Source organism: Pyrgilauda ruficollis, unplaced genomic scaffold (assembly GCF_017590135.1).
Source record: "Pyrgilauda ruficollis isolate IOZ18807 unplaced genomic scaffold, ASM1759013v1 scaffold33, whole genome shotgun sequence".
Lineage (NCBI taxonomy): Eukaryota > Metazoa > Chordata > Aves > Passeriformes > Passeridae > Pyrgilauda > Pyrgilauda ruficollis.
The window spans coordinates 6,395,911-6,467,999 of NW_024524711.1; the positions used below are offsets into that span (position 1 = coordinate 6,395,911).

At 38.5% G+C, this 72,089-nt stretch overlaps 1 protein-coding gene and 1 long non-coding RNA gene across 2 annotated transcripts; one reads left to right on the forward strand and one right to left on the reverse strand.

Annotated features, from left to right (window-relative positions):
• Positions 1-11,612: 11,612 nt before the first annotated feature.
• LOC121357394 (guanine nucleotide-binding protein G(t) subunit alpha-3-like) lies at positions 11,613-37,711 on the reverse strand. The gene is made up of 8 exons (XM_041474624.1): positions 37,594-37,711; positions 30,012-30,054; positions 25,884-26,025; positions 21,595-21,752; positions 17,614-17,742; positions 12,895-13,024; positions 12,546-12,699; positions 11,613-11,869 (listed from the first exon to the last, which is right to left on the reverse strand). Exons 1-8 carry the CDS (start codon positions 37,709-37,711, stop codon positions 11,679-11,681), a joined length of 1,065 nt encoding a protein of 354 aa, XP_041330558.1. The 3' UTR covers positions 11,613-11,678.
• A 5,150-nt stretch (positions 37,712-42,861) lies between these two features.
• On the forward strand, positions 42,862-48,620 carry LOC121357410. The gene is made up of 3 exons (XR_005955723.1): positions 42,862-42,997; positions 44,321-44,444; positions 46,388-48,620. It is a non-coding gene; the product is annotated as an uncharacterized LOC121357410 (long non-coding RNA).
• Positions 48,621-72,089: the final 23,469 nt, after the last annotated feature.

Consider the following 72,089-nt stretch of genomic DNA (forward strand, 5'->3'; position numbering starts at 1 on the left):
TTTTCTTTTTCTTTTAACTACCCAAGTAACATATCTTGGAAAGTCAGTATGAAAGTATTTCAGTTTTTCTAAAAGTAAACATTGAGAATGGTTCCAACTTTTTGTTTCTGTGCTTTTGAGACTTATCTTCAAGAAAAAATCTGTAACACTGATTCCTATCAGAAAAAAGTCAAACACTGAAATCCTGAAATTCTTTTGAAAAACAACTTCCATTCTCAGACTTAATCTGTAGAGGGAGAAGCATTAATTGCTTAAAATGTTTCCAGCTGCAATAGTCTAAATCAGGAATTTAAAAATATTTTTGATAGATGCTGCCTTTTCTAATGGCAGCACTGGGTATAATCACTGACAGGAATAGCAGTGATTACTGGTATCAGGCAAAAGCACTTCCAGCTCTGTCTGTCTATCCTTCAGAGCCAGCTTCCATACCATCAGGAATTATGATGTGATCCCAGAGGTGCTGAGATTTGTACCAGGGTTTTTGGGCACTAGAGTGTGTACTTACCTGGACTTTCATTGTCTCCCTGCATCTGAGGCTGATGTCAAGAGAATTCTAAGCAGATTCAGGGAAACTATTTTTGGGAGAAGCTGTGGATCAACATGAGCCAGCAGGATTGGTGTTCACTTTTAAAATCTCTTCCTCTGCATCCTAAATACCCCAGGCTACAGTAAAAGTGCATAATTACTTCATCTTGCCTTTAGACAAATGATATGCCAGTCTTTTGCAGTAAAAATACTTTTTTCTCAGATCTGTGCAGCTACAGATTGGTGCTATTGATGTACTGCTGTTATTCCTATTCATCTGGACTCACCAAAAAACTCCAGCATTTTTTTCTGAAGCAACTATCAGAGAAGATGAAAGGAGCTGTACTGCCTCTAAAACCTCTTGAATTGTTGATTCTGCTTGGATTGAAAAGATCAGCTTCAGCAGTGGTGGGCATTGCAACATAAGGATAGGTAGTGACCAGTGCTCTGTGAAAAGGGATCACACCAATGGAACAAAGGTTATCCAAGACATCACTCTTACGTAGTTCCTCAAGTCTAAAATAAAATCCTGTGTAAGAGAGAGGCATTAATGCCAGCAATCACTAAAGGAAAGACACCTTAGTGAACATAGAGTCTCCTGTTCTTAAAAGTAACAATGGTAAAATTGCTGTGCTTCACTGAAACAGGGAGAATGAGCAAGAGATGCCTCTCTCCCTTCAGGAGTCTCCTCTATGTCAAAGTTATTTTTCTAAGGAATTTTCAACATGACTAACCTTATCCCAGTGCTAGACCTGAAGGAAGCCCTGATGAAGATATTTGGTGACTGCTTCTGTTTCATGTGTCAGAATAAACACAACTGAGTCAGTCCTTTAAAATTAGCAGCCAGAAACCAAGGTGCAGGAGTCATTCTGTGGAAGCCTCCTCCTGTGTCAGGCTGCAAAGATCAGCTGAAGGACTGCTCTGCCAGCTGGAGCCTCCTGAGAGTGGCCAGGACAGGAGGAAGGAGAAATATCTTTCCTAGGTTTTTGCTTTTCCTTTTGAAGGGAGATATTTCTTCAGTCACCACCTTTACTATTCCTCTGTGCTCCAGTGCTGTGAGCTGTCTCTTTGTAGCCAAAAGGAGGCTGAATTTATCAGATGCTCTGATACTGTGATTCAGCCACTAAGCCTGTACTGTGATGAATGTTGCTGTGGGCAGACAATGCAATGGCAGGGAGCTTTTGAAGAGCCTGCAAGGGAGGGAGGAGGGAGAACAGTGTCATCTTGACATCTCAAAAGCCCATCAGTTTCCAGGAAAAAAGATCACCCATATCCGTTCCCCACCCTTCCAGACAAAGCCCTGGCCTGTGCTGCTTTCAGGAGGAGAACCCCTCATCCCCCACAGTGGTTACATAAAGACCTGATGCACACAAAGGCAGGCCTGTGTTTATGGTGGCAGCTAGACAAATTCATAAACAATACCTCTCCCAACAGCACAAGTTCATACAAAATCCCAGTCTTCAGCAAGCTGGAAGATAAACATGAATCTGTGTTTTCATTTAAATAGAAAATTCTACAGCAAATGATGGCTTTATCGCTTTAAATGCCTGCTTCACAATTTTGGGGGATAAAGTTTGAATCCTTATTATAGGTTACTAGAAGCACAAGAAACACTTTGCTACAGCTAAGAAAAGCTTTCAGATGATTATGAGTTTAAAGCTTCAAGATGTATATGCTGCTGGGTTAGCAGCCTCCAAACTGTGCTGTATTTTTTGTAGCTGCAGAAAATGGCATGTTGCACTTGAATTGTTTGGGAGAAAATATATATTGCATACAGATGGAGAGACTGGGAATTCTTACCCCCAGAAGAGCTCTATGAAATTGAATATATCAAAAGCAACCCTTAAACTTTTCATATGCTCATATAAAGATGCTTGCATACATACACACATGTACATTTTGGCACATCACTGTTCTGACTTATGGCCAGTGACAGAGCTTCATCTTGTGGGCCAAGATTGTTTCTACCATTTCTTTTCCAGAGAGACCTGGCTGAACATCTTCACCTCCCTTGTAGTCAGCTAGCCTGCAGAGGTCAAAGTCAGGGTTACATAATTTCCAGAGACCATATAATCAGTGCTAGGTATAGCCAACTACAATAAGATGATTATAGTCAGCAAAGTTATCCAGGTCATCTTGCCCCTACGAAAAATGGGGAAAAAAAATCCTTTCCAGAAGATCCAAAAGCCTTTAGATTGCTTGTCACAAGGTGTGAGGGGAAACATTATCTTATCCTGTACTTGAGCTTCTTTTTGTTGGTGGTCAGCTGGTGTTGGTGACCTGGCTCTCTCCTCAGACAACAAAAAGGGTTACTGGGAAATGTTCATACAGATCTTTGGAAAAAAATGAACTGGAGAGGTGAATCAGTCTCACTGAAGGCTGCAAGCTTCTCTGGGAAATTCTGTAAGAAAGTTTGCCCCCCAGTACATGGCATTTTTTTCCTCTCATCAAACAAAATTGCCAAAGTGTAAAAGATTCCCCTGCAAATCACTTTCCTCGGAGGAAGAAAGTGAAGCTGGTGAAGCTGATCAACCTGGGAAAGGAAAACTCAGTGTTAGCAATGCAGAATCTGTCCTATTTATGAGGAACCTTCTGTTGCAGCCTGCCAGATTGAACAGTCATTATTAATCCCATTTCACAGTACTGATCATGTTAAAATTTTCTTTTGTATTGTACAGTACTATATAACACTGAAACCTTGAGAAGGTAGAAGATAAACAGGGAGACTAACAAGAAGAATCCATTACTCTATAAACTACAAAAATCTGGCTTGTGGCAGCTTCAACCTGAGCAGGAAAAAATCCTGCTAATAAACTGTCCAGAGAGGGAGAAGGAGAGAGAGAACAGGCTGAACCTTCCACAAGATGCCAAGTGGAAGTTTTTTCTTGGCTAACATCTTTTCACTCATGATTACTCTCACCCAATTCCAGTTGAAAGCAGCTGCTTCCCTAGAACGGACTTCAGCTTTCCCAACTTTCCTCTCTCAGCCTCATGTCTGTCAGAATTTGACATAAAAACTTGCAATAAAAACGTGTACACAAGTCTTGTTTGTTTTTTGTTGGCTATGAAAATATTCTTGCAATAATCTTTAAAGATACCACACATTCTTTTGCCTCAGAAATCTGTTCTCTGTAATACCTTTTTTCAATATTGTCTTTATGGCCACTCAGGGTTCAACTTTTACACTTTTTTTGATTGTATATATAAAATACAAGATATGTTGCTATTCTCTGCCGTTGGGCAGGGGTTATTTGATTTCGGCATTCAGTTAATGGAAATGGAAACACTGAGGTACATTCAGACTTTTGGCAATTTTGCTTATTTTCACAAATTCTATTATACACTATTCTTGTTGCAGAATTAATTTATGAAGTAAGTAGCATTTCAGATTTCAGTTCTATTAAGTGCTAAATACTCCCAGCAAAGTGCTCAAGTCCTTCCACAGAGGACTTACATAGCAAGGTCCTTTTTGGTATCAGATTCTCCTTCAAAGAGGTGTCTGGATTCCCACTTATGTTTAGAAAAGTCAATCTCTGCAGCAAAACCTTCTCTGCAGGATTTCCTGTTGACTGCCCTGAGCTCCTTCTGCTGCATGCTGACTCTTGGTAGCTCATGCTCCCTTGCTGAACTCTTTCCTCTCACTTTGTAGGGAACTTTACCACTATACTCAGGGGAGTGAATTTTGCTTTGAAAGCCGCTTGCCTGTGTCTAAATCCCTTTGCTGTGTAAACTGCAGCATTCCCCAGCACCCAGGCTGGGTGTCTGTCTGAACTGCTGGATATGAGAGCCCCCACCTTATTTTATTCATGGAAAAGCAAAGGCTACCCCTGAATATGTCACACTTTAAAATCAATGAGTCTCTTTGCATTTTGCTTTCTACTTCTTACTCCTTCTCAATCTATCTGTTGGATCTGTACCAGCAGACAGAACCACATGACTTGCACTACAGAATGAAATGACTTTAAATGGCAATGTGGCACTAGTACAGCAATAACATCTCAGCAGCAGACAGTGTGAGATTAATGTCACCATTAGCCAGTGGATGTTTGATATCTTAACCTCAAGGATTCATTGGGCTTGTAAATCTGTAGGAGCTCAGCTGGGTTCTCAGTTGTTACAGATCACAGAAATAATGTCAACAGGCATTTACTGGGGCCTCATGGAACTGGAAAGTCTGTGTTTGCTTGAACAGTCTTCATAAAAAGTAGAAATCTTGTTATAATATAAACATGAATGTATATGTATATAAACATTGTTTTATGGAAGAAAATTCAATAAACCTAAATTCAGTAAGCAGAAGTTAAAAGCAACTGCATATTAAATATTGAAAGGGGAAAGCAGCAGCTCCTTCACACTTGAGAGCTCAGGGATGCCAAGCAAATATTTGGGGCATAATTATTCACTGTTCTTGTCAACCTAAACAAAAAAATAAAGGATAATAGCAAAATACCTCTACCTGTGCAGCTCCTGAGCTGGGAGAACTGAGCCATGGCAAGCAGATCACATTCTGAGAGTTTTCCGGGTGCCTTTTGTCAATTGGTGCCCAGAGACCCCACTGTGTCCCTAAATCAAACAAAACCCACACATCTGGCAGGGCCGAGCCCTTAATGGTGGGGCCACTGCTGCTCTCTGCTGGTGCAGTCAGACTTAGGAAAACACTGCTGAACCAGACCAACTCTGAGAAAGAAAATGCTGCTGCCCAGAGCTGTGTGAAGAGTGGGCATCCCCCATCAGGTAGCTTTTGACATTTGCAGCCCTTTTCTTTTCTTTCTGGTTTTAATAGATGCTGGTATATCTTCACACCCAACAAGGGAAATATTTGGGATCTCCCACAATATTCTATATCAAAAAACCAAGCTTTTTTTTTTTCTTAACTTTGAAACTTTTCTGTTACAATATGCAAAACAAAGCAAAACAAAATAAAATGAACAAACAAACAAACAAAAACACAACCAAAAAAACAAACAAAAAAAAACCCCAAAACCAAAACAAAACTGAAAAGAAAACCAAAAGCAAAACCCCACAACTGTTTTGAAAGGGAGAAAATTATTTAGTCTGAAAACATACCTGTCCTTCATCTAATCCTCTTTCCTCTAAGTCTGGCCACTTTCACCTTCTTCCCATAGTTACTGTTCTCTGAAGCCTCAAAACTGCTGTACAAGTATTTTCTCTACCTCATATGCCTTTTCAGAGGGGTATTAATTTAGAAATTCAAATTCCTTGTAGTTTGAAAAACACCGGCTAAGAATGAGCACTGATAAAAAAATGATTGTTTATTGCAAAGAAGATATCTAAAATATGTTATAAACATCTAGATATTGTTTTACTTTCATGAAAGTTCTGCTTGCTGTCTCTATTTACCTAATGGCTTCCTTTTTTTCTGATGGAAGTACATTAAAGTAATGATGCCTTAAGTTTTAGCTTTCATATTTTCCAGATTCTGTAGTGCACTAGTATATAACTCTGAACTTCATATATAGTGTCAGCAAGTTCTCTTCACAGTTTAATTAGACAAAACCATCTATTTCCAGCCTGAGAACCAAGGACACCATTGCAGCTTTAGGCTCAAGGAGTATAAACAGCAAATTGAGGAGAGCAATCTGGGAGGATGGGTCTTTATAACCTGAAGCTGTAATTGGACAATTAACCTCAATATGTAAATGGACCAAAACTTACAAAAGTGTGAAAATTCATGAGTCGGGGTCCATCTTCACTCCATCTTGGGCAGAGCCACGGCTGGGCTTTTGCACTGCCCGAGGTGTATCCTTTGAAGGCCTTTCAATAAATACCTACTTTATTCCTTTAATGCTGTCTAGCTTCTGTTCCAGGTCAGCCTCTTTAGGCATCAGTCTCTTCCCTTGTTTAATTTACATGGGATCAATAATGACCCTATTGAATTATGTGTCTTGTTGTTTACTGATGCCTTGAGAGGCTACCTGGAACAGAGGCTAGACAGTGTTAAAGGAATAAAGTAGGTATTTATGGAAAAGCTTTCAAAGGCTACACCTTGGGCAGTGCAAGAGCCTGACTGTGGTTCTGCCCAAGATGGACCCCAGATGGAGATTGGTCATAAGTTTTCACACTTTTATAAGTTTTGGTCTATTTAAATATTGAGGTTAATTGTCCAATTACAGCTTCAGGTATGAAGCCCCATCCTCCCAGATTGCTCTCCTCAATTTCCTGCTGTTTATACTTTTTGGGCCTGAAGCTGCAATGGTATTCTTGGTTCTCGGGCTGGAAAAGGATTGTTTTGTCTAATTAAACTGTGAGGAGAAATTGCTAACACTTTATATGAAGTTCAGAGGCACACATTAAGGCAGTACAGAATCTAAAAAATATAAAAGCTAAAACTTAAGGCATCAAGACAAGAAAATAAACGTGGTCATTTCCACACATATACATAAAAATACAGTGGGAATTCTCCAAGACCCAACATAAAAACTAACTAGTAATTGCTGTTTTATTACAAATACAACATACAATGAGCATCAATTTTAAGCAGAACTCCTAACAAGGTTATATTCGCTTTTCAGAAATAGCACAATAAGGTTAAAAAAAATAATCAGAGTAATCATGAGGAACTGTATCCCCATAGTACATCATGTTGTTGATGTTATGCAGAACAACCCACTAACATTTAATTCATGGTGAGCTCTGACCAAAATTCAGTTTCATGACATCTATATGGTGGATGTAACTCGCAAGCCAAATAACTGCCTATTTTACAGGAGAAAAAGTACGCTTAGGGAGACATTAAAGCTTCCTTTTTGCAAATCTCTATTTCTAACTAGAATGAACATGATGTCCTCTTAAGCTGCAGCACTTTACTGCAGCTCCAATCAACACACACAACATGTAAAAATATCCTCAGATCTGCTGTGTTCTTTCCCTTCATAAACTGAATAGAGTATCAGTCTATCTCACTCCTCTCTACACATCTTGCTACCACAAAACCACCCACTGAACAGTCCTGTGAGGTAGCAAATTGTAGTTTAGTATCTTTTGAGTAAGATCTCATGTGAATGCCTCTTGTAGATGCATAATTTCATTTTACAGCTCCCTGCTCCTGTGTGGACAGGATTTGCACTCAAGGGTAAACAGAGCTAACAGGTTTGATCAATGCCTGTTCAGCACGTAAGTGCCCTTTGATCTTAGGTCTCAGAGGATTTTCATACGTGCTACTTCAGAATTTGTGATTTGCTTTTAATGGGTTGGAATAAGAAGCTTTCAGAATGCTCATCCTCAGAGTCTCACTGTCCTGTGATTTATATGCCATTCCTATGCTTTTAAAATGTTACAGAAAAGGACTGTATTTATGACAGGTTTTTTATGATGTCACAGAAAGTGGTTTCAGGACATGTAATGCATCATATAGGTACACATTGTAAGAAGGATATGTTAACTTTTCTGAGAGTCTTGCTACTTTCATTCACATTAATCAGATTTATATGTCCCAGTGGATGAAAGTATGAACTGTAGAGACTTTAATTCAATCTGTTAGGACAAGTGGCTGACTCAGAGTTGAAAAGGAGCATGACCTTTCCTCATCAGTTTTCTCTTAGCATCAATGTAGAAAATCTTCTTGCAATCCTCAGTGAGGAAAAATACACCTTTGGTGTTTTTTACTGGCCTTTCTGGCCATTTTGTCCCCAGTACAGCTGGTGTGCATAGACCAGGTTTCAGACTGTTGGAGACACCTTTTCTTCATCATTCTCAGTTTATGGGATCAACCTAGTCTCTAGCTAAGGCAAAAATTGCAGTTAGGGTTAAGGATTGGAATGGTTTCTATTATTAAGTACATTTTCTAGTGCAGACACATTCCTGGGAAGATTTTTGGAAACCTCTGGCTATCTTTTCTCTGGAAGTCATGTGTCATGTTTCCATCTCATCTCAAAAATTTCTTTTCCTCGTGAAAAATTCCTGTTTTCAACAACAAGGTGTGTGCATAGAGAGAAAAGGATGAAAAGTCACCATGTACTAAACCCACATGGCAGATATCAGTCTTCACTCTTCTTCCTGTCCTCCACTAGAGCCTGTTCACCATAATTCTCCTCACCCCTCACATTTTAACCCTTCCAGGGAATTCAGGCCAAGTTCAGGTTGCTGCAGGGCTATGCAGGATCAAGCTTCAGTGCTGGATGTCAGTGCAGGTTTGGCACTGCTGACCATGGGTGGGTGTCTGGAGCCAGAAATTCAACTCCACAAGGTACATTCAGAAATACTTAATGACCTTAAAGGATTAGGCAGGACTGAGAAGAAAGTGATCCTGGGGTAACTCAGCCCAAGCAGGGGCAGGTGACCTGGATTTCACCCCATGCAGTAAGAGCTGTCACCCTTGGGGCCTTTCCCTGCCTCCCTCTGTGTGTGTCTGTAGGAAGAAATTAGAGGCATCATGAGTCTGCACTCCTGGGCAGGGCTTGGCTGCTGTTCCTGCCTGGCTTGGGGCTGTGGCTGGCAGCAGCAGCCCTTGGAATGGGATTATTTGGGATGTAGGCACAGAGTTAGATGCCTGCAGCACTGCTGCACACAGCACTGGGTACAGGCACCCGTCCCAGCCGAAATCCCTGGGGTGTCACCGGGATGTGGAGCTGCTGCTGGGCTGCAGGAGACCCCGAGCAGCCTGACCTGTGCCGTGTCCCCAGCTTGTCCCTCAGTGCCCTGGCTCCTGGTGACACTGCCTGCAGCCTCTTCTCCTGGAGGATCAAGAGCTGAAAGCTCACTCCTGTCACTGGGCATGCTTAGGCCTTCCAAACTTCTTCCACATCAGCTGGAAATCCAACCCAAGCAGTCTTACCTGTATGAGCTCTGAGGCTGTGTTGTCAAGCCTGTTTGACTTCTCAGGCATTTGCTTGAAGAATATGTTTGAGATATGTTTATTAATGGATTTTTTTCTTAAAGACCTTGGCTTTTATTATGCCATCAAGGCATAGGAATTAATGTTGATGTCACCATAGTTCAAATTATTCATTTTAAATTAGATTTATTGCTGGAAATGAATCCAGAATCCTTACCACTGGAAATCCATTACTTTCAACACAAACAAGAAATTAATCAAGTGAAGCACTACAAATGAGGCAGCAGCAGAAATCCAGGCAATGCAAAATGTATTTTGGCTCTTCACTTCCCACTTCTTTTGGAAATCCAGGCAATGCAAAATGTATTTTGGCTCTTCACTTCCCACGTCTTTTGGAAGACTGTCATGGATTGACACTGGTACAGTGCCAGTGCTTTCATGAGAGGTGTATTCTTAAAAATGAAAGACCTACACACCCTGGTGGCACTGCTCATGTGGACAGCTGGCTGGGTGCTGCTATTCAGTGCCCAAGTTCCCTGTTCTAATTAGATTAACCAGGTCACAGGGACTCTGTGGTGAACATTAAGTTGAAATGTATTTAAAAAAAAGAAAGACAAAGGCAGAAAGAAACCCTTCATCAAGGAGTCTATTTTAAAAGTAAGTGTTATTTCAAAGCCAAATTTCAAATTTCTGTTGAATATTTTTAGAACTCTGTCATGCTCTAACTTCATCTGGAAAATAATTACCACACAGCCACTCACTCACACACACTGCAAGACCTGCAGTGGGATGGGGAAGTGAATGAGGAAAAGGTAAAGTCCATGTGTTGATATTAGAACAGTTTAATAACTGAAAAAAGCAAAATATAATAATAATAATAGCAACAATAGTAACAATAATAATAGTAAGGAGAATGAAAAAGAGGGAGAGGAATAAAACCTAGGAAAACCAAGGGATGCTCAATGCAGCTGCTCACTGCCTGCCAGGGGTCCCTGAGCAGTGATCAAACCTTCCTGGCCAATCTCCCCCAGTTTCTTCACTGGACATGATGTTCTGTGTTATGGAATATCCCTTTGGCCAGTTCAGGCCAGCTGTCCTTGCCATGCATGCATCTTGTGGCATCTCTTACTGGCAGAGCATGAGATGCTGAAAAGTCCTTGGTGTAGGGTCAGCACTACGGAGCAACAACTAAACCATCAATGTGCTGTCATTATTCTTACACTAAATGCAAGACTCAGCACTGTGACAGCTACTAGAAAGAAAATTAACTCTAACCCAGCTAAAGCTAGGGAAAAGTCCCATTCTATTTAAAATAGTCAGATATCTCCTATAGTTAGTCACAATAGATCAACAGGAGTTAAGGGAGAGCAGTTCTGCATTAGCAAGATCTTTGTGTAGAGAAAGGCTCTCTGTGCCAAAGGATGTGCTTTTGCCATGAGAACTCGTGGGCTCACATCTGCTCTGCAGTGGTAGAAGTTACTGCTGCCATTCCTGTTGTGTAGCAGGATTATTAATTGCTTTTTAAGGAAATCTCGTCTTTAATTGTAAACCAAAAATGTTTCAACTTGCGTTTGTGGCTTATGCAGAAACTGACAGTCATAATTTCTTTTTATTTTCTCCTTAGGGATTTACAAAACTCGCCTCCATCTTACTGTGTTTAATTTTTCTCAAACTGGGAAATTTGGCCATTTTGTATGTGTGCAGTTTTATGCATATGTCCCTCAGCCCTTCTAATGAAACAATATAATTAAACATTCAGATTTGCACTGCTCTTCATCACACACCATCTAAGTCTGGGGGGTTTGCTTTTGCTGAATAAATGGCATGTGACTTTCAGTTGTTTATGTAACATGAATACAAAACACCATAAATTATGTATTGGTACTTTTTAAAGCTATAATTTTCTTTAGACCTCACTATAAATTTTTTTCATCCTATCATTAGAAGACACGGGACACTGAGGTGTTCCCAGTTTCCTGAGAAGTGCTGATTGCTGGTCTAGGGGAAGACGTTGCTGCCTATGGCATGGGGGTTGGAACTAGATGATCTTTAAGGTCTCTTTCAAAGCAAAGAATTCTATGATCCTGTGATACTGATTTAAATAGGAATGTGACTGATTCCAGCAGGGTTTGTCAGCAGATGTCATCTTTGTAGAACAGGAAGATTTTTTTAAATCTCCCTATGATATCTGGAAGGTCTGTGCTGGTCTGCAATGCTTAGGCAGAAAACAGCACTCCACTGATACTAACAGGTGCCTAACTGATATTGCTTCTAACCTAGAGGATTTTTTTTAATTTCAGTCAGCACATCAGATGAAGAGAAAAAAGTGGGTTGAAGCTCTGAGCAAGAGAATGAATGGTTAGAAAAGCCCACAGTCTTTCAGATTTTCTTTGATTATTATGTCTGTGACTGCATCAAAAACAAATTTGACATTCTGAGTGTCTGTGGCACAGGTCAAGTGACAATATATCTCTTTATCTTGTTTCCTTATGTTCAAGTCTAGAAATTGTTTCTTGATGTAGTTTGCAGCATCTTCAAATGTATTTTGTCCTAGTGGAAAGAAAAGTAAAAGAAAAAGAAGACACATTTTAACTGGTACTTCCTCACAACTGCAAAAAGAGAAGAAATAATGTTTTCTGTCTTTTTCCCCCTTTTCTTTCTACTTGAATTAACTTCATACTTTAGGTATGAAAATTTTGTATCTAAACGCTTTCTTCTCTGTAAATTTCTGACACAGCCTTATATATATTCTCTTGCATCAGCTGGGAACATCTGGGTTTTTTTTTATTTCCAGTAGACACTACTGTGACATACAAGAAAAGACAGACTACACTTATGGAATGAGTTCTTAAAATAGGAGCAAAAATTTTGGATTCAGTTGAGATGTGTGTGTGAGTGATAAGATACTGACTTGTACTGAAATATTGGCTGAGTCCATCACAGCCATCTGAAACTTAAATTCTCATCTCCTTCTACCCGCAATGGACAAAAATAAGCAATTCCAGGGAGAGAAATGAACCCACCCTAGGATAAACATGGTGAGTAGGTGAGATGAGTTGAATTCTGGCTGTGTCTGTCTCATACCACTCTTTGATGAGGACACTCTTAGGTAAGAGGTTTACTATTTAAAGACATATATAGGTGACATGATTCAAAGTCTCAGTGTTAGATTCATGGCCTACACAAAACATCCGAATGTGCTTTCTCCTGAACACTCCAAACTTACCATTGTACTCAGGAAAGCAGATATTCAGGTGAACTTTTGTTATTTTCTCTTGAAAGAGGTCTTTTTTGTTTAGGAACAGCACAATGGAAGTGGCTGCAAAGCACTTATGGTTGCAGATGCTGTTGAACAGATGAAGGCTTTCATGCATTCTGTTCTGTTGAGGTGCAAAAGGTAAACATGAGACTGAAAAATCTCTTCACCATTCATCATTTTTACTGAGATGTTCTTTACTGGAAAGAACCAGTACAGTGTAATAGCCTTTAAATGGTTCTCAGAGAATGGGAATGTACCATCAGAGAGTACATTAAAACTTAAAAGCAAAAAGGGTTGTTTGTCTGTTCTGACTCACCACTTCTTTATCTTCCACCAGAACCATGTCATAGGCACTGAGTGCAGCACAGAATATGATGCAAGTAACTCCTTCAAAGCAGTGAATCCACTTTTTTCTCTCTGATCGTTGTCCACCCACATCAAACATCCTTTGCAGAAAAAAAACATATATACAATGTAAAGCACGCATAAGGATGTAACCATGCTTTTAATGCACGGAGTTCAAATGGAGATGAATGACAAATACCCAGCTTTTCCAAATATTGGTCTGTTTCTACCCCAAAGGGTCAAGGAGTGCTGTGTGTTGTTACTCATGGCTTTGTAGTGGGTATAATATGAAATAAAAAGGCTTAAATGCCTGCGTGTAGGATTAATACTCAGTACTTATGTGTGGTACTTGGTGTTCACAGAATCACAAGATTGGAAGAGACCTTAAAGATCATCAAGTCCAACCCATGCCCTAACACTTCAACTAAACCATGGCATGGGATGCCATATCCAGTCTTTTTTTAAACCCATCCAGGGATGGTGACTCTACCACCTCCCCAGGCAAGCCATTCCAGAACTTTATCAACCTTCCTGTAAAAAACTTTTTCCTAATATCCAGCCTATATTTCCCTAACTTTTTCCTAATATCCAACCTATATTTCCCTTGATGCAGCCTAAGACTGTGTCCTCTCATTCTGTCAGTCGCTGCCTGGAGAAAGAGACCAACCCCACCTGACCACAGCCACCTTTGAGGGAGTTGTAGAGAGTGATAAGGTCACCTCTGGGTCTCCTTTTCTCCAGGCTGAACACCCCCAGCTCCCTCAGTCATTCCTCACAGGGTTTGTGTTCCAAGCCCCTCACCAGCCTCGTAGCCTCCTCTGGATGCGCTCCAGCGTCTCAATGTCCTTCCCAACCTGAGAGGCTCGGCAAAGGAAGTGTTGAGGAAGTGGGGCTCAGTGCAGCACTGAGACTTGCAGGCCAGGTTTTATTTAGGGCAGAGTTCTGAGACATCGATAGAAGACCCTCAAATTCAGTATCATTTATCACTTCGTGGCTTTTCCTGCAGTGAACTGACATATTGACCGATAAGACATAGGACTGAAGGCCAGTCACACATTGCCCCTGGCTGTGTATAAATAGGTGTTGCCATCGGCTCACTGCCCTGGAGTGATCACTGAGCTCATTGCATAATCTGCACCCCACATGTGGAGGGTCTCTTCACCTTCATCAGCTGCTCTTAAGCAGCAAATTCCTAGAGAGCAGAAATCCCTTCCTTTGTACAGTGGAAATGGTAGGAATTGTCCTTCCCTGCAACAATTTCCTTCCACCTTTGCCAGGAATTGCTACTACCTTTGGGTAGTGTCATATGAGCTTCATATGGACTCTCTGTGGGACCCAGAGGCATCTGGGCACACCTAGCTGGGGCTTACTTAGGGTCCTTAGCCCTAGCTTCCAAAACTCCCACTCACATTTGCAGTTCTTCAGATGAGGGCTAGGGCTTTCTTTTCACTGTTTTTCTGAAACAAAAGATGCCAAACTTGAAGATTTTTCAAGTGCATTAGAAAACAGGGAAAGCATAAATAATCAAATTTAGCCTGCCCTTAGGTTTTCTGTTTCCTAGTGTGCAAGATGAGTTTTCCCTGTGCCCCCTGTTGTTGAATTTAATGCTGTAAAACCTAATCCCCTGTTGGATTACCCCTTCCTTCAAGAATATGCTTTAGATCTCTGGGTCCTGCAGTATCTGAAAATTAAACAATTCTTATAGCAACAAATATAATGGGATTCAGTAAGAAACAATCATGTCAGTAGTAAACAGAGCAAGAATAATTTGTTACTGAAACATTTTTTTTTGCAGTATCTTAATCCTTTGTTTCCTTCACCATCAGCAGTGTAGTTGATGTTAAAAAAAAGTTATTTTTTATAATTTTTCATTCTTCTTAGGAAAAATTAAAACCCTTTCCAGTGCTCATAATTGTTTCTGCAGCTGAGGAGTAATAATTTTTTTTTTTTTTCTGGAACATTTAATATTTTTTTCTTTTATTGGTTGTCAATAAAAGTGAATTATTTTGGAAATCAGGAAGTTGTTGTGGAGCAAGATTTTGATAATAGTAATTACATTCTTCCAAGCATATCTTCACTGAGTTCAGAAGGTCTACTGAAGAGTGCAGTCAGCACTATCTTGACTTTTGTCTCTGATTAGTACTCAAAAGTCACCTATAATTACATGCCTTTCTTGATTTGTGGTGTATGACTCTGAAATCAGGGTTATGGCAGGAAAACAAATAATAAAATCTACAAAATTTAATCTTCAGGAAAGTTTTGTTTCAGTATACATAATCATGTGAATCAGTATTCACTTCCTGGGAACTTTTAGCATACAGCTATTTGAATATTCGTGAGAAGTCAGTTGAAAAGGACAAGACCAAGACCAGAGGCAATGCTTAGGGACAGTTTTTGTTGTACTAACCTTAGTTTGCTTCTCTTTTCTCAGCCCAGAAGTTAACACACTCACATGTTAAACCAAAGTCCCTCCATAAATGGTAGAAAATGAGGTGATCTTGTTTTACCAAGATAGTCAAAGTTAGTCTAGATATCTCTATATTTTCCCAGAATTGCTCTTGAAAAACTGAGCTGCAGATACAGAATTAGCTATATATTCCTTCACTGATGCACAAAGAGAGGTCTGAAGATTAAAATAAATCTTGCCTGATTTCAGCCAAACTCTTCTTAGCACACCAATAGAGAGGACACTAGAATAGGACCCATGCAGACCAGATCTCCTTTGAAAAACATTTAAATATGTTCTGAGCTTTAAGTCAACATTAGTGAAATAAATTGAAGAGCACATGGAAGCTAAATTGCACTAAACCAGCAAAGTAACCACTAAGCAAGGAGCAAATAAAAATCAATGTTTTCTGTGCAACTGTAATTTAGTTCCTGGGAGAAGTACTGGGATTTAGACTTTTACTGCATAGATACAAAACATTTTCTGTCTCATTCAGTTCAGTAAAGGGACAAGTGTTTAGTAAATTAGGCATCTGTTCATGGGTTTTTTGTTTCCATTCATGGCTTGTGACCTGAAGCCCCATCAGTACATCAGCCAAAACTCACTCTGAACGTGCAAGTGTTCCTCTCTATAGATGTTTCTGTGGTATTTATCAAACTTGGTGCAGAGACATCAGGATCCTCCTGCTGTTTTGCATTGCTATTGCATGGCAATACAAAGTAGCAGTACCTGGCTGGTTAGGGATTTATAGTTATTGTTCTGCACCCCTTTAGCAGCTCAAACCCCTCAGACTCCTTTGTAGTGATTTTACCTAATATTACTCAACTGCCTGAAGCCACCAATGAATTTACTCTCAAAACTCTACTGTGATGTACAGCAGAGGGTAAAAACTGTGGGGTTTGTGTTTGTGGTGGCTTTAAGAGCCTTCCTGTTTTTTGCAGACTAAATTTTGTAAACTAAAATTTTCAGACTAAATTCTGTAATCTGAATTCCCAGTTGAGCTGCATTTCAGCTAGACCCAAACACTAATGCTGATATTCTCATATCAGGGCTGATAGCATCCGTGTCAATGAGGATTTCCCTCTGGTGGTTTCTTCCTCCACCCTGAACTGATTTCTTACACGAACTGTGATTGCAACTAAAGGCATTCAAATTTCCAATGTACAAAGCTGGATATCCATTAATCAGAGAAAAAGAAGATGATGTCCATGACATTGCACTGTAGCATTTGTGGGCAAATCATTAATTTTCATGAGTGACCAGATTATTGATAGATGATAATTATTTATTTGTAAGACATCTACTTCAGGATCTCATTTTGTATGTGCAATCTCTGTTGTGTTAAAGGATCTGTGCGGTAGCATAGATGGTTTGGGGAATGCTTAATTGGCACATGAGGAGAAAGAAAGAAGCCAAATGAAAAATGTAAAAGTTGTAATCCTCATGCTTTATAAATCTGTCTGTCTCTACAGGCAGTTTCTTGTCTAGACTGCATTCCTCAATATGCACCCCAGCATTTAAATTGAGAATTAAATGCATTTCAGTCCACAGAGAAAAGCACTACAGAACTCTGAAATGATAATAATTCATTCAAATCCATTTTCATGTGCAATTAGATGTTTTTAATTGGTTCACCAAGCATAACTAGAACTCAAATATCTGAAAATGCAAAATATTTCAGTCAAATTTCTCAGAGGCATTATTTTCAAAAAAATTTTTTCTGAACATTTTGGTTTTTGTCTTAAATGAGCATGAAGATATGCTTGATAATGCTGAAATTCCCAATGGGACAAATTTTTTTGCCAACTGTAGTGCATTCCTGTGCTAAAAGCAGTTATAGTTATTTCCATTCTCAAAAGAAGTGTGAAAGGTTGAGAGTGTGTGCAAATTGGTAGGCATCAAATGTTTTTTTGCATGCTCTTAAGGACATTTAAGTAGGCAAATTTCATAAATGGCACAATTATTCAAATGGCAGGATATAACTAAAGCTTTTTAAACATTTACATATGTAAAAATGCCCTTTTAGAACCTACTATTCTGCGACCCGTTTGTAATGGTCCATTATATGCTCAAAGTTGGAGTACTGATAATAAAATATCTTGCTTTTTCAAGGGTGTAAAAATGTTGAATAGGACTAGATTCAATGATAACACAACAATATCACCTGTTAAAAGTCAATACCTGTGAAAGAAAATACTTAAGAAAAATAAAACCCAAGAAAACTGTAAAATATTGCTTTCATACCTGAAATTTAAATCCTTGAAAGAAAACTGAGTCTCTATAATCCCAGTTGTCTGCACTCGGGAGTGCAGGACATCTTGCTCAGTAGGGACATAGTCTGGCATTGCCAACCTGTCCAAATCATTGAGGTAACTAGGGAGAGTAAGAAAGAAAAGGTGGTTGGTAAATTCAAAAAGTGAAATGGCCATTACATAATCACTCCACACTGAGCCTCTTTTAAATATGTTATGCATATTTTAATACAGTACTGTTGGTTTTATACAACTGTGTTGCACAATTCAGAGCCTTTTTTTTTTTCCTTGTACATAGAAGTGTAATTCAATTGCACATGATAAACATCTTTCTGAGATTTGCAGCTAAGGAAAATCCTTATTTTCCTTAGAGATGCTTGAAAACCATCGTGTCAGCAAAGTGGTTTTGGCCATTTTCTCTCAGCAGGTGGGAATTGCTACCTCAGGGCAAGAACCACAAGCATCCTGCGGAGGCAGATGCACAAGGAATCACCTCAGCCTGTCAGATGGGTTGCAGTATTTTCCTTCCTAAGTTAAAGGGAGGGCATAATATTTTGGAGGAATTCACTTTTAAGGGCTGTTTTCCATGTAGACCTCTCAATTTACAAGAAGGTACATGGTGATTTTAAAAATATATATTTTCTAGTGGAAACCAAAAGCTTCAATGAAGCTGAGGATCCCCTGGGTTAGCATTCCTAAGAGCCCTTGAAAAACTGTGGATTATCTGCTTTTACTTCTGGTCTACAGAGATAAAATCGACATTATATGACAACCCAAACCACAACTTTGAAGGATGTTTTTGTCCAACACTTCTCCAGCCTCTTATAGGGGCAGACAACTTTCTTTAAATGGCTGGGCAGAGCCTCTGAATCCTACTGGCTGATCTGGGAGTCTGTGCAGAGGGATTATGAGTTGACAAAAGGAAAAGAAAAAGGTGATGCCTGAGTAACTTCCTGCATTTTAGCTACTAATATTCAAATAAAGACCAAAGCCAAAAGCAAGAAGCCACACAATAGCTGAAGCGTTTTTAGTGTTCAGTTGGCACTTTCCTATTTGCAACCTCATGTCTCTGGCAAACAAACACGGTGTCTCTAATGGCTGTTATGCTCCATGACTTCTTTTTTTCCTTTCTACACTAAGTCTGCCCAGCAAGAAGTTCTGCTGCTCAGTTTAACCAGAATCTTCTAAAAAGAAACCTCACTGATCATCATCCTTGTGTGCAATATTGAATAGATCTGTAATTAAAAAAATAAAGAGAAGGATAAAATGCAATAAAATAAAATAAAAATTTTAAAAAGTTAGACTCTTTTGTTTGGATATTTCCAAGTAATGTTTGGAAATGGGATTTTCTTATTTTAAGTTGAATAAACTGTATCCATTCTGCAAGGGGTGTTGAATCTAATCTGAGTAATTCAATATTTTCCCATTATTTGAGGCCAGGAAACAATCTGTTGGGGAAAGGAAAAAAAGGCAATATAGCTCTGTTTCTTTCTGACTAGGGCCTGAGGCAAACTCATCTGAGCTCGCCTTTGTGGAAGGCAGAAACAAAAGGCGTTTTGATATTTATAAAACATGTAAGCACTAAAATAAACATTGAATATAAAATAAAGTTCTGATAGTTCTTAGCCACAAATGCTTAAATTCAATTTAACACAGCCAATTGTAATTGCATAAAAAATTTAGACCAAGTCAATTGTCTAGTTAAAGGAGCAGGAGGCAATTTCAGGCTCCTCCTAGAGCCGTAGGCAGCTCCAAGGGGAAACTGCAGACTATCTCCTCACTGGGAAAGGAGGGAATGGAGCTGGTGGGTCAGTAAATGCTGATCTTTCCTTGGCTTGGATGAGGTGACAGGAATCCTACCCCGAGAGGAAAATGACTGAGCTAGTAAGATGCACCATGTATTGCTGGCAGCTGTACAATGACATGTAAAGCCAGAATTTATAACCTCAATCTTTCCACTTCCATACCCATCATTCCATTTTAAGACAGAAATAGTTCCAGGTGAGTCTAAGGTAGAAATTCCAGCCAAATTTGACAAAGAGGGAATTTTTCTATTATTCAGAAGAAGTCTTTTTTTTTTTTTTTTTCAATTAAAACACACCAAGGAAAAGCAGTGATCAAACTTCATTAGCATGAATTAATAATGAAAAATCTCAGCGAACATAACATCCAAAAGTCAGAGTTTACACAGCATTAATCAAGATTCTGTGTAGGAGCTGGTTCCAAGGCACTGAGAAACAGGGTTTGGGGTTTAAAATAAATTGAACTGCAGTATTAGATGGTTGATTGTGGCTGACTTTGAACTGATCATTAGAAGTCCAGCAGTAAGGACAAACATTAAATTGATTTTAATGATTCAGAGCCAAAGGCTAGAAATTTAGAAGCATCAGGTACCAAAAGATGAAGGCAGAGAAGCAGCATTTTCAAGAAATTAGCAGAAATGTTCAAGCAGATGAAAAACATCTCACTGTAGCTGTTTTTAATGTAAGTCTAGAAATAAATAATGACTACACAATCTATATTAACCTCCTTAAATCTGTATTAACCTCCTTAAATACTGAAACCTATTTCAAGTTAAAACAGGACACAAACATTAACACTGAAATGGAATTAATTTAGGTTCTTCTATCTTCTTTGTAGACAACAAAGCTTATTTGCCTGGCAGAGGGTACACAGAAGAGTGTTAGCTGGTAAACAGGGTTTAAATTTTGTTTTAAATTTAAGAGGTAATTTTCCTTTTACTTATTAGGACTAGTTTGTTTGAGCTTTTAGTGGAAATGGCAGTGGAACCTATCAGAAAGGGTTTTGTAGAAAAAAATTGCTCTGTACCATCCTTATAAAAATACAATACTGCTGTAAAATACTGTCAAATCAGGCACAAATCAACATAAGCAGTGTTTTCTTTGTTTAGGACTCTTGCAAAAGATCCTTATTCTTGTTTGGAAGATATAAAAAGATGAAGAATTGTTAATATTTTCTCTGCATGTTCCCTGCACTATATCTACAATTATTGAACTACAGATGACTTCCCCTGAAGTCCAACATGCAGCCATGCCTTTCTTTTCCTGCCTTGACGAAGGGACACCCAGCATCTTGGAAGGCTTCACCCTGCAGGTGCCCTCAGCCGGCAGGAGGAGCTCCAGGAGTGGGGAAGCCTCCACCTCCAGGTCTCCGGAGATGGATCTCAGCTGGAGCAAACCTCTGCCCTGGGTCTGGCATCAGACTTGAGCACTCTGGAAAGACTCTGACCCAGTGACACCTCCCTCCATGGCGTGTACAGGCTGCGTGAGAAGGCAGCCAAGCAGGACTGGAGCCAAGCAGGACTGGAGCCAAGCAGGACTGGAGCCAAGCCAGAGGCTCCTGAAAAGTCTGAAGTCACTGATACAGCTGAGGTAAGAGATGTGCCCCAGCTGGATGGCGATCCTTTGTGGGGGTCGGGTTGAGCAGCCCTGGTCAGCCCCCTGCTTTTCTCTCTGGCACCTCCAGGGCTCAGAAAGGGACCTGGGCTGTCAGGCTGGAGAGCAGCTGCAGCACCACTGGTTCAGCAGGGGTGGTAATGGCCCAGGGAGCACCTGCTTATGCAGCAGGGTTAGTTTAGAGGAAAGTTTTTATCGTTTCCTCCAGACTTATTTAACATCTTGCAACATATTCAAAGTATCACTCTAGGTAAAACCTAAGCTGTTTCAAGTCATCTTTCCCTCATTTTGTCAATCTTTAAAATACTCAGAGGGAGACTACACTTTTTTTTTTTTTTTTTTTGTAACCATTCAAATAAACCCACAGAAAAAAAAAATTGTTTCTGAAACCTTGTTTTCACTTCTTTCCTCCGGTTAAATATTTCTGATATATCATAAACTTTAGCAACCCCCTCATTTTTCCAGGACAACGAGCAATGGTTTCCACAGGCTGTTCTGCAAGGGGGACAGAAACTGTAGCAGCAGAAGCCAGCTGTTGAGCAGCTGGTGTCACCTACTATGCCGCCGAGTCGCTGAGCTGGTACTCGGCCGCCCTCGCGAAGCAGGCCTGGGTGCCGCCGTCGCGCCACAGCTGCTTGATGAGCTCAACCAGCTCAGAAGACATGCTGCCATCCTCCAGAGCTGTTGCCATGGCACACAGCTTCTTTTCATCTTCCTAAAGAGAAATTTCAGTAAATATTTTGCAAGCGTGCTGTGCCCCTTCACCTTGTTGAAGACGAGCTGGGTTTATAATGAGTCAAAAGGGCAAAATTTCTCATTTTCACTGGTTTTTCCAGGTTGCTATACTTGCCTATGCATGTAAACATCTTTTTACAGGCTCACTTCCCTTTAGGTAGTGCCAAGGTTAGGCTGAAATTGTGATACACAGAGTTTTCATCTTTTATTGTTTTGTTTTGATATGAGGGTTCAGTTTCATCTTGCCATAGGCATTCACAAATAGTCCAACTTGGATGGAAGGCTTTATATTAAGAGAGTAATAGGGTATCAAAATTAAATTTAAAAGGACATTTAAATTTGAAACATATTATAACTATATCAATGCAGAAATCTATATCTAAAGGTGGTTTTGAATGTATTTTTACAGCTTTTGACCCCAGTAAGAAATATGACAAAGGGATTATAACTTGTGAATGCATTTCCCATATGTGGAGAAGAAGAAACCTGTACAGAATAAAATCCCAAATATTTTAAATATATTATTCTGTAATTTCTTCCTTTTGTAGTAAAATAAAAAAAATATTTTAATCTATTTAATTAAAAATATTTCTTTTCAGTAGTTAACAGCTTAAGAATTTACTGTAAATAAAGAGCATGATTAAAATAGTCATTTGATACACTGCCACAGCAAGGGATAATTATAAAATATAACTCCTTCTTAGTCATAGAAGTAGACAACTCAAGTGACTTGCAGTCAATGGTTGCAAAAGCATAAATGGATTCTGACAGACACTGTTTTGGCAGGGAGTATGTTTTATTCAAAACCAGGAAGCATCTTCACAAAATTTTTTAACAAATTTATTTTAGGAATGTGCTATATCTTTATGTCTCATGAGGACTGCAGTTTGTGGAAAATTTATAAAAGTCAGAGACATATCAAAAATTAAACACTGCATTTTTTTTTATGAAAGAGAAATTGAGTAGGCATAGGAAAAAAAAAACAACAAAAAAAAGAAAAACTGAGTAGGCATGGAAGAAAAAAAACAAAACCAAGAAATAACCACTAGAAAATTGCCTGCACTGGAAAGAGGGAGGAGGACAGCAGGATAATAGCCCTTCTACATCAAACAGCACCAGCTCCATTTACACCCCCATCCCCTCCTGCAGTGCTGGGATCAGCAGAAGCGAGTCACTCTCTCGTGTGTGCCCCGCATTTGTCTCCAGGGCGCACACTTGTTCAGCAGAAAGATAAGAGCTGGAACGTTTTCTGCTTCAAGATATGGCATATCACAGAATGATTACAGCTATCCACCTACTAGGCTGGATTTGTAGGTTGAGTGACCTACAGTAAGAAGCCTTGAACTCTGAGTGTCTAGATGTAAAGGGTAAATGTTCATTGCTTATTATGCAAAAGTGGACAAGTGTGGATTTTTGTGCTTATATAATTGTCCTGGTAATAAGAAAAATTAGAAGTACAGGTAAAATATCCTGGGGTGACTTTATGATGTTTGTGTCCCCATTCATCTATTTAGCCCAGAAATAAGTTTTGCACCTTTAAGGCTGGTTCTGAGAGAGAAGGGGAGAGAGAAGTGCAGCGTTTGTTATCAGAAACTGCACCTGCTCCTCCACATTCCCGCTCCTGGACTGTGTTGCCTGTGGATGGACAGACAGCGGGACAGAGCTCTCCTCTGCTTTTAGTTAGTTTTTAGCTAGCTGAGGCAGAGAAGTTCCCTGACCTGGGGTTTTTCTTTTTCTTTACACCTGTTTAAACCTGCTCTGGACTGAAAACCCAGAAGAGCACCAGCAGCTCACACCTGTGGCCCACTGGGCTGGGTCTGGGCCACAGCATTTCCCATTGCTGGGTAGACTGGTAACAGAGTGGGTGAGCTGAGCTACAGCCCACCAAGGGGACTTTCCGAGTTTGCCATCTCTGCAGAGCAGCAAGAGCTTTTATCATTTGATATTGTTAATTTTTTTTTTGTGCTGGTGAATGCTTTGCCTGTTAAATAAACAGGTTTTTTCCACTTTTCTCCAAGGAAATATTTTCCTGAACCATTTGGGGGAGAGGCTGCTTGAATCTACTTTCTAGAGGAACCCCTTCAGAGGTTCTCTCCCAAATTTGCCCTAAACCAGGACAATAATAAAGGAAGATAGCAGCAGATTGAACTTATCACATTAGAACACTGATTTGTACAATTTTTTGTTTCTCTCTGGCATTTACAAAGACTTCAGAAGATTTTCACACTAAAATAGATTGGAATCATGTTTTAGAGAGAAAAATTATCTCACTCCCCTGAAAAGATGTTGTTTAAATTAAGTGTTAAGGCCTTTTCCATACCGGTAAGATGTATTTGCAGGCAGACCTGGAACATGGATAAGCACGTTGCTTTTGGGACCAAGATAATCCCAGTCCTTGAACTAGATGACTTTGAACAGCTAAATCTGGACCAGAACGCACAGCAAAAACAAAGTCCAGCTGAAATCACAGCTTATATCAAAACAACTAAAGCTTATCAATTGCTCATGATTTTGTGGGAAATGTAAGCTGTTTTTGGAGGTTTTTGGAAGAAAAGGCAATGTTTAGTGGCAATTCAAATAAATGTAACAGAAATTTCTATTTTCTCTAGAAATCACATCCACGTTGCTCTTCTGTCATTCTGGGGGAAAAGAAGACAGACACTGCAAGCATTCTATACAATTGTATTAAACTGTGATTTTAGAAGCCTTTTCTGCAGTGACAGCAAGAGTGAGCTGACTGTGCTGTAAATGATAAGCTTACAAAAGTTGTGTTTTCTGCGTTTGGCTATGTATGATGCTAAGAAATGGACTGGGCTATTTTACAAGTTCTCCCTGCTGTGAAGTCCTTTGAAAAGGGTATCTGTGAAACTGGCAGGGAGTAAGCCTGTACAGATACCTCAGGAAATTTGTCAGGGTTGAGAAAAGAGACTGAAATACTGGGGCACAGGGAGAAAGTATCTCAGTAACAGGTGGTGAAGTCTGCACCACATGGTGGGGATCATGGGCTGAGCCAGGCAGGACTTGTGGCCAGTGCTGCAAGGTCCAGCTGTAGCCATGGCTCGGGCCATGCAGCGTGGTTGGTGGCTCCTTATGCAGTACAGCACATTGACATTGCCCTGTTTTCTGGGTGCTGCTTTTGGGCCTTGTTACATTTGTTTGAATGACCTGCATTTGTAGAAAATATTTAATTTCTATTTTGTCAAATGCCAGTATGAGCTCTAGTAACCTCTGAAGATTTTGTTTATCATTTTCTAGGTCAAAGTACCACATGTCATTATAATGCAATGTAGACTTCTGGAACAAGTAAAGCTCTTTCAGATAAGCAGATGTTACTCCCTCCAAGATAAACCTCTAGGGATTAAGCAGAATTTGTCAAAACTTGAATCAACTGATATTCTGACAGGCATTTGAGAAATTCTCAGCAAGATCTGTATTACAGGCTAAAAGACTAAATAATTGCACAGAGAAGAAAAGTTTTCCCTTTATTTCTTTCCTTGGAAATTCAGCGTGATTGACTGAAGATTGCAGGTCTTCTTCCTGTGGCTTTGCCTCCATCTGCCTGTGCAGAGGATTTTTGACTGTGTCAGGAGTGTTGGACCCCACTTCGCTGTGGTGCCAGTGTGTCAGTAGTGCATCCACACAGCAGGGAGGTCTCTGTTCCAGCAGCAATGACAGACTGAAATGCTCCCAACATGTCTACATAACCTCTCCTTACATGGCTGAACCCCAAGGTTTGGTCATAAAAGGAAAATATTTTTTACATTTCTCAATAGCAATAAATAAATGACTAAGCAGCTAATAAAAGGTTCTGTTTGATGGGGGTTTTTTTCCTTTTCCTTTTTCTGTTTTTTTTTTTTTTTTATGTCTTTGCAACTTGAATGTTTCTTTTGTATCAATCAAAATGGGAGTTTGTGCAAAAGTTAGGCATCAGTTTTGAGAAAATAAAAATAAGTGAGGACATTTTGTCACCTGTAACTCAAATGGAACTCAGTTTCCACTGTCATAAAGGAAATACTGGATCCTTCTTGTTCTACTAGTCTCTACTATTGTATTACAAAAAAAAAAAAAAGTGTTTCGATAGCTATTTCAAGAGAAAGTGTGTCATACTCACAATTCTCTCAGGGTTTTCATAACTGATTCCTAACTTAGTCATTGCTTTCACAATGGCCAGGATAGACTGCACTGCGTTACTGTAAATGATAGGTCTGAACTCCATGCGTTCCTCGTAGGTGAAGCCGTCTTTATGGATGATTCTGGTGAAAAAAAACAAAAAAAAAATTAAAAAAAAAACCAACAAAACAACAAAAGGCTTATGGGATACATTAAAAAAAAAAAATTAGACAAATTAGACCAGGCTAGATTAGATCTATTATTGTAGTCAATGTGAGAAAGAATTGAATCCATCTGGCCCTTGGAAAAGCATTTTTCAATGGCTGACCTGCCTATTCTGCTAGAACAGGAAAACAGCAGTTTTTGTCTTTGTGAGGTTAGTTGTCTGCACCCAGTTTGAGTGAATAGATGCTGTTTTTTCTGCTTGGGGGTTAATCTAAAACAAAGTAGGAGTCTAGAACAAGAGCCAGACCCATCCCTGGAGATATAGGTCAAGACACATTTCTGTACTTAGATCCCAAATATTTTACTATTGGAAACTACAGTATTAGTCATGGTCTGTCACTGCTTGTTCAGTCATTCTGATTTTTTTCCAGAATCTTACCTAGATAGAAAAATTAATGTTTCAGCACTGGGAGGCACTTATCAAGAAAACAAGAAAAAAAAGATAATATTTCTTTATGCATCAGCTACAGTTTCTAGTTATAACAAGGTCTTATTATCTTCAGGCTTTGGAGAATTAAATTTTACTCCATAGGGTAAAGAGCCTTAGTAATCAATTTCAGTAATCTTTCTGACAGAGGAATTAGAATTTCATAATCCTCCTTGACTGGAGAATGGCATGTGGTTAAAGTTCTCCAAATCAGTGTCACAGCTCAGAGACTTCTTTTTCCATGAGTTGTGAAAAAGAATGAAGTCTTCACCCACTATGGCCTGGCGTGCTCTCAATGAACAGACATGGAACTGCTTTGACTGCTGGAACCAAGGCTCTATTCTTCCTCACCTCAGCTGGTCAGAGACGAAGGCTATTAAATACAGAATTTCTGGGCTGTGGGGTTTTGTGTTTTACCCCATCTTGCCTGAGATACACTCTGGAGAGAGCTACCTAAGTAGCCAAGTCGGCCATGACTGAACAAGTTATAAAACAATTCACTCGTATACACACATACACACACACAAAACCCAGATGACAACTGATGTGTCTTAACAGCTCTCTGATTTATGGGTGTCAGAAAACTCAAAAGTTACATTCCTGTGCTGGTAGGAATAGCATCTGTAGGAAAAAAAAAAATCTCTTAAAATGTTTTTCCAATCACTTGATCAGACAACTTCATGAACTCTCTTTTGAAGCCATGCCATTTTGTTTGGTTTTCTTTTGATTGCTATTTTCATAATGAATTTGAATGAATTTTGCAAGATTCAAAAGAGTCCTATTGAACTTGTGAGAAAGAAAAAACAAAGTCTCATGGAGCAGAGACCCTCCCCATTTTATGGATGCAATCTTCTGAGGTTTTTATTCACAAAAGCAGGACTTCTCATCAGATGGGTGGCTTTGATTCAGTCTCAACAGGTGTGATGAGTTACCAAATATTTTGCTTCCTGCTTTTCAGTCACTGAATTATTTGTAGAAACTTTATACTGCTAAATAAGAGCACAGGACAGAGATATGCAACTTGGTTTTAAAAAAACTAGATTGCACACTGGTAATTATGCAGTTAGAAGCACAGAACTCCAGAGATGGTTTGGTTTTTTTTTAGTAGCTCTCATAACCATCCTCATCTTTTTATGCTGCAAGGGCCTTGCAGCATATCTGTATTTTGAGTATCAGAAGATATTTTTTAAAGCTTAGTGGATGGTTATAACTTTGATTAAGACTAAAAAAAAATGTGATTTAGTAAGTAGAAAATTAATTATAAAATTACTATGATTTTGCTGCCAACTATTTTCAGCAAAATTATTTCTTTTGTAAACATCTATCAGTGTTCTTTAGAAAATGTTATGCTTTATTTTAAAAAATTAACTAATATTGGGAGCTTTAACTGAAAAAAATCCTTTAAAATCCTTGGTTGTAACAGAAAGATGACACTTTATATGAAAAAATACAATTTTTGTGAACATTCGTCCTGTAAAATAATTAATATTTGTGATCAATTTGACAGGTCATAAATGTACAAGTCTTTATATATAACTCTCAGTTTTGCAGTGTTCTCCCCTTTCTCCATGCTATTAAAGCTTATCAGCGTTCCCAAAGTGTTCCGTTCAGAGGAACATCTTCAATCTCCTCCTGCTTGGGGAAACTTTGAGCACAACACACCTCAATGGCTTGCTGTGCAGGGAGGGTCTCCTGCATGGAACTCAAACCAGAAATAAATTTATCTACTATTTAACTGGGGGAAAAAAGTTAGCAAAGTATTTAGTGGATGGTTCTGAATCTGCTTTATTACAAAATGAGTTGCTTAAATAGTAGAAATTTGTTCTTATGACCTAATATTTTTTACTTAACTCTTTAAAATGCATTGTTGAAGATAATAAATAGGTATTGGTGAAGATAATAAATAGGTAGGGGAACTTTAGTTCAGAATAGTATCACTCATTTCCTGAAAAGTTTGCTTGACTTTTGCACAGGAAGAGATTGGTGCTTACAAAGTGCAATCAAATCTAAACAGCTGCAATTCCTGTGTAATTTTTTCTGTATTTGGACAGGTTTAGAAATCAGACCTGGACCTCTCTATGAAAATAAGAATAGACACAACAGCAATATTTTATCAGGTTGTGCAGTAAAGGAGCATTTGCAATCAGTGCAAGTATGGTCCCTTGAACTTTGGTGGATTATTAATTTAAACCAGATACATAATTAGCATTTTGGTTGCCCTTAAAAGAAAAAAGTGTATGAATTTAGTTATAACCTGTTTTACTATATATAAAAATATTGTCAAACTAAATTGTAAATCAGCACACACATGTAGAGAGATTCAACCTTCCTCTGAAGCTAAGGAAAGTGAAGTTCCTGACTTCCATCTGTGAGGGACCCTGTGCACTTTGAACAAACAGCTATCTATTGCTATTCTTGCAATAGATTTATTATGCACTTACAATATCTCTGTAACCAGATTAGAACAGGGATTTCTGCACAACAGCTTGTACAGCCTGGTTTGTTTTTTTTTTTTCCAGATTGATTAGTGTATGAAAAATTTTTGTGTTGATAATTTTCTTACTAAAAGCAGTTCTTACATCAGTCCCTACCGATGGTATTGTGGGTAACAGCTGCTCACTGTGCAGGCTGGTGGCTAAATGTGTTATCTCCTGGCCTGTGGGAGACATTTTTAACCTCAGCAGGAGCTCTGAAGACTGAGAATGATCTTCAGAGGCCATTTTGGGGGGAAAAAACAAATGAAACAAAAAAAAAAACCAAAGAAAAAATAACCTTACTCCCTCCAAAAAAACCCAGGAAGAAACCCTTCTCAGTTCCATGGTACAATGAGAATATTTTGATATTTACTCTTGAAATACAGTGAAATAAAATGAAATTAATAGGAGAGATGATTTACACCAAGTGTAATTAAACTGTGGAACTACTTGCTGTAGAATGCTGTGGATGCTGTTAGTTTACATTGGCTCAACAAAAGATTTAGGAGTAGACATGAGGGCTGCTATAGGGACAGAGTGATGCTGTCTCCAGCTCAGGATGGTTTCCAAGCCACAGATCATCAGATACTGCCAGGGTATCCAGCACAAGTGTGTTGGCTTGGCTGCTCTGATGATTTGCAAACATCCTTCACTGGCATCTGCTGGAGACAGGGCCTGCCAGGTGGTTCAGCTATCACTGCTTGTCTCTTACAGTCATATTTCCACTGCAGCAACTCCCACCGAAGCCAAGGAAGCAGATTCCCTGGTCTCCATCCATGGGCCCAGTGCATGATTTGGACATTCAGATTTGACTACCAATCCACCTGTGTGTCTCAGGCACTTGGTGATTTTCTTTACAGGGTGTTTGAATGCAAACCTGATTTGAATGATATTTCTTTGCATTTTATTCAAATAAGCATAAATATTGTAATAAGACTTTAGTGAGACAGCTTATACTACAAATACCAAATTCAACAGCTGATATGCATATTCAGATACTTACTTCATTTGCTTTACAATAGTGCTCTTTCCTGACTCTCCAGCACCTGCAGAAGGGGAATGTTGAGAAGATATGATTGATAGATGAATAAGAAGTAAGTATTAAAAATAACTCTCTGGAACACAGAATTTTCTATCTATGAAGTAAAGTGCAGATGTCTTAGTTTCTCATTGTATTAAGTATGAACCCTTCCTAATGTCCATTTAGATTTAAAAAGAACAAAGTGTGGGTTAAAGTATTGATACTGAAGGAAAGAGACACTTGAAAAGAAGTGAATATTCAGTCAATTAAAGAAAATTACACAATTTTTAGTTAGCAAGTAAATAAAATATGGATAATATTTTGATTTCATCTCTGGCAGATGGGCAGGGAAACATGAACAAAGTACAGCCTGTGGTAGTGTCCCATTATTACCTGATTTGTAGCTGCTCTTTTAATTTGTATTATGATCTTTTGTAAGCCAAGTGAGCCAGGTCCATGCCCTTTAGCCATCTTCTGTGAGCAACTGGAAAACCAGAGTGTAAAGATTTATATACGGTCTAGCTCATGATGCAGAGGCAGCATATGAGCAAAAGTCTTGACACTGTTTTTTTGTTCCTCTGCCATGTAGTCTTCTGCCATGGAGTACTGTGACTGGAAGTGGGAAACCTGCAGAGCAGTCCACCGGTTCCAGCTTGGGAATGATTCTGCAGGAAAACCCCACAGATGCTGAGGAGGTGCAGGGATTTGCCTACACAGCCAGTACAAGAACTGGGGCATAGGTTTGGCCAGATTATGTACTGCTAATTTGCCCTCTTATCTCATGGAAAGTGAGTAATCACAATGCAAAGTGTTTCCATTGCAAATCAACAGAAGTGACTATCATCTTCGGACAGTGAGAGTGATAAGGGTTGGCAAGAGCTGGCAAAAAAGAGATGGCTTTTGAAAGCACCTGAAGAGAAGATTTAACTTAGTGAATCCCTGGGACAGGGTTCATAAATTAGAGAATATGCTGGTCCTCATGAGACCCCTCAAGAATTACACCCTGTGCCTGAGAGCATTGTCCAAACATTTCTTGAACTCTGCAGGCTGGTGCTGTGACCACTGCCCTGGGGAGCTGTTCCAGTGCCCAGCCACGGTCAGGGTGAAGATATCCAACCTAAACCTCCCCTGACACAACCTCATGCTCTTTGTTTAAGTCCTGCCACTGATCTTGAAGTGATCAGTACCTGACTGTCTGTTTCCCCTCAGGAGGATGTTGATGACTGCAGTGAGATCTCCCCTCAGTCTCCACTTCTCCAGGCTGAACAGATCTCAACTGCTCCTCACAATGATTTCTCTCCTGACCCTTCACCATCCATCCTCATGGCCCTCCTTTGGATGCTCTTTAACAACTTAATGACTTTTTATATTGTGCTGCCCAAAACTGCACACAGGGCTCAAGGTGACAAATATTCTTCATATTTTGAAGAAACTGAAATATTCATCGCCAGAATTTGTGCTCTGTTTCCTAGCTGCTGATGCTGTGCCTGAATCCCCCAGGACAGAGCTGGCCCTCCTGGCTGCCAGGGCACTGCTGGCTCATGTTCAGGTTTCCACTGACCAGGACCCCCAGATCCCTTTCCCCAGCAATGCTTTCCAGCCTCTCATTCTCCAGTCTAAGCACAGAACCAGGGCTGCCCCATCCCAGGTGCTGAACCCAGCACTTTCCCTGGCTGAATTTCATGTGGTTGGTGAGTGCCCATCTCTCTAATTTGCTGAGATTTCTCTGCAGGGCCTCTCTGCCCGAGAGGGAATTGACAGCTCATCCAAATTTAGTTTTGTTGAGACACTTCCTTAGTATTCCTTCAAGCCCTGCACCCAAGTCATTGAAGGTGATGCTGAAGAGAACCAGGCTGAGGATGGAGCCCGGTGGGACCCCAGCAGTGACAGGTCCCCAGCCTGATGTCCCCCACTCTCTGTAACCTTTATGCCTGGCCCAGGAGCCAGCTGCTCCCCCATCGTGTAACTCAGTTATCCAGCTGTGAGCTGGATGTTTTATCTCTTGTTAGAGAAAATATCAAAAGCTCTGCTGAAGTACAAAAATATTCATCACATCTCTTGGTAGATTACCTTGTCCCTCATGGTATGGTGTCAAATACATCTGACAAAACCAAAATCCGAGGCCTTGGTTAAAAAACCAAGGACTTCTCAGTAAATAGAACAAACTGATTACTGACTTTTCAAACACATTCTGTAAAGGTAACAGTACTCAAATGACAGGGATTAATATACTCAAATGAATCACAAGAGACAGCAAACCATACTCAAAGCATTTTCTGAAATCCATGATGTAAATCGTAGAAAGTGCAAGAGAAAAACAAGCCCATGCAAAGTGGGCTGATGCTGCCATCTGCCACAGTTTGGAAAAAATGCAAATTTGTTGTAGGTCATTTATTATCCTTTCAGTGACCTTATGAAGAACTTGGTAAAGCCCTGTCTGCAAGGTAGTGTTTATTACACTTTTTGTAGGGAAAAGAGGAGTCTGTACAGAGAATTCATACATTCACCTCATGGAAAGATGTCAGGAAACATAACATAGGAATTAACTTCTCTTCCAGATCCGAGAGACACTGTTAAAATACAGTGAGAGATGTAATTTCTATATTTTGGATACAATTTTCTACCTCTGCTCATCTTTAATTTATGACCCAAATAATGTTTTTATCTAAACAGCAGGTGACTTTCAGACTTTGGTTTCACCATGGAGTATCATCTTAGTTGTAGCAGCATTTTCACCCCCAGAATTGGGTCAGGAATAATTTTATTTACACCTGCTTTTTTAATTCCTTCCCTTCACCATGTAGCCTCCTTCTTTGGCCAGTCTCTGGTATGGAAAACCAGGGTTAGGGCTGCATTTCCACCTGCTGCAGTGGATTTCTTCTTGCAGAAATAGGGGGAAAAGTGCATCACAAAAGACCTAGAGTGATTACACAGGGAGCTGAAGGCATCTGCTTCAAGCCTAGATTTTCTGAATCATAGACAAGAATTTAGGACAGTCTTATCCTGAAGCTCAGAAAGAACTTAATTAGAGTTTTGAGAAACTCAGTCAGCTCTGAAGATTTGTAACTCCACCTGACAGGCATCACCATGTTTTAGTCATCACCTTATTTTTGTCATCACCATATTTTGTATTTTGACTTTTTAAAGATCTAGCTTAAATTTACTCCTCATTTCAGTCTCCATTCATTTGACATGGATAACTGCACAGAGAATACTGGCACTGTTCCTGGGAGCTGAAAGATGTCCCCACTGCTGGTAACACTGACACTTCTTCCCAGAGATCACCTCTACCACGCCTCAGGGCATGCCACATTCAGTGAGGTACTGAACTCTGGCAGGCTGTAACCTGCTTCTCTTCTTACTTTGGGTACTCCAGAACCGCATCCCACCATGTCCCAAGCCTGCCATGGTTCTGGGCATCCTGGGACTGAAGAGCAGTCATGCAGCAAGGCTGCAAAGGAGCTGTCCCCCAGCAGCCTGACACAAATCTCCCTCCTGCTCTGGGAGTGCTCAGCCTCTTCCCTGCAGGACACTATGGCATGTAGACAGAGCAGAAATAGAGAAAAAAAAAAAAAAAGGAAGGTGTTTTGAAACCCAGTGAGACTCTCACAAATTCAAGGGGAAACAGAACCCAGGCCTTCAGCTGTGATTTGACATTTTTGTTTTTCTATGCAGAATTTGTTTGAATAGTTGTGGAGAGTTCAAGCTTTCAAGATTAGCATCTGCTGACACACTGACGAAGGTTTCTCCATATTAAGGGGCTTTTGTGTCTTAGATAAAGAATTATTATCTCTTTACAGTTGTTATTCCTGTGGAAGGAAAGGTTTAGTTTAGAAAACTTTCCAGAATTAAACACAGGGAAATAAAAAGTCTTGCTGAATAGTTTGTTTAAAACCTGTCAGAAAACCCACTGACAATGACATAAAACAGCAAATATTCAAAGAAAATATTCAAATAAGAAAAATATTCAATTAAAAAAAGAAAATATTCAAATAAAATCAGAAAATGTTTCACACCCCTGCATGATCTTTACGTGTGCCATTCAGAAGTCTGGATATTATGAACTAGAATGGAAATCATATCTTGGTCCTCTTATGAGACTCAACAAACTTATATGAGAGAAAGAAACTCAAGAAAAAGAAATCCAAGATCTAACACTCTTGAGAGAAAATAACATCATTAAATACTGCCCTACTCTCCAAAAAAGCAAATCAGTATATTTCCATCACTGGGATTGCTGGGCTGTCTTTGTGCCCAAGCCCTATATTTTCAGACTAGGTAGTAATAACAGGAAATTAAGCTTCAGTACTACAGTGACTGTTTCATTTAACTGGTGTTAAGAATCTATACTAAAAATTTCTACATTCAGATGACTTACCAGAGGCCTCTTATAGTCAGTGGAGAGAAATATTTGCTACAAAAACTAAACTAAACAGCTTCAATTTCTGCTCCCCTAAAGCAGATGTTTAAATTAAATTGTGTGAGTCGTGCCCCAAAAGGTGAGGTGAGGATGACCAGTTCTTTTGAGGGTGGCTTTTGTCCTGACACTGAAAACTGTAGACAATGAGACATGGAGTACTGCTTTGAAAATAACTAAGTAAAAAATTTAATGATTGTTTAAACTGAAGCTAAGTTCTTATTTCTGTGGAACATCACTGTGAGCATCAACTATTTTGGCCATGTTTGGAATGTGTGCTGCACTTTGCACACCTATAAATTGAAAGCTGGCATCCCACAAAGAGAATGCAAACTACAGGTGATGTGGCAGGCCAGATACAGCCCTAATACAAAGGAAATAAAACTTCACCTTGGAGTTTGTTCCAGACTCATAAAACAACCTGATCTTTTTGAAGTATAAATACGTAGAGACCAGATTCATGGACATGTTGGGGGAAGGGATGGCTTTGGCAGCATGGGAGCGTCTAGAAAAGAGGATTTAATGCTCTTTGCTCCTGGCCAGCTTGTGAGGAACGTCAGAACATGACATAATTTCCCTCCTCCCCCAGTTTATAAGTGCATACCATATAAACTGTAAATCACCTCAACCCAGTTTGTGTGTTTGTCTAGGTCATAGAACTTGACATAAACAAACATAGTGCCTTTTTTCTGAATATAATTTCTGTTTTTTGTAAAGGGATCTACTGGCTGTAGAGACACCGCACCAGATTTTAAATAATCCTTTCAGAAAGGAGTCAGAATATACTGCTTTTTTTACATTTTAGGTGTAAGGAAAAAAGTGATTACACTGAAAAGTTTATGACATACATCTTTGTTTTTTCTGAGTATTTTCTACCAATGCATTTTCTATTGCAAAAAGAAACTAGGACATCTGGTCTGGAGTATAAAGGCAACATAAAGTCTGGCTGAACAGAAAGCTAGGACTAGGTAGGACTAGGTGGGCTTGAGCAAAGCTGTCCTTGATTTATGAACTCTAAATTTGGTATCATTTCTGATATCACTTCAGAGGTGTGGAAAGATAACAGGTACAAATCTGAACATGGTAGATCTAATCCTTTTCTATCTGGCCATTTCACACAGCCCCTGTGGAAGGATATGGTGCCTATTCTGCACATTGCTTCAGCATCTCTGGCTCCGGATGTTCAAGACACTCTCCCTGGTGGTGCAATAGGCTCCAGATACACAATTTATTCACCTCTCATTTTTTTAAGAAGAAGAAAATTTAGGTTATTAAGCATATTTTTTTTTCTCTCTTCAATATGTTTTTTATGAAGACTTTCTGATCTGTTGTTCAGGAGAAAAAAAGCCTTCCAAAACATTACCGCTGAAAAATTTGAATTTTTATCATGTGTGATCTGAGTAAAGGAAGATATTGTAAAAATCCATAAAGAAGTATTTCAGATCCAAATGATCATCTTGTCTCATGAAAAGAGTGCTTGTGTAGCTACTGAAACTGAACTATGTTCAGGTTTGAATATAGCTGGAAATGAACATAACAGAAGTTTTTTTCCGTGTAGCTTGCATTGAATTTTGAAGTATTTTACTAAAAGTATCTCAAGGCTGCTGTCAATAGTGTCAGAAGAAGACTGATTATATACATTAGGAAACATTTAAAACTTAAGTCCTTAATACTAAATACATACATATGTTCAGTTGGGGGGGTAAATTTACTTGGTGTCCTGCTCTAAATCAGCCTTCAGTAATACTGTAAGGGCATAAAAGCTTGAAGATAAAACTGCTTAAGTTATAAATTCCTCTTCATCTGGAAAATTCCTCTTTATCCTATACATTTCTCTTAAAGGATTTCTTACTTTTTCCTCATGGCTAAAGTTGGATACGATCAAAGACAGGATGCTGAATTAGATGGATCCTGGCTCTAACTCAGTGTCCCAATTTCTTTTTGCAACAATAGATATAAATTACTTTAAATTTATGGAATTTTAAATGAAAATATTTTTTTGACTGACTGAAGCTTTCCTCATTAGGAGCAATATTTTATATTACTGTGGTACAGAAACTCATATTATTCTTAACTGGACTGAAAAGCTTTGTAAGCCACAATCCAAATACTGATGTTACATCTAGAGTATCAAACTTCTGCTTTCCTATTATTATTTGAGAAACCTGCATGTTCTTCTCTTATTTACTTTTGAATAATAATTGTTGGATTTTTAGCAGGTATAAATAGGCCTTTTTCATAAGATACAAAACAACAGAGTTGATTTACTTTATCTAATCTAGGCTTGTCTGAATAAATGTCAGTTTAAAACCATTTTCAAGAACTGCAATTACAAGAAAGGCAAAAAGAGAAACACTCCAATGATCAAAGATTGTTTTTCTATTCATTGGGAGAAACCACTGTTAACTTTTACAGGAGGCTGTTAGAAGAAAAATATTAGGACAGTGGTGGTGTTCATGTGCTCTCAGATATTTCTTGTAAACTGCGCAGCACCATGGGAAAAAAATAATAAAGCTGTATCAAGAAAAAGAATGTATTTTCTTTTGCCATCACAGCCTCTTTCTGCTATTAAATTGATCATAGTGGGGATTAAAAGTAGTAGTTTTTGAGAATATTTGTCTGTATTCATATGAGTACTTTTCATTCCACACTCCATTATACATCAAAAAAAAAAAAAAGCCATTGTAAATCTCTTTCTGCTTCTTTAAAAAATGGAATGAAACGCTTTGGAAGATAAACAATATCAATATATTGCGACACATGTGGATTTTTATTTAACCCTTTATCTAGCTTAATCTTCCTGCAAATGAATGCATATAGATCTGTGAAAAAAAGAGATGAGTGTGCTGTGTTCTCTGTAAGTTTGTAACATGACATTTATTCTAACAGCAAGTTCTCATTTCTCAAACATGTTCGAAGTAAAGGATTTATAACATTTAAAATTGAATACATGCAGTGACACAGCCATTTCCAGCCTATTCCTTGTGACTTCATGAGTCAGAACCAGAAAATATTTTAAACATATATTACAGAATTGTCTTCAAATAAAATAGTGAGAGGTGAGAAATTCACAGTACTAAAATGTAAATACAGAGAAAAACAACCCCTCAATGGAAAAGCATTATGAGCAATTTTTATTCTATTTACCTAACAGTAGTAGTTTGACTGTCCTGGCTTCCCTCTCTGCATCTTCCTGGAGTTTCTTTTCCAGTTCTCTGGATCTCCTGGCCGAGTCCTTGCTCTCTGAACTGGCTCCACTGCCCATCTTGAGATGTTAAAAATTCTCTTTATGCAGCTGATTTACTTCTTATCAGACCAGTTGCTTTCATTCAGAAGGACAACCATCAGGGCTCAAAGAAAATTTTAAAATCCCATTGGACCTCTCTGGTCAGCCTTCAAATCAAATGGTCCTTTTTCACCTGTCACATGACCTGGAGTTGCTGTAGTCAAGCATTTACATAGGAACACAAAAACGAAGTGTTATGATGTCATAGAATTAAAGTAATCCATTCAATATCAAACCAAGGTATGCATAGATCTCCCTTCTTGTTCAGGGAGGTTTTGTCACATACTCAAAAAAAATGTGCAAAATTTCTTGAAACAAGATTGGAAATAACTATAGAGTAACATTTTCATCTTGTGAAGCAGTATGCATGCCCTGAAGCAAAAACCCCCGCATTTACAATTTTTGGTTTTCATCTTTCTCAGTGGTCATAGCTCTAAATATATGTATCCTATATTTTCAAATGACAGAATTTGAATTTACATAGTAAAGACATTTTTGATCTATTATTTTGAGTTATTATTTTTGATTTATTAACTAGCATGTGGAATGTTTGCTGCATTTTCATATTATGGCAAGTACATTTGTTTTCTTGGAGTGGCAAAGAACACCTTACAGTAATTTGTAATATCTTTGTAATAATTTTGTGCAGACATTCCTTGAGTAATGTCAGAGTCTTTGCAATTGTTAATGCTAAAAAAAAAATGTTAATAATTGCTAATAAAAATAATTTTATTAGCAGTTATCAGTTTTGGCTGAAAGCACTACACCTTTTCTTATGTAAGAAAGGACACGGGTCAGATTCTCCTCACAGATATAATACTTTCATCTTAGTTTCTTCATAGTGCAGTAGTATTATAGAAATGTTTTATGTGATATGATGGAAATATTACTTGGCCTGTGGTGTCAGCAGTATATTGAGAAAATATATCTACTGTAATAGTGTGGCAGTGAAAAAGTGTAGAATTACTGTCAGAACTAAAATACAAAAAATACATTTTCTTTGCCCTTTCTCTTCAGATTAAGGATTTAAGTTAAATAAATCCCACCAGAGGGAAAGACTATAATTCATTCTAGAATTATACTTATTCACTTTATAAAGTATTTTGGTTATATAAAAAGCATAAATGTGAAATGATATTACAATTCTCCAATTATTCACTAACACTAGTAACAATGTTCTAACTTCAGAGTATGTAAATATATGAGATTCAGCATGAAAATAATGTTTAAGGGCAAAATAAGCATGCAGGTTGTTTTCATTTATGTTAGAAGTATTTTTAGGTCAGAAGATAGGTGAGGAAGAAAGAGACAGAGGCAAACTCATCCCTTCCTAGAGAAAAGAAACTTCCCCACAGCAGAGGTGTGTGGACCCCAGAGGCAACAGGAAGGCAACTGCTGCTGGGTGGGGAAGATGAGAGTGAGCAGAATAAACATCACCAGTGCACTCTGAATTCTGAGCTATTGGTGCTGGAGAGAGCTGTCTTCTGAAAAAAGACAGGTGCTCTGCAGTGCTCATCCCCTCCAGCACTGACTGACTTCTCAGGCTTAATGCGCAGACCACAAGCTGCAGTAAAGGCACAAAGTTGTGGTTTGTCAGTATATTGTTATTCTTGTATATTTTGTCAGTATATTCTTCTTCTTTTGTATTTTTGTCAGTATATTCTTCAGTCAGCAGCACACAAAGTCATGCAGTTTTCAGTCTCCTTGCACTGAGTTGCCCGAAATGAACAATCAGTTCTTGTTGATGGCTGAATTTTTGCATGTATGCAATGCAAGAAAATTCCCTGTTTTGTTAAGCTTATATTACTACTTTGTTTATTGTTAAAAACAGGCCACCATTAGGTTTTTACACCACCATAGTAGTAACTGATTTGTTTAAAAAATGAAAATAAGTAACTTTGGAAGTGTGATATCAGTGCCAGGTGTCTGTTTATCAGAACTGTAGGCAAGTACAGTGTTCCTGTGGATTTCAGGGGGGTTGAAAAGTAAACATTTGTGAAAGCTAACAGAACTAAACATTAACTGATATCACAAGTCATGGAGATAAAAATAATCTCCAAATTACAGGCCTAATTCACTACTGAGTAGTTCTACACATTTACTAGTATAACTCTATTCATTTTGCATTTAATTTTTGTGGTATCAAACTGGAAGAGGATAAGAGTAAACCATTCAGTTTACTGGATGGGTGTAAATGAATCTTTATTTACATAATTTTTTTCCTAGATGGAAAATAATGGAAAATCAATATTCATCCCATAATAGAAGATTCCTAACATTCCCTGGTATTATGACTCTGTACAGGAATTGCCTTTTAAAAAGCAGGTGTCTAAATCAAGCAGATTGTAAAGAGAATGTGCATAAATAAAGACAAAACCAACTATTTCATAAACATGCAGTGTCTATATTATCCATTTTATTTACTCAGTTCTACCTTCAAACTCTTAATAGTTTATTGATAAAAGACCCCACAACAATCTGTTTCTATTTCTTTAGTGAGTAAACAGGATTCTGTTTTGCTTTAAACATCCTCCTCCTCTTCCTCCTCATCATCATGAACAATGCTCTGATTGATGAAATTTCTGCTGATGATTAAGCCAGAACTAATAGACAGAGTTCAGTTGATTCTAAAATGCTTTTTGATGTCTTTTCTTGACATCTTCTAGGTGCAATAATAAAATTATGGTCTCACATTGCTTCTCTTCTATTGTTTCAACCATCTTTATTTGAATGGAAGGCTTTGAAGGTAAGTCTGGAAAATGCTCCTTTGAAATGAAGTTATGCTTTGTAAAGAATATTAGTTTTGGGGCTGGAGCTGTTTCTGGTGATTCACTCTAGGTGGTGCTGATAATATAGAGTGTTCACTAAAGCATTCTGCAGCTGTACAAGCTCTCAGACTGTCTGAGAGGCTGCTTCAAGTGATCTCTTCAGAATTCATGGATGAAGCATTTAGGATTCCAGTTGCAAATTTTTATTTCATATTAAAGTTGTACTGGTGTGGGATTTTTTTTCAAACAAATATAGATTGTCCTGGTAACAGGATTCTCAAGTTCTTAGGCTTTCATTTTAATTTTCTGTTTCTTCTGAAAGTACTAAACATGTCCCAGTCAAAGAAAGAGGAATATCTTAGAAAGTCCATACCTTTCAAGTTTTGTCTACTTTCTCTCTAAGTCTTTGCATTTACAATTTGTTCAGACCGGAATTTGGTAATCTTTTCCACTTTTTCACTAAAACGAAGGTTTTGCCTATTCCCTGATAAAATTTATTGGAATGAGATGGATAAAAAAGGAGGAAGTTTTAGAAAGAATAGATTTATCTAAATTTAGAAACTTTTTATACAAATCCTTTAGTATACTTCTAAATAAAGGAAGCTTGAAAAATCTTCAGTACAATACCTTTTACAATCAGAGGAAACCATTAATCTCTTTTGTCTGGCTAATGAATTCCTTGCAGTGTGCCTCCGAGTTACCCACTGGCAACATTTCAGTGGGAAAAAGACCCACTGAAATATTGACAAACCCATCCAGACTTCGGCCATCGCTGATGTGCAAAGATACCTGCTCAATGACATATTTTAGCTTTTGAGACCTGTTGAGAGTTTATCTCTGGCACTGGGCCACAGTCACGGGGTTGAAGTGTTTGTGGAGCTGAGGCAGTGTCCCCACACAGGGCTGTGACAATTCCCACACGGGGCTGTGACAATGTCCCACACGGGGCTGTGACAATGTCCCACACGGGACTGTGACAATGTCCCCACACAGGGCTGTGACAATTCCCACACGGGGCTGTGACAATGTCCCCACACAGGGCTGTGACAATGTCCCACATGGGGCTGTGACAATGTCCCCACACAGGGCTGTGCTGCTGTGTGACCTGTCCAGGCTGGACTGTCACCTGCACAGGGCAGGGCACTGGCACTGCCTGGCAGCTGCAAGCCAAGGGCCAGCTGGATCTTGGTCCTCCTGGGAGCTTTGCACAAGAATGTAAGATGAACCCTGAAGAAGCTTCATAATTCAGCAATGAAAAGCCCTGGGAAACTTTAATTTTGAACCTATTTCTACTTTGTGCTGATGGTTGGACTAGAGACCACAAGAGGTCCCTCGCAACAAAAATAGTTCTATAGTTTTGCTAGAGAAATTTTAATTAGTTTTACCTTAGCTTTAATTTATAAAGCTTGTCTATAAGCCACTAAGGCCTTAGTTTTGCTTCTTTTTTTTTTTAACCTCAATATTAACAAAAATATAAAGCTTCAATTATTTTCTTTTTATTTGCTCTGTCTCTTCCTAAACTTTCTGTTTCCCTTTTCTAAACAGAATATAAATGTGAAAATCTAAATGAAATCTAAGATTTTTGTGTCATTTCAGCCCCTCACCCCCAGTTTGTCATCTTCTCTCTAGGAAACTTTACCAAATATCAGAAGGAAAAAGGAAATCTTGGCCCTTAGCTCTATATTAGTACAGTGATTATACTGTAATATTTGCAAAGTCTGCAAAATTTAGTTTTTAAGAAAGGTAAAAGGAATTATGTGGTCATTAATTTTTACTGCTTACAGAGATGAAAAAAAGGAAGGATAGAAACAATATTACAGATCAAAGAAAATACTTTAAAAACAATAAAGAGTTCCTTCATTTTCAATCCTGTCAAACATTTTTTCCTCAAGTATTGACATAAACAGCAACACTTTTCCCTTTTTGTGAAAATCTTAATCCCACTATGGCATAGGTGAGCTGTTCTGGCTTCAGTACACTCGTTATCCTTCCTTCTGTAATTGCAGCTCAGGCTGATCCAATGGAATGTGACATTGTGAGAGAAAAGGTTATTGAGCACCAGGGGGGACTCACTGGCTGAGTATTGGTCAGGTAAGACCCACTGAGTTCTAAAACCTTTGCCAGTACTCAGCTGAAACCTTGTCTGTGGTATCAGGAAACCTATGCCAATTTTTGACAGCAGACGTGTGGCTGAGCTGCTGTGTTCAGATTAAGAACTGGTCATTCCAACAGTCTGAAACTTGATATATATATTTGGCTGACCAGTGGTGGGGGGGGAAAAAAAAAGGCAACATCCAGTGCAAAGCTATAAAAGCCAAACCCTTCAGTGTCTCTTGAACCAACATTCCTATTCCAGTCTGTGCTTAGAGGATGCCTGGGATGTGTTTGACAGAGCTGCACTGAGCTTGGCAATATCCCCTGACTTCTCACATAAGAGCAGCAAATATTTCAGTCTCTGGTCTTTCTACAAAGATTAACAAATGATCTCTCTGCTATGGTAAGTTTAATTTTTCTGTGGCTTACTGCTGATTCACACAAGAAAATGGAAAAGAACAGTCAGGAGTAAGTGCATTATAAAATGGTTTGAGGTCTTTGAACTCATGTATTTCCCACTGGATTGTCCAAGACTCTCTCCTGCTGACTCCTGTAAGAGGTGCACCTGGTATTTTTTGCAAGGGGAGAAAAAGGGGGAAAAAAAGTAAAAAGGAATCTTAATGGGAAAATGTGTGATGCCTGTTGTCTCTGAAGAAAGGATTAAGTTTCTAGTACAAGGTGAACAGTCAACGCAGTACATTAAAAAAAAAAAAGAGCTTAAAACAATGGGGAAATATTTTGTCAACATCTCACTCTGAACAATTCCAATTCCCACTAGAGCTATATATTGACTCATCAAGTCCCATTGTTCCTTGACAGCCAGAAATAAATGAAGAGTAAAAGTAAACACAATTCTGATTTGACTTGTAGAAACCTTTAAATAACAAATATTTTAATCTTTTCTCTCAGTGTCAAACAAATATATAACACAAATGATGGGAAAAATAAAGACATTTTTTTTCCCAGCAGATTAGCATTCCTTCTCTTTTATTTGGCAGGCTTTTTCCAGCTAAGAAAACTTGTGATTGTGGTGCCCTCATCAGAATGCATACAGCTCTGCACTGACACAGCTGTGTAGTGGCTAGATAAAATCTGATTTCTGAATGCTGACAAGGATGTAAGTGAGTTTAGAGTGACTTCCAGGATGTCAGCTGAATTGAACTATTCTGCAAGGAGGATGTCCACAAAGTTTCCATAAGAGCTGTTGCCATATTGCAAAAATGCCTATAGAAATTAATGTAGAAGAGCTTGTTCTGCTGATGAACTAATGCACTCCATCTGAAGAGATCTAGTTTTTTTCTGCATGGATTCTTATATTACATACTTATGGAAGCTGGCTGACATCTGCTACATGATATTTGTTCTTTCAATCACACTCCAGGACATAATAACTAAATAAGATCCTTATTTTGATAGGTATTTAGAGAGGATTTTTTAAACAAAACTTTTTAAATTGGTACATTTTTAAAAGATTCATTTCATTGTAACACTATGTTAAATATTTAAAAGGATAGAGCCTGACGCCTAAATGTGGTAAGGCAGAACAGAGAGGTTTCCTAGGATTCCATAATATAGAAATAATTCTGGGAAAACTATTCTATCTTGCTCAGTAAAAGAAAGTAAAGTTATTTCTTCAGAGAAGCAAAGTTGTCTCTTTTATCTTTGTGGTTTTAACCATTTTAGCCTCTGATATAGTCCTATACATTGTCTTTCTCCTATTGGTCAGATCTCCCTAACTTTTTAAAGGTCTTTAACTAAAGACCTAAAGTGCTTTCTGTCTTGATGGCATCCTGCAATACTGTGAGATGGTGGCACGACAAACCTCATCCCAAACCATGCAGCATATGGAGGTAATATTGGGAATTGTAACTCTTTGGGAATTTTAAGGCTTAAAAACTATTCTAAATATGAAGCAGTGTTCTAATTAATACAACTCTAGCTGACACTTTCCCTAGAAAAATATGCATTGTCCTGGGAAGAATTCCAGAGAAAAGGGAAATTATCTCATTCTTTTCAGCTCCCACTCCCCTTACAGAAATTTTAAACAGCTGAGCATTTCTTCCTGAGCTAGGCTGACCTCCACCCCAAAATGTTCCATTCTTAGATAGGGAAGGAAAAACAAAAACAAAATGTTTTTATTACTCTCCTAAATGGATTGAGCACAGATCAGGCTCCCTGGGTATTTGGGAAGGGAGATCCTAAGCACGTATGTTAAGAACCCCTCCCACATTCAGTAAGTTAATGGGGAAAATGTAAACCTCTGAAACCTCAGCTCTTGTAAGGATTGAGGTCAGGACTTAGGTACAAAGGAAAGGGAAGAACCTACAAGACTAGACAGACATTTCTTGAATGCCAGTAGTGTCTAAGTGTTGTTCATTACGAAGTTACTGACAGGAGTGGGTCTATGCCTTCAACAAGGGGTAAAAAGAAATGTAATTGGGTGATTATAAAATGACATGTTGAGATGGGGAATTCCACCATACCTTCAGACAGCATATTAGTCTATGCCTTCAGGGACTAAGTTTTTTGCTTCTCAAAATCAGACAATCTTTTCCAGAATTAAATATCCCTCCTGTTTTATTCTCAAAGTCACAAATTAAACAGACTTACTTTCTAGTCTTTTGAGATCTTGTTTTCTTGGCAACTACAGATGCTTTGTGAAAATATCTCTTTAATTTCTTCCCCTTTTACCATCTTTCATGTCTCAAAGTTGGCTTAATCTGATTCTTCCTGTAACTGAAGTGTGGAGCAGAATCTGCCAGTTCCTTGTGCAATGTCTGTTTTCATATTTGCTTGTTTGAGTAATTTTCTCATTAGAGATTCTGCAAGGTAAGGCTGCAGGTATTTAAGACACTCTAGGATAACTTGAGTTACCCCATGTTGTAGTGTTCAATGTCTAAAATGTTTTGTTTGTTCTGGCAATGGATGTTGTGTTTTTGTATTTATTACTAAATCTGTTGTGGTAGCACTTTCATGGGATGCAGGGTGACATTTCTCAGAAGTCACTGCAGTGCCTGTCTCTTATTTTAACGTGCTGTGCAGCTGGCAAGCTGTGTTACTGATATCTCACACAACTCTGTCAGGCTATTTATCTGCGTGCCCTCTGCTGCTTCAGAGTCACCCTGATGAAAAGTCACCTCTGGGTTGAGTTGCTGGTGGGATGCCAGGCAGTTCCCTGTGTGATTCCAGCTCACATACCTGCCACGGTCCTGCTGGCTTAGCAGGACTCATGCTTCAGTGTGCTGCCCTGCTTGGGTCTTATATTTCATTTGTACCTGCTCAGTTTTTAAATCTCTCTGAAGCACAGATGCCGCAGGGCTGGACTCCTGTGTTTGTGATCAAACTTCTCATATGTATGAATTCAATCCCATACTCTGTTCAGACTCCCAATTTGCAGTTAAACCATTCCTTACAGACATGTAAGGTTCAGCAGTGCATGCTGCTTTTCCACGTGACCTGCTCTCATGGATTATCTGGTGGCATGTGACAGAAAGAAACGTCTTCTTACTCAGTATTTGCCCCCTGCCCTCAGTTATATGTTGAATTTATAGGCATCAGCTATATTAGTAAATGCAAGTATGCCTGGCAATTTTCCTGGAACTGAATTCTCTGTGCTTGTATGTCTTAGGACAGCCCCAATAAAGAATTTGATGTTCATGACATTCCCTGAACAGTTCCAACACTTGGCCAGACAAAACTGGCACAGCTAAAGGCAGATTGCTTGCAACCTGTTTGGTTTGAAGAGTGGCAGTTTATTAATAGACTTGAGCTGGACTGTGATAATTGTTCTCAGTTCCTATAGGTGTGAGTCACACATTCTGGAGCTGACATGACACTTCTGTTCAGATGGCTGCAGCATCCTCCAGCATTTTACAGTACCATCTATCCCAATACATGTGTGTGGAAGACAATACTCACGTGAGTCAGGAACACAAAACCTATTCAGCAAAGTGTTCCTTCCATGTTCTGTGGACATCTGGCAGCTCTCTTCCCCTCCTGCTGAAACTCTAAGTACTACCAAGTGAAAAGTAGAGCGACCTATTTTCCTATTTTTTCTATTTTTCCTGCCAGTTTGTTATTCTTCTCTGTCATGTGGAGCATCCTTAAGGTTTACAACTGGAAAGTCCTGTGTTCAGAAGGGAACAGGCAATGATGTGCTCCCTGCTAATCTGCTGAAACTATTGGCCTGCCTGTTGTCTGTATCCAGAACCAGCATTTTTTGCTCAAGGCTCTGATCAGCATCCTCCCTGTATTATTATCTTGGGAAATAAGCTCCTACACAGTAAGGGTAAATTGTGAAATTGTCTCACCAAAGAAGGGCAAGGGAGCTGGGGAAGGGTCTGGGGCAAACGTCTACTGAGGAGCAGCTGATGGATCTGGGGGTGGTTATTCTGGAGAAAAGGAGGCTCGGGGGGGGGACATTATCACTCTCTACAACTGCATCAAAGGAAGCTGTAAAAAGGAGTTCAGTCTCTTCTCCCACATAAAAAGTGTCAGAACAAGAGTAAATGGCCTCAAGCTGAAAAGTTGTATATAAATTTGAATTCTATATGTGTTTACTCATTCACTTCAATAATGAAAAACATGTTATAAGTGTTTCTAATTACATGATTTTGAACAAAAATATTACAGTATCCTGTCAAACAAATCTCAGAATTCTCTACTACATGTGTACTTGTTGACAAACAATAATAAACCAATTATTGTTTTAGTTCTTGGTGAACATTTAATAGAATTCACATCCCTTACATAGCAAATACACACATATATGAGATTGACATAAATTACTCAATAACAGATTGTAAATTCTCTCTCCCTCTCTCTCCTTCTCTTTCTTTCTTTAATTCATCCTTCCTTTCTTTCTTGTCTTTCACCCTACCCCTTTATCCAAAACATGCTGTTATGTGCTTATACAGTAATCCAGGGACTAATACCAATTTCCATGTCAAGTGTATAACTTACTGATAAACTGAGAGGTTTTGCAGATTTTGTATATATGTAACAATTTATTGTTCATTTTTATATTATGTATACTCTTTATATCTAATTAAAATCATGTCTGGTTAATATTTTTTTTCTGTCACTGCTGTTACAGTCTTAAAATATATATTTTCACATGAGTTGCAACTGTCTGCAGATGCCTTACAGTGTACAAGCCTACATCTAGACAAGTCACCTTCAGTCATTTTTATAGGCAATAAAAAATAATAGACATTTCCACAGTTCAGTTTCCTCTCACACTTGAAGTGTGCAGTGCAGAGGTCTCCTCTTTTGCTGCCAAAAACCTTTAGCAAGGATACTAAAACTTCTTTGTCTCACTTATATTGTCACAAAAGTTCTTCTGAGCATGTTTCTCAGCAGAAGAAAATCCTTTTCTTCAAGACCCTCCTGGTTTTTTTCACTGTTCTAAATTCAGCAGCTCTCCAGGGAGACTTCTGATAGCATCCTTGCCCCATGCAAGGAGCTGGTGCAGAAGCTGTGGATGAACTGATTTTCTCAAAGTTGTTGGACAACTGACAATGTCAGCAATGCCCAGAAGGACTCCAAGAGACAAAGGTCAACTTCCCATTTTAGGAAAACACTGTGAAAAGACTTTGAAATTAGGAGCATTTCCAGACTTCAGTGCATGAACACGTCTGACTCGTTGCTGGCAGCTGCCTGCAGAGGTTACTGGAGGCTGCCTGCAGTGGATGGTGGCAGCCACGCCAGAGATGTCCTGAAGAACTCCAAGACCTGCTGGGCAAAAGGTCCATGTGAAATTCATGAGTACTCCAAAAAAAGTTTGGAAAATTGAGAAAACGTTGTACAATGGCCAAAGCCAGTGATAATTTCTGACATGTTGTAATAGAAGTGAAAAGATGTAGTAATTTTATTGATAAAATCAGTTCTTTTGCTAAAATAGTCCAGTGGTTGATCTATGAACACAAACTGAAATGGTGACCAAGGGAAATGGGAGACAGGGAATGTCCCTCTGTTGACAGCTACATTCATCCATTCATCTTTGGGTTTACAAGAGATTCTTTATGTGTAGGATGGTTGGGGTTTTCCCCCTATTCTTCATGCAAGATAACACATTTAATTTCTCATTACCAGATTAATTGTGTAGTTTAACCATTTATCTAGATGTCACTTTTACAAGGACAGTTTTATGTCAGATGTTATATCTAATTGGTAACCAGGAATGGAATCCATCTCTGGGATAAATTCTTCTTACTTCTTTATCTTGCAGTCAAAATAATAAACATTTGTTCAGAACTCACATCTTTCAGAATGAAAAAGAAACAGAACAAACCCAAATTAGTCCAGATTTACTGAGGAGTTCCATGTCACCTCGGTAAGCAACTGCTGATTTCACCCAAATTCAAAATTACCCTGACCATCTGGATCAGCCACCCCAGCATGTAGTAGGGCTGCTCTGGACCTGTGAGGTGAGTCAGAGTGCTCAAGCTGGGCAGCAAGGTTCCTGGTGCAATCAGTGGTAGGAGCCTGTCACCCCCAGAGAGTGCCTGAACTCTCCAAAGAGGTGTCGAGTGTGAAGTTTAGCTTAGACCAACAACAGAAAATGCTAAGAAGGAGATCATAAGGTAAGATGGCTCTGTAGGCTAGTGTTTCACTCCTCTGTAGTGGATAGGCACTCAAGAATGTACATATTTTTGCTTAATATCTTGTACTTGACAACTGGCAAAGCCAGAATAAGGATGTTCTCCCCTCTCTTTAGAGAGTTAAACTTGTCTTTTAAAGTCTGACTGAGGATGAGAGTCAGGTGGAAATATCCATGGCTGCTCTGATCAAGATTATTTGAAAGACTTTATGGCATAAAATGTAAATTTGAACCTGACCACATTCAGGGTTATATCATGCTGGATAGTTGATACCGGGATTCTCCTAATTCATCCCAAAATTCCTAATTGTTCTTCAGGTTTCTCATTGGCACCAAAGTAGGTGATCTGATATTTATCCTGTGTGTTTTTCACAATAGGAGCATATAAATTTGTGTGAGCCTTATTACCTTAGGAGATATGAATGGATCTTTACTTCAGAAATTCCTAGAATATTTTGTTTTTTTAAGCATGTATTCAAGACTTGAAAAGAGCTATTAAGGTAAGGAAATTGTTTAACTACTTTGAGCTACTTTAACTACTACCTGTTTCCTTCTTTTGTTGAGTATTTAATAAAAACTAGAACATTGCTTAGATGGCGACAGAAAACACAGGTCTTGGGCTGAAACCTCCTCATATTTAGGGAGATGTGCCCATTTTATTGTTCCTGCTCTTCCTTCCCCTCCATCTCTTATTGTTCCACTGATTGATAATTACAAAGATCCTGCAGAGGGAGTTTTGCAAGAGTGGAGCTGTTCAAACAAGATTTCAGGGAAGTCCTACATTTTATTGTGTTAGCCAGTCAGAAATTATAATAATAGTCCAGAACTAGATTTTCCAGTTATGGACTGGCTTGTGCTGCATTGCTGCTCAGCTTTACACAGAAAAAGGCACAATACCCACTTTAAGTGCTATGGTAACACCAGGCATAGAAGCATGGCTAGTGATGTATGCCAGGGTCCCTAATAACTCAGGAAATGTAAGAGCTGATTCCTTACGCTGGTGGAAACTAACAGATCAGCAAGACATTTATAAGCAAAAATTCATGCCTTTCTTCTAGAAAAGCTTTCAGTAATTCCACTGGCAGTGTTTATAAAGTATATCTCTGTACACCTTTTCTATTCCACCTCACATGCTGCTCCTACCAGGCAGAACCTTTCGCTGTATTTTTTCTTCACTGCTTAGATGCAGTAGAAATGCACACAGTGCTTTGTTCTAATTTTGTATGCATTGCTTCCTTTTCTATATATTTTCCTCAGCTTCTCTCCCTTAATTTTATGGCATTACACCAGGAAGTGGAGGGATCCAAAGATAAAGCAGGACAGGACAGGGGGCTTCCTGAAGCCCTGTACTGATACTGGCTCTGAAATGGGAGACCTGGTGCTTATGAGCATTCAGATAATATGAAGCTGAAGAGTAGTGCAAAAAGGAAATATGATAGGGAATGAGTCAGTCCACACTCTGCAGGCTGTGACTCTCTCAGCAACCCCACTTTTGTGAGTTTCTCTGAAGAAGAAGCACAAGGAAAGATAAGAGTTTTACATTACAGTGTCCATGGATTGGTAACAGAGAATGCTGGCCATCTTCTGTTTATCTCTGTTACTCAAATCACAGCAGTCCCATCCCACTTCTGCTGGACCATTACTCATACCCATTCAAATTATTTGAACACTCAAGTAACCAGCAAAAATATGTGGTTAACAGAGAATCAAGCTCAGTCTGATCCTGTGGTTTTGATGTTTATCTGTGTTCAGGTAGAGAAAATTCTAAAAATGTAAGTCAAATTATATTACGTGCTGGCAGTCTAGAAACCCTACCTTCAATCACAGAAGAAGTACTCCTCTGCCAGATTATGCTGTCAAGGAATTAATGGAATTTAGAATAAACTCATACTAGGTATTGAAAAAAAGAATATGAGGAAATGTCTTAACTTCTTTTTTTGTACACCACTTCACAGGACCTCAGAACAACAATCACGTCCAATATTTTGGTGTGGTTTGTTAGGCAGCCGAAACAGAAGAAGCCAGCTCTGCAGCACGTATTCCATTGGAGAGCTCCAATGCAGCAGCAGAATTTGGGATTCTATCATCATTCTGCTTCTGGATTCTCCACATCCTCCCTAATGGTTTGTTCAGATGTACTCAGCGTGGGGCCCTCCCAGTCAGGGACAATGAAGAGGACAAAGGTGACTAAATTCTTGACAGGATACACCATTCAGGTCCTCTTAATGACTTCCAAGGTTTATGTTTGAATAACATGACGTGAATATACAACCACACCTCAAGCCACAGCACACCATTATCATCCCCATCCCTAAACTGCTCAAGTTTGTCTCTCTCCCTTTCTCGTACAAGCCCTTTTCTTTCCCCATTTTTTACATCTTAGGCTTTTTCGCCTTCGATGTGAGATTTGAAGCAAAACCCAAAAAGGTGTTTGTTAGCATTTTTTAAAGCTGAAATCAGAATTTACTGGACTTTATAACATATATAACTGAAACTCTAAAATAAAAATACTGTTAAAGTAAAATCACACAGTTCATAAAAAGATAGAAAGAGATTGGAAAGCAAATTTTTTATGCAGACTGAGAAAGAGCTAGAGAAATCCCCAAGCCAAGTTGTTTCACTCATTTGGAAAAGTACTGAAACAGATATACAAAAAAACTTCTATAATAAATAAGTGTATAAACAAAGTTTTATGTTAGGGTGAAGCAGTCTCCCAAAGAAGAAAAGAGCTATGTCCTCTAATAGAAACCTGAAATTAAATGAAAAGTTGGAAGCTACCCTTAGACAGGTAAGTGTAATGCAATCCTCTAGGGGAGATTTCAGAGAAAATAAGATTACACTGTCCTCATCTCATGCTGTGCTGCATCTTCCCTTCTGTATGTTCTATAAAGCATTTCATAGGAAATTAAATGGAACCACAGGATTAATCTTTATTTGTCCTGGAGTCACATTTTTCCTTCATGTATTCTCTCAATGTCTTCCTAGATTCTAACTTTACAATTCGAGCCTTACAATAGCAATTTTCTCGCTTGAATATATGCAGCAAATTCAGAGCAAGCCTTGCAACTAAGACTGAATTTTGCTACTCCCAGATCTGGGAGGAGAGGCTGGCTGGGGCTGAGCAGCTCCCCCTACAAGGAGGGAAGAGGAAGGTGGTGGGAAAATGTGTCAAGCTGGGCTTGCTGCTGCTGCTGCTCACTCCCAGGAGACAGGGAAATAAAGGATGGTGTCTGATGCCTGGTGCTGGAGGGAGCTGCTCTTCCCCCTCTCCCCATCACTACACACCAGCCCACTCACCAGGAGAGATAAAACACCTTTGTAAAGCTGCAGCTGTCAGAAACCATGGCAGGGAAGAAGTACACATGTTTGGGACTTTTTTTCTCTGTCTGCTTTTCTAAGCAGATGCCCACATTTCCCGTGGGCAAATCAATCATCAATAGGAACAAGTTAATATCCTGTACAGCTGAAGTGTGATTTCTGACTCTGCCTGTTAGAGAGAAGAACAAGGCAATCTGGTTTCTCAGAACAACATTGACAGAAATGGCTGTGGGCAGCCTCTCAAGCTATCATTGATTTACCTCAAGTACAATATATTTCTGGCAAGACAAGTCTCCATTTGAGCTGATTTAGCCTTCTTTAAGTCAAGGTTTATTGGTATTAGTCCAATCTGTTGACAGTTTCCTCTTGGGAAACTCATCAGGTATTTCTATAAAAACAGCAAATCATTGTGTTGTTCCCTTTGGAACATTTTGTACTGTGGAAGCCCTGCCTAGAACTTGTTCCTGCTGCACCTCTTTTTTAGCAACTGGCTCCCAAAATATCAAGACACTTTCTCCTTTCTTGGCTGTGCAATTTTTTTTTTCATTTTTTTTATATTTTTCTCCATGTTTTTTTTTTTTACTTTTTACTCTTTTTATCTTATTATACCTTAAGGTCTAGTACCTGAGTTGGAGATTTGTTTATGTTAGAAGAAAGGGGTGTAAGGATTAACAGAGATAAGATAAAAAGTTTATTGGTGTTTGCCCTTGAGCACAGGCACATGCCTCTGACTGCAGAAGCTGGTACCCAGGAATGGTCAGAAGGGCTCTATTTCATAGACAAACTTATGCCCTGTGTTGGTGGTTCACTGCTGTCACTGGAATAAAACACCACTGCATATTTTTCAGTTCCACCCCACTCTTTTAAAACTTGAGTGGATTTTAGTAAATCTGAGTAATGTAGTCATGGCCACTGTCACGGACATGGCTGGTGTCCATAGCCATTCTCTCATGGCTGGCATCCACCCACACTTTCAGAAATGTTTAATAGTCTCTATAATTGTTGAATACACTTTACATACTGACCTTGATTCTTGGAGGCTGTAAACACAGTCAAGGACTTCCACTTCTCAGATGATTATCTGTTGCCTTGGTGGTGATTCTCTTTCTCAGTGAATGCTGCTTATAATTTTTTTTTGCCCATTATGGACAACTGTTAGAGTTTTCTCTCTAAAGAGGAATGTATTGGGGGAATTTCCTTTAATAGACTAAACAGCATCTCTGGCTATTCCTTCTTACTAGTATTTTCTAGTTGACATAGTGAATATTTTTATGTACTTCCTGAGATGCTGTGTGAAAGTCATAATTTCAAATGCTACTTGTCTTAATTTTTCATACTACTGCTTCACATAAGCAGTGGCTACATCTTCTGCTAGCAATATAATTTCATGTTTAGGTATTTAAGTATTTTTGAGAGAGGCTACATGGCTTTTAGAGAAACAGTTGCCCCCATGTTTTTATTTTGAGGAACTGCTGCATTATGTTGCTACAAACACCATAAAAATGACAAAAGAAATTAATGAACTATGTTTAAATTATGTATATGTATAATTTCTAGCAAGCTTTGATGTTCTAATTGTATAGAAACTGGATTTAAATTAATACAGGCTAATACTTAGTATCAGCTCACTTCTGATTTATTTGCATAAATTTGTACCTTGAAATCCAGTGAAGTAATGAGAAGATTCTGGAAAACATAGATCCTTTCTGTGAGAATTTAATTTCTTATCAATATGCTTTTTTGAATAAAAAATGTATATTTGCGTTTGTCTTCAAAATAATTCTGCAACTTGGATGATATTGCAACTATTGACAGGCAGGCTTGTTAAACTGCCTTCTTTTGAACACATTGTTTAGGAACATTTTAATTTTTACATTTCAGGTAACAATTCCTGTATTTAGTCTTTTAATTCTCACCTTATTGAAGTTTTGAAACCTTCTTTAGGAGTAACAGATATTGGAGAGTGTAAGGTTATATTGTTTTACCCCTTTCAGTTACCAATTTAAATTGAATGACTTTTCATTACTGTGCCTGTGAATTTTTCTTCTGCTGTGTTGTATCAGCAATGTAGATGCTATGATTTCATGAAAAAAAAAGAAAGAAAACCCAAAAAAAAAAACACTTCAAAACACCAAACCCCCAAACCCATTTCCAGCTGTAAAGAACTTCCCAGTTTTGGTTTGGTGGTACCTGTATGGGATGTTGACCTTTCAGTTTACAGAACGCTGCTTAGCGGAGCTGCTGCCCTCTGTGAATGTGGCAAGATGCATGTGATCGTGCCTCCTCACACTCCCTCTGACTCAGCCTTTTGCTGTCCAGAGTCCTCTGTCCAGCACAACCAGCAGCTTCTCTGTCCTCACTGATTTTTTGTCATTTGCACAACATTCCCTGCTAAAGACCCAAACCAAATGGGTCAAAAAGATGTTTGAAAGATTTGGTTTTCTCTTTAGAAGGGGGGAATATGCAACTTTTCCAGGGGAACACAAAGCTTGGAGAAGGGGATATATTATTGTTTTGGGGTTTTTAGATGCTTTCTCAAGACTGAGACAGAGGCTGTAGTGGTTCTTATGCTTTGTTATTTCATTGTAACCTTTGAAAGCAGTCTTATACAAAAAAAAAAAAAAAAAAGCAAAAAAAATGAAAGCAAGAATTCCTATGACCTGTAATGAAAACAAAAAAGAAATCCAAGTCGGGAAAGCAAAGTCTGAAAATATACAAAAGGAAAACATATCAGTGCCTTTCTAAAATAAAAAATGGATGGGAGCCTGCTATACTACATTATTCTACTCACTCCAGGGAATTTCTCCCAAATCTGCTCTGTATCAGTGTGGAATATCCTTCTGTGCTCGTAACGGTTAAGGAACAAGAATATCACTGGGGTTGCTTCCATGGTGGAGCAGCAAGAGCAGCAGAAGGTATTTAATTATCCTTAACGTGCTCATGTATATGTAATGAACACAGTCACAGAACACTCGGTTGTTTCTGTTTTCTCCCTCATTCTCTGTAACTAAATGCAGCAATGAATCTGAGAAATTTATGACACTATAGGTGGATATAAGGGGGTTTGAATTCTTTGTAGCTAATTCCTGCTATCACATGATCTCGTAGGTAGTGCTTCAGAGGAGCAGTTATCCTGGTATCCCTGCATTTCCCACAGCTATGGCTCAGCAAACCCCAGGCACGTTACTAGAGCACAGGTCCTTCCCCTGATTGCTCAGTGATTAGAAGCCACTTCCTGCTTACTTAACTCAAAAATGTGATTACTCTTCAAGATGCAGGAAGGCTCAAATTTAGACACAGTTGGAAACTGCACAATTTTTTTTTTCCCCTCAGTAAAACAACAAGGACAAACTGTTTATACAAATATTGACACGTTGTTCTCAGCAGCACTACACAAAATGCAGCTGGTCACTGGCAGTTCTGTGCCACTCCCAGAGGCACAGCTAGAGACTTAGTAAAACCTTTTTCCACAAAGCACTTCACAGACAGCCTGCTGCTTTAAAGGCCACAGTGGTCACCTATCATGTTTTCTTGAAAATAATAACCACAGTTCCATTTTGTTGAGAATTTCAGTCAGCGTTCCTTTAAAAAATACTAATTTTAGAATAAGGGCTACTTGTGCAATTGCTGTGTTACACATTTCAAAATGTCTGACTCAGCAGTAAACTCACGTTACATCCCCACAGCTCCCTGCAAACAGTACTAACTGCAGTGACCCACCACAACCCCTGAAAAATTCATGGACATATCTCTGGATCTGTGAAAAGCCTTCACCAATGGCAGAAGGAAATTTATCATGCTTGGGGAACTGAAAATTGAGTTCTTTAGCCTCACATATTTGATAGTAAATAATTCACTTAAACTTTGCTTTAGAGTATTTCAGTGTATGCAGCAAAACATAATCATCTCTGCCTTCCTTAATGCAAAGGGATCTTTCTGGCCACGTTCCACTATGGCAAACAAGCTATCTAAAATCAAACCTTTGAGTACTCTAACTGTGTCACTTTGCAAAGAAAACAGTACACTGGATTAATAATTTAAAGGACCTGTTAGAGCAGCTGATAATTTTCTGCTGTAGCAGAAAACTGGAAAAATGCTGATGCTAAAAGATGAAAAGCTCTCCAGTTTAGTATCAAGTAGCTGCTCATCCTGTTGGTGTCCTGCTCTCAGCCTGAAATTTTCTGGCAGCACTTTGTGCTCATTTTTGCCATATGAATTTTTTCAGAATTTTACTATATAGATAGTTGAATTCCATATATAAAATTGAATTCTATATATTTTTAATAATCCAATTCATTAATGGAAAATGTATTATAAATATTTCTAAATGCATGATTTTGACCAAAAGTTGTGCGCACATATTTTTTATACTAGCCTGTCAAAAAAATCTCAGAATTCCCTGCCACATGTGCAATTATTGACCAAGAACAAGAAACAATTATCTTTCTTTTTGGTTCTTGATGAACATAAACCAGAATTCACAACCCTTATATGGCAAATACATGCACAATGAGATTTTCAGAAAATATTCAATAGTACAATGTAAATAGCTTTTTTCTTTATAAATGGTCTCCCTTGTATATTCTAATTAGTTTTTTATTATACTTTGCCTCCATGATGCCGCTGTATTTCACCTGACTAATTACTGCTGAGTTGAATCCTGAATTCTGGCATACTTGGACTGAGAAATGTGAACTGGGAGTTTAACCATGGCACCATGAGCAGGAGTTTCGCATTGTGAAAATGATCCTTCAGACAACCACCTACAACATATACAGGTATGGGCTTTTTTTTTGTATGTTTGGTTTTTTGCTTGGTTTTTTTTTGTTTCCCTGGGCAATGAAATACTGCCCTTTATACGAGCTGTGATAAAAACTATATTTTAATCAACAGTGAGTGATTAAGCCATTAAACGTGCATTTTTAGAACATGGGTTTCCTTCCTGGAGATTTCTAGGTACTCCTTATTGATTTTTTTTTGACACTAAAGAAGCCCCACTAGTGTTTGGATTATGTTGCAAACTTAACTACGAGGAGGGGGTTATGCCTTCCAGCTGCCACATGCCATGTTTAGATATTTGGCATAAATATGCATTTAAAATAATTATGCAACTCCTACACTTTTACCATTCTATTTAATCCCTCTCTTTGTACTGCTTCAGGTCTGCTATATTAGGAAACATATCCAGCTGGAAATTAATCAAGGAATAAAAAGGGGTTTAGTTATAATGATCAAGAAGAAGGAACAACAGATCAACGGCTGAGATCAACAACCTGGTGTTTGGTGAGGAATGTTTAAAATAACACAGCAAAAGAAGAAGTGAATGTTCAAGCCTTTTGTAGTGCTGAACTGCTTTTCTAGGAGATCTTCTGTTACAAGAGAGAAAGCTCAAGGCTCTCCTTCCTGTGCAGAAACCATTTCCTTCCCAGGAGTTCATTTTTCAGTTCTGACTTGCAGAGGTCAGTAAGCTGTACGTCTGCTGAAGGGACGCTCTCATCAGGCAGGAATGGTGTCCAAGCTGACCATCTGACATAAGTTGTCTCCCTACTTAATTAAAAAATGTGTGGCCATGGCCATCTAAATGCTTGTAACGCACAGTTATGTAATGCATATTACCACCAGCTGCTTAGACCAATCCTTTGTGCTGTGGCCTCTACATCTATCAGCCCTCAGAATTTATAATTAGAAGTTAACATTAGAAGTTAACATTATTCCCTTCAAAGAAACTGGTTGTTTTGAAAAACATAAATTCTCCACTGAGCCTTCAGGACAATAGGTGATGATAACAGCAATTAATTAAGCATGACTTTCCTCAAGATCTCAGTGAAGGTTACAGGAGCTTTTAAGAAATTAATCTTTAGAACATCACTGTGACTGAGGGAGGATGTATATATATTAAAAATATGAAGCTTTTAGAATAAATCCCTTGTCTAAGGTCCAGAAACAAATTTTGGCTGACTATGGTTTTGGCGTTCAACCAGAATCAATGATCTTGACCATTTGGAGCTCATATCAATAGAAATTAATTTAGTTGAGCAAGTTCAGTAAACATAGTGGGGCTGACTTCGTAATTTGACCATAACTTTTCAGAAAAAGAGATAAAGTGTTGGAAAGATGCATTCAAGTTTTTGTCTTAGGGCCACAGTCTTGATCTTTGAGTACAGATAGCTGTAGAACTGTGCAATGCACAAAGCTGTAGAATTATGTAACACCAAAAACGATAATCCTGTTTAGGGTGGTTCTTCCATCAAGTGAGTTTTGAGTGAGTCTCAATATACAGAGAACAAGTTATTCATGAGAAGATGCTGACTGCAAATGTGAATTTAGGGGTTTAGAAAAGTTTGACCTTCTCTGCTGTCAGGAATGTGCTGTAGAACAAGATTTCTGGTCCTGCTAACACTTAAAGGACTCTTGAAGTGAGAAGACTTTTCTTTGGTTTAATTAGCTGTCATGCACAAGTACCAGAGTGGGTTTGTTCTCTGGTTCTAGAAATGTATATACAACTATTAACCACCACTGTGGCTATTGGCTACTTTCTAACACTGCCCATCTGACTGGAAGTCAACACTAGGTGTACCTTGATCCCTAAAAGTAATTTTTGCTTGGTCTATGCTTATATTCTTTCAGTGGTTAAGTCAGGACATCTAAATTATCATCTCTGGGTGAAGGATTTCCTTAACTGTGTATGTAAGTAGATTTTTCATGTGACTCTACACTTGTGGCTTTCCTGTCATGACTCCTACTCATAATGCACAAGCTATTTTTGTGTCTTTTCTGATACTTCCTCTTGCAAATAGTTCTTTGTTCGTTTACACTAGAGACTGTTTAACTGGACCAGTTTTCCTTATATGTTCTTCTAAAGATTAAACTAAAATCTGTCCCCAGAGGATCCCCATGATGTGGTTGGTACAGATCCTCTCCTGTGCTTTGTGACACTGTAAATCAAATTTGAAAAGTCACAAGCTGTTGCAGTGACTTAGGAGTAAGTCCATGTGTCCTGAAAACAGGATTTGAATGTAGCTTAAGCCATGCTGCATGCTTGCTGTACACTAAATATTGGAATTATTACTTTTTAGCTTTGGAACTTAAGTTCCGTATTTGCTAACAGCACAGATGAAACAGTCATGTCAGCAGGGCACAGGATTTAAATCTTATCTGTTTAATCTAGCAGAAACTCTGGGATGATCCATAAGCACTCAAAATACATTTTAAAACAGGCAGAGCAAAATAATTTATATTGGTTATGATTTGAAGTCTTTTGGGGATCACAAATATTGCATTTTATGTATATGGGTAATAACAGATAAGTAATCATGAAACAGAACAATTTACATAGTGTCTGTGTCAAGCCAGTGAACTTTTCTGACCCTCCTCAGAATATGATGGTTTTGTTTATGAATATCAGTAAATTTTATGCAAAAATACTTTTGACTCTCAAAAGTCAAGACAAATTAGAATCATTGGCACTGTTTCTGGAGGTAGAAGATTTTCAGCTTCAGTGGTTAAATATTGTTCCTTGATTTATGAAACTTTCTGTTTTAAAACTCTGTGTCAGAATGACAAAACTTGTGAAACTTTATAGAAAAGTCAATCCATACAAGAGGTCTTAGGGATGCCACCTCCTTGGAAATCGTGACATGGGTAATTACTGTGCTCTTCCAAGACTTCCAAGGCTTAAGCATTGCCTTAAAAAGTACTAGGTTGCAGGTTGCCAGTTTTGTCTTTAGCTGTAGGCATTGGTGCAGTTTATAAAACATGCAAAGGAAAAATCTCAGAAATTAAAACAAAACAAAAACCCCTCAAGAAAACAGTGGGGATTTTCACCACAGTCCTCCTAAGAGCCGAATCAGGATTGCAGATTCTGCACCATTTTCCAAGACAATGCTTTGAAGGTGGTGAAGGTCCAGAACACGCAGCCTGGGCGGTGTGGAATATTTGGTCCACATCCTGCAATTCTGGATTAGGGATCATTGTGCTAATTAAAGAATATTTGTGCAAACATGGTGCAACCAACATTTATGCAAACTAGGAACATTTAAGGGTTTTTTCTTAAGGAATAATTATAGTAAGTACTTATTTTTAATTAGTGGGATTACACTGCTAATTCTTTTCTTTTGTTTTTAACTATCATTATTATATGTTGTAAGAACCATTTAGGTCATGCATGCTTTAAGAGAAAAAAGAGGATCTTGTGTTCCACCTCTGTGAAGGGAAAGAGATGGTTTCAGCACTGAAGTAAATGAAATGGAAGACTCTAGAAAGGGATATTATGATGAGGCCCTCACAAGAAAATCCCAATGGCTTTTCTCCTTGGTGAAGGCACAGAGTAAGAGCCCCGGCCTCACTGAGAGCATTTACAATATCTCAGCCTTACCTACACACACACAAGACTCTCTGCTCTGGTCCCAGTCACTCTGCTTGTTATACCTACATATACATTTATCTTCAGTGCTGGCTAGAAATTTACACCCAAGAGAATTTGGGGAACAAATCCAGATATTTAGTAGATTCAGTGAGATTAGAAGGGTAGTCAGTTCAGCTTCCCACTGCACTATATAGAAAGCAGAAGAGCACTAATTTCCAAAGATCTGAATTGTTTCTCCTGACTTTCTTTAAAGAGAGAAGAGGGAGATAAATTTAGCTGAGCTAGAGATACTTTAGGTACCTTTAACCAGTATTTGGACATTACAAGCATCCAAAAAAAATGCCATTCATCTTATTCTAGTACTCTGTTGATGCTGCAAAATAAAAAGGTACAATAACGAAGTGGGGAATGCTGAGGCTGAGTGGCATTGATTCTCCTATGTCCAGAGTGCTAGAGTTGGTTGGAGTGGTTCAAAATGATCAAGGAACTGTGAAGTGCTACACATGGACAGGCAGTGCTCACACTCATGGCAACCCAGGTTACCCCTGCTTCTCTAAATAGACATACAGGATGTCAGTGAAAATACTAAAAGCAGCTGAGACAGAAGGTGGAGCCATGCTTGGTGAATCAGGCAGGAAAAAACCATCAACACCTTGATCCTTTCAGTGTCCCCTGAGCAGCATTATGGAAAAAGATCTGTCCTTCAGAGGTAGGCGGGAAAATGGGAATTGATTCAAATATTGAAATGGGGGTGATCTGTCCAATAATCTCACTTAGGAGGAACTGCCCATGGAGAATTCCATCTCCTTAGCTGAGAGTTCATAGCTAAACATCCTGAGATGAAAGAGGAATGTATCTAACATATACACCCTTGCTTTGCTTTTCCTCTCTGGGTAGGTTATGCAGCTGCTCCCTTGTTTGTGCTTTGTATGAAGGACAGATAGTTCACACTAGGAACTAAGTGAGATGTTAAAAATTGTTTCAAAGCCTTGCAACCCTTAGGGGAGTTATGAAGGTATGGAGTTAAGAAACTTAAAAGTGACAATTAAGAAATCAGTGGAAAATCTGGAGCTTAGGGAAGCCTCTCCTAAAACTGAGCCAATTTTGTAACTTCTTATGTACCTCACACTGTCACTCCCTTCTTCAATGATTCTTTTCCCTCTTTGACCCTTCTGATGCTTATTTGACACTTCTGGGATCAGATTAAGAATCAGAGTATTGGGCAACAGGTAGCACAAAGGCAAGAGGATAACAAGTGTGAGAAGATGTTCTAGTGGGAAAGGTCCAGAGGATTTTTACACAACCAGGGTCTGAAAAAGCTTCTGGTGATCCTGTCACCGAACTGCATTTTTAATATCAGTGCTGTATTATCTGCACTCTTCATTTCAAGGCTTGATATCTCCATTATCTTGGTCAGAAATCCTGCAATCTTTCTCTTTTTGGGGGGAGAACTAGAAGTAAGGGAAGCATGACTGTGGGAACTCAGTGATTTGCTGAAGTCAGTGTAAACAAGTAATAAAATACCATACCAGCAAGGAGACAAAGAGGACAAGGGGACTAGTACTGCCGTGCAAAAGAGGATACGGAAAATATTAGAAAAACATGCTATTGAGCAGAAAATAAGAATTACCTTGGGGAAACACAGATTTCTTTGTCGAAAGAAATCTGAAAGCTCAGGGCTGAGAGAAAAGGCAATATGAATGGTTATTAGTACAAGGCAAAACTAATAGCTGGGTACAGGAAGAGATCCTAGTTGCATAGAAGAGGGATCTATTTTAAATTAAAGATCTTTTTACCCTTAAAGGGTAAAATAATAGTAGAAAATAGAACAATAGATTGGAAAATAAATTAATGGGAGTTGTTTATAAACCTTAATGGTTGTTGGAATGCTGCCACAATATTTTCTGAATGCTTCACTCTTTTTTGTATGATTTTTCTCTTCCTCTTCTAAGAAAGTCTAAATAGGAAATAAAATGTAAAATTAATCACAAAAGCTACATTCTCAGAGCTTCAAGATTGTTGAGTAATTATAATTGTGTGTCCCTTAAAACAAAACAAACAAAACAACATTTAAAAGTGAAAAAAATTATTCCACTATTAAGATAATCCTGCAGTTTGTTCTGAAATTCAAATTCAAATAGATATTCAAACAAGGAGGATACTCAACTTTCATTCAACTGTGTTCATGAAGAAACTCTTTGTGACTCCTTTAATTAATCCACTCAGTTTGAATATCTCTGACACAACCTCTGGGGATAGAGATTCCTTATTCACTACATGCATGAAAAGAAATACACCTACATAACAAATCAACATCAGAGTGCCAAACAGCTAGCAGCAATAAGAACATCTGCATACAAGTCCTGTCCTGCCAAATATTTGTATCTCACAATTTTGGCTAGTCAAACTACTCTTCAGACTGCCCGAAGTGAAATGAGTTGAAATTACAAAAGAAAAAAAAAATACCTGCAGAAGAAACAAATTGTCTGCAGTGGAACAAGTGAACAAAAGGGACAAAGCTTTTCTAAAGGTCATCTTGCTCTTACCTGTCTCCTGTCTACCCCTAGAACCTGTTCCCCAGAACCATGCTGGTTCACTCAAAATAGCCAGGAGAGGAATATCACTGAGGAACAGAAATCTCATTTTGCTCAGTTTCATTTCAGGGGCCAGAATCAGTCAGTTTCCTTGGTATTAGATCTACATGAGGTCTGTTGCCCATCTTTTGTACAGTTCTTTGTTATTTAAGGATTTTCCTTCTTGTGCTTTTCCACTTTATTTTCTTCAACAGTATTTGGTGAATGGCTGATTTAAACAACTTTTTCAAACTGAAGTAATTGACATGCAGGTTTCCCATTCCCACTCTTGCTTGCTTCTTCAAAGAAAACTCTGAGGCATGACTTTCCTTGACAAAAGGGAGGCATTTATTATTTTTTCCCTGAGACTTGCCTAGTTCCTTGAGTTATGTCAGAACAAAGTTCATATCACCTCCCAGCTTCAAATTAACAAAGACATTTTCTATGTGCTAAGACTGATTTCAGACTATGGGGTTAATGCTTGCATGTGGACCTGGAAGACTGGATATTCAAAAACATTCAAAAACTTCTAAAAAATTCAAACTTTTTAAGAATGGAAATACAGTTCTCTACTTCAACTACTTAAATTTTAGGTGAGAAATTAAGAAACATAAGTAGTCTGAGAAGCAGTTCCTCCTATTCTGACATAAGACTAGATTATTAAAAAAATGTTGATGTTTCCAGGCTCCAGAAGAGACTGTAGGAGTGGGATTCATTATGCTGGCACATACACCTTTAGTGAATAGGATGAATGCAAGCACAGGTGATGGGTGATGCATTCTTGGCAAAAGTACTTTCATTTCGTGCAGGAGTCTGTGGTTAAGAATGCAGAGCTAGGGGCTGGAGAGCAGGGCTCAGATTCTCTCCCATCCAGTCTCATTTCACATCTTTGCTGTTCAAAACACCACACAGAGGAACAGCAGAGAGGAAGACAGGACTTAACCATCGTACATTCACCTCAAATTGTACTGAAGACAAGAATACAAGGTTTTAGAATAGCTGTGAAGGACTTCACCTTGGCAGAAGACGATGTGGTTACTGACAGATTACTGACTTTGTACCACCTTATCAATCTTTTTCCATGTTCATATTGCTGTGAGCTTCCTTCCCTCTCAATTTTTTTTGTGGAGCTCTTCCCTCCCAGATCTCTGCTCATGGCACCCATCTTCTTTCACTGAAAAACCATTGAGCTTATGTGTAAAACTTGAAGATTCTTTTATTTTTTGTTTAGTTAAGGTTCTTTAAAGATCCATGCTTGTGTGTGCATATTACTCTAATAGAGTCGAAGTACAGTAGTTTCCCATTGAATTTGTTATATCTTGCTTTGTAGCTGGGCCTGTCCTCTGCATATATCTCTTTCTTTCCTCCCTCCCACCTGCAGCCAGCAGCACTTAATTATTGTTGAAATATGTTCTAGACTGTCAGTGCTGCACGTGGAATTTCCTTGATTGTTACTCATCTCCACCAGGGAACCTGGCAGACAGCATCAGCCAGAAGAGATCTGCTCAATGATTCTAACTGCAGCTCTAATGTTATGATTTATGATTATTATGTTATGATTTTAGAATTTTCAGTTCTTGATAAAATTACTATATATTTTTTCTCACTTTTTAAAGTAGGACAATATTATCTTAATTCTCTACCTGAATAATTTGGACTGAATTCTAAGCAATGGATTAATCCTCTACTGTTTTGATTTATTTCTAAGACAATAGCTATAATAAACAGTCTTTTCTGCCCTGCATTTTTAACACTCCATGTAAAGCAGAATAAGCTAAAAGCTCTTCACAATGACATGGAATACTATAAGATGACATCTATGCGTCCTGCCTCTGATAAGGAATTTTTCACTTAATCATTTGTGATTACGTTTTTGCAGGCTATGTTTCGGACAGACTTTGAACACTTTTTATTGTATCTTCTTTCAGATAAATTCCTGGCGCCAGAGAGGATTTCAGGACTTTGCCTTACAATTGATTTTTTTAATGCAAATAAAGTGAGGATGTGTGCAAGTGTATTCCTTTGGTGTGCTGACTGAATTGGGAAAATCCCAACCAGCTGCACTGAGTGTTGGACTTACTATTGTAGATTGAAACTTCCATCCCAGCTAAAAAATAAGATAATTTCCTACACAGAAAGACATATACTTCTCAAAAAGTGATTGCATTTATTGTATTAATTTTGATCTATATAAACAGGGATTGGATTTTGTTTTGTATAATTTAGCATAGAAATTGCAACTTAAACACCCCTGATAAAAAATTTATTTTCAGCAATTGCCCAAAGTTCTTGCTGAAGTAAAAAAAAAATGCCTCTGCTTCTCTTTACCAGTCACATCTGAACACAGAACAGACTCTTCAGCCATGGGTCATGTAACTGAGCTTTCAGCTTTCTCCAAACATTAATAAAGTACACAGAATAGCAAAACAATCTTATTGAGTCAGCTTTCAGCCCCATCAGCTCAGCCTCACTTACTCCAGTGGTTTCTTCCCAGCAGCTATCAGGAAATCAATCACTGAAAGCAGGTGTGCTGAAGTGGGAGGCAAGGAAGGAAGGTCAGGCTCTGCAGTCGTCAGTCAGTCGGTTCAGCCCAAGTTTTTTGTTTAAATGAAGGCATGACTTGGGATAAGAGGAAAAATTACCAATGTGGTAACCTTGGAGCAGAGTTAGATATTTAATACCATTAAGCAGTTCAGATAAGCCTTTTTTTAATTAAACAAACGAAATAGGAAGCCTGAAAAAAGTGATGATAACTGTGGCATGTCATGAAAATAGATACTTGGAAGCTGTCATGATATGGCAAAATTTAACCTCAAAATCCTGTTGATTGCCTTGTCCCTTAGCAAAAAAACAAGATTTACAATGAAAACCTACATGAATCTATTTATCACACATGAATGCAACCTCACCTTTTCTAGAGCCTTCAATCCATTGTATTGTCAGAAAAAGTATTATGAACTGCCTTGTGGTAATAAATCTATGCTCTTGCTTTATAGAGTGTAATTAAATACTTGTTGAAAGCAGTTTTATTGCTATTAGAAGGGCTAATATACTACACTTATACTACTCGACTGCAACATTTATAGATTTGTTTTTCCATCAAGCCTTCAGTTACTGTTGAAGTATTCTTTTTAAATAGGCCAGTATTAAAGCACCTATGTGGTATGAAGTAATTACTGATTTAGGCAGCATTGTAAGTGACAGAATTTGTAATTGCTAGATGGATGATGAGACACCAAAATAGCAATGCATGAAACAAAGCAATTGAGAAATCCTCTCTTAGACTTGACCTCATCCTAACGACGCATACAAGGTCAGGCCTGTCAGAATCATAATTAAGGGTTGTCTTCCTTGTTTTGTTCACGTATTTTCTGTGCAGAGATACCCTGAGACACTGGGGAATCACTACAGGGCATTTTCCTTGTAAGCAATGGGGGTTTTTCACTTAATTCACTTACTTTTTTATTCAGATTCTTTTAAAAGAATAACTGGTTCCTTAGATGCTACTAGTACAGCTGCCTATTCCAGAATATTTCCTTACTTTTTCTGATAGATTATTGCTTGAAAATCAGTGCAGGGTTAGAAGAATCAGAAATGTTAATCCATTAAAAGAATGCTGTTTATAGAACATTTCTTATAGCAATTTCCTGCATTTGTGAGTTTAGAAACAGTAGGAAAAGGAGTTCATTTTCGAGGACATTCAGAAGTGGTGTCCAAATGTATTCTGAGTTCAAAAAAATAGAGTTGAAACACAGAACCCACCATTGAAATGTAACAGATCATTAACAAAACCAAAGGAGGAAATCTGCCTCTCCAGGCACTTTTTGGAAGTCTGTAATAATGTATTTTAAGTAAAAATATATGCCTTATTTGAAAACTCCTGAGACAGCACTGACTCTTGTAATTTCTTTTTTATGTCTTTACGAAAAAGCTGTAAATGGATTCCTTTCTGAGTACAGTTCTTAAATTTTTACCCATATGCCAGAATTAAGGAAAGAAAATATCTTTTCAAAATATTATTTACCCTTAAGAATTTTGGAGTAATTATGTATTCCAATATTTAAAATGCAGCCATTAGAATTCTCACAAAATGATGATAAATTTTTGCAAAAATTGGAAATTTTCAACACACACAAGCGCACCACAGCCCTTGTGAATAATAAATTAACCTTGTTAGAATTAGGAGACTAGATTCAGTGCAATTTTTTTTTCTCCAGTTTTTTGCTATAGATCTACTACTACTGAGAAACTTTTCCTCAGAAATGAAATCTGAGGTGCTTTTACTAAAGCTTGACACTACAATTTAGAGTCATACCATCCCAAATATTGTAAGCTTAACAAGGAAATGATGAGCCTGTTGGGTAATGCTGATTTTGTAAGAGTCAACCACCTGAAGTATTCCTGATGTTTTATTATTTCATGAGTCCACAATACTATTTTTTTTCCTTCCTATATTGGGATTATATGGCAAGGTTTTGGTAGCCAGGGGGTGAAGGCTGCAAGTGTAGCTTCTCTGAAAAGCTGTCAGAAGCTGTCCCCATATCTGGCACAGCCACCTGCAGCTGGGTCCAAGAGGGACCTGTCACTGTCACCTGGCCAAAGCCGAGCCCGTCAGAGATGGTGGTATCCTATCTGTGCAACAGATGGGAGGGACAGCAGTGAGAACATGTGAGAGAGAAACTCTGCAGACACTGGGGTCAGTGCAGAAGAAGGGTGAGGAGGTCCTCCAAATGGTGAAGAAGAGATTTGCTTGAAGCCTGTGATGAAGACCATGGTGAGGCAGGATTTCCTTCTTCACATTGGAGAAGTTCATGGAGGACTCTCTGCCATGGGAGGGATCCCACGCTGGAGCAGGGGAAGAGTGTGGGGTGTCCTTCACTTGCAGAGGAAGGAGTTGGAGAGACAGCCTGTGATGAACTGATCCCATTCCATCCCCCTGTGCTACTGAGGAGGAGGAGGAGGTAGAAAAGTTTGGAGTGAAGCAGGTCCCAGAAGAAAGGTGTGTGTAGGAAGTTGGTTTCAGATATGTTAATTGTTTCTCATTATCCTACTCTGCCTAATTGGCAATAAAGTGAATTAATTTCCCTAAAATGAATCTATTTTGTCTGTGACAGTAACTGGTGAGTGATCTTTCACTGTCCTTATGTCAAAGCATGAGTTTTTAATGCATTTTCTTCCCCTGTCCAGTTGAGGAGGGGAGTGATAGAGCAACTTGGGCACACAGTGTCCAGCTAGAGTCAACCTACCACACTTCTCTAGCTTTTTCTTTTCTTAGTTATTTTAAGCATCTCTTTTGAACCTTTACTTTTCTCCTACTTTCCCTCCACAGCACACTCATGCTTGAGCGTTGTTAGTCAATTTGCTGTCAAGTCCCTTGAGGCTGTTCAGATAGTACTTCTTAAGTCCTGTTCTCCATTATTGACATCAGAGTTTCCTTTGCCCTTTTACATACTCCTTGGATTTAAAAATTGCCTCCCAGCTTTCCTACAATTAGGTATTGTTTATAGGTGTCTGGAACAGAATGATTAAAAGTGAGAAGAGAAGCCAAGGGCTTCATCTTTGGGCTACTGGCCTCTGAGTAGTCATTCTTGGCACTCATCTAAGAATGGCTTGTGCAATGTCAAGTTCTGTCTCAGTCCCAATATGTTTCTTGCTCTTGTGTTCTTATTTTCTGGCATAGCTGCTATTCTTCCCACAATTACTGCCAGAACCATTAGAGACCCAAAGTGCATGAGTGATTCCAAGTCCTCACAAAGTGCAAGAAGCATTCTTGTGGCATTTTGTTCAGTATCTTCATAATTTAACAGAGATTATTTTTGTTACAGCTGCTCAGGAGATCCTTGAGCACAAGATACATTTTCAGTCTTCACACCATGTTCTGCATTCTGATCTTGACAATAATACAAATATCAGTTGATTTTGAACACAAGTTTTTACTTAGGGTCATTTCACTTATTAATTAAAAAGACTGCATATGGCATAGAAAAAAAAAAGTTCAATTAACGGTTTAAGTTTGAAAATGCTGGGAAAAAAAAATAAAGAATGTTTATTCAAGGTAGAAATAGATGGAATTCTTACCACTGCTCAATTCACAGGGGAACACTGTGTCAAGGAAGTAAGAGCAGTCCAGGCATTCAAGCACCTTAAAAAAGGATCCTTTATTTCAGAAGAGTTAACAACTAGGTTGGTGAAGATGACAGCCTTTATATAAAAGCTTAAGAGTTTTAAACAGTAAATTAATTAATTAAGGTATTAGTGTTAATAGTATCCTCTGATGATAGACCTGGCCTGATTTTTAAGAACTCCCAAACAGGTGCTCCCAGGAAGCTGTGCTGAGGAAAACTTGGAAGACAATAAATTGGAAGACAGTACTTGTTCAAAAGACATAAGACATGTTCAGTCTTACATTTTCATCAGAAGGTGTTTTGCAGACACAGCACTTTTGTTTGGAAAATACAAGTGAGAGGCCAAAGAAATGAAAGCTAATTAAGGTCTCCTGAGATGAAAAACAAACCATAAAAATCTTTGCAGTAGGAGAGGAGCACTGTGAGGAGCACTCCTCCTTTGCAGAGGAGTAGGCACTGTGAATGTACTGCTGGGAACAATCCAGCTGATTCTGATGGAAGAAAATCTGACTTATGTTTTAAGAGATAGCAGAGAACTATCCACCTGAACAATCTAGATCAAAGGGGTTTTTGTTTGTTTTGGTTTTTTTTAATGACTACAGCAATTGCTACTTGGCAAGACTGAAATAATCTAAAACAACTTTATTTTTCACTGTGTGAACACTGTGTAAACAAACACAACACTCATTATTTAAGTAACCAGCAATTTCTTATTTTAAAAGTTTTTTGGCAAATCTAAATCAAAAATTTTTTGGCAAATTTCTCTGTTTTGAGGAACATGGAAATTTCAGTTGCCAGGTATCTGATTTTTCAAAGGACAAACAGCAACCTTCTTAAATCAGCAATATAAATTTCAAGGCATCCAGTACAATTTGTGACATCTGAGAATAACAATTATTGGATTTATGTATGTTAGCATGTTGCAGTATTTTGTTTTTCAGAAATACAGCAGAAAAGTTGTTTTCAAACATGCTGAGACTAAAATAATGTACGGAAATAAACAGGTTTTATCTCTGAAACTTTAAATAAAACCATGGAGGTTCTGCTCTTCCACTGCCTTAGATTTATGTAAATTAGTTACTTCAATAATGTAAATACTTCTGGATTCCTGTGACCCGTCATTTTGTCTGGCTTCTACATCTGAATGGCTCTGAGTACGTCCATACTCAGTCAAAGGGACAACAGCTGTCACTAATTCCAGGCGTGCAGGCAGCAGGCTAGGCAACAGGACGAGCCAAAATCCTCCCCTGACATTTTGCTTTGTGCCACAGGAGTTTCCAGTCTCACCACCTCTACTTGGCACAGGCTTCCCCTAGGCTCTGCGGGGAATCTCTGGGAACACTCAATTAATTACCCAAGTAAATCCGGCAGGGACGGGCTGTCTTTAAACAAGGAAGTACACTACTCAGTAGTTTCTAAGCTCAAACGAACTTTTAACTTTAGAACATGTATAAAAGGTGTAACAGTGCATAGATTTCTTTTTACGTTTTTATTCATTACTTTGTTACTCTCTCAGTCGACATTAAGCAGGTAGAACACTACTTCCAAGGGCTCTAAACTTGATAAACTCTATAAAAATCTATTTGTCATGTCAGAGACTGACCACTGAACTTTTCATTAACTATTTTGATTTTTCCCTTAGAAAAATAGTCTTGCTATCCCACTGTTTTACTTGAAATATCAATTACTCATGTAACATACAGCATAATGCTGTTGTATCTGAAAAGGATTATGACATACCCAATATATCCCATTTTTTTATTTTATAAGACATATGTTATGACTGATATAAATGTCAAATATTTGTTACTGTAATATTTATTCATTAACATGGTCTGTCTAGGCTAGCATGCTCCATGCTAAACCTTAATAGTGAACTAATTTATGTCTTAGTCACTAATTGATTTTGACTCATAAATATTTAATTTATGTGATGGCTCTATTATGTGTTGATAAAACCACTAGACACAAACGACTGACTGGAATTCCATCTGCACTCTGTGCTGCACTCCATGAAGCTTAGGTTTCATTGGAAGCACAGAATGTTTGAAAAGTTCTAATTTTTAATCAATTGTGTACTAAATTAATTTTTACTAATTGAAACATGGTGGAATGAAGAACATAAAAATAAATGGGACTACAAACTTAACGAATTAGGTAGAATATGACAATTTATGCTGTGATTATTTAATAAAGGGTCATATGAGCTCTTTGAACTGTGATGAAATTCACCCTGAGTAAAACCCGGGGACGATGCTCATAGGCTGCTTAAATTCTAGTCATTGTATCAAGTCTCACTAACTACAGACACTTTTTCAGGACTAAACTCTTTTCAGAGAAATAAATCCCCAAATCAAATAAGCCTGAATTACAAAATGAGGATTTAGAACAAGTCAGACAAAGCTTATATTATAATTTTGTTTCTGCTACTTTCTAAGGCCACGTGAGTTTGAGTAGGAGATATTTCTGAAATCATGAAATTCCTTCAAAACTGAATTCACTCGATACACACC

Coding starts and splice junctions, on each gene's coding strand:
- LOC121357394 (XM_041474624.1), bottom strand. CDS start 37,711: ATGGGCAGTGGAGCCAGTTCAGAGAGCAAGGACTCGGCCAGGAGATCC. Junction 17,743..21,594: donor CTCAGCGACTCGGCGGCATA/GTAGGTGACACC, acceptor TACTCTCCCTAG/TTACCTCAATGATTTGGACA. Junction 11,870..12,545: donor CTGCTTTCCTGAGTACAATG/GTAAGTTTGGAG, acceptor TCTTTCCACTAG/GACAAAATACATTTGAAGAT.